The 72,089-nt window shown below is 39.2% G+C and overlaps 4 protein-coding genes and 1 long non-coding RNA gene across 7 annotated transcripts in view; 4 read left to right on the top strand and 1 right to left on the bottom strand.

The window, feature by feature from the left end:
• LOC148973730 (uncharacterized) overlaps positions 1–870 on the top strand; it is a 1,201-nt gene extending 331 nt beyond the window's left edge. Inside the window, exon 2 of the long non-coding RNA XR_016146521.1 lies at positions 380–870. This is a non-coding gene — a long non-coding RNA (uncharacterized LOC148973730). The remainder of the gene's footprint in view (positions 1–379) is intronic.
• Positions 871–1,785: 915 nt separating this feature from the next.
• On the top strand, positions 1,786–6,711 carry LOC148973729 (uncharacterized). The gene has a single exon (XM_089119174.1). It carries the CDS (start codon positions 2,200–2,202, stop codon positions 6,709–6,711), a length of 4,512 nt encoding a protein of 1,503 aa, XP_088975300.1. The 5' UTR covers positions 1,786–2,199.
• A 7,577-nt stretch (positions 6,712–14,288) lies between these two features.
• On the top strand, positions 14,289–20,690 carry gpr61 (G protein-coupled receptor 61). The gene is made up of 2 exons (XM_039657881.2): positions 14,289–14,380; positions 18,872–20,690. Exon 2 carries the CDS (start codon positions 19,152–19,154, stop codon positions 20,559–20,561), a length of 1,410 nt encoding a protein of 469 aa, XP_039513815.1. The 5' UTR covers positions 14,289–14,380; positions 18,872–19,151; the 3' UTR covers positions 20,562–20,690.
• Positions 20,691–27,483: 6,793 nt separating this feature from the next.
• Positions 27,484–58,686, top strand: gnai3 (guanine nucleotide binding protein (G protein), alpha inhibiting activity polypeptide 3). 3 transcript variants are annotated; one of them, XM_039657893.2, is made up of 9 exons: positions 27,484–28,082; positions 47,470–47,512; positions 48,598–48,739; positions 49,904–50,061; positions 53,522–53,650; positions 56,225–56,354; positions 56,808–56,961; positions 57,948–58,158; positions 58,379–58,686. In XM_039657893.2, the coding sequence occupies exons 1-8, from the start codon at positions 27,965–27,967 to the stop codon at positions 58,136–58,138; spliced, it is 1,065 nt and encodes a 354-aa protein (XP_039513827.2). In that variant the 5' UTR covers positions 27,484–27,964; the 3' UTR covers positions 58,139–58,158; positions 58,379–58,686. The 3 variants fall into 3 exon arrangements, with proteins under 3 accessions (XP_039513827.2, XP_088975738.1, XP_088975737.1); XM_089119612.1 differs by lacking the exon at positions 27,484–28,082 and adding an exon at positions 31,419–31,437; XM_089119611.1 differs by lacking the exon at positions 27,484–28,082 and adding an exon at positions 47,230–47,391.
• A 1,534-nt stretch (positions 58,687–60,220) lies between these two features.
• Positions 60,221–66,861, bottom strand: gnat2 (guanine nucleotide binding protein (G protein), alpha transducing activity polypeptide 2). The gene is made up of 9 exons (XM_039657892.2): positions 66,454–66,861; positions 64,865–64,907; positions 64,435–64,576; positions 63,928–64,085; positions 63,271–63,399; positions 62,934–63,063; positions 62,573–62,726; positions 61,637–61,845; positions 60,221–61,069 (listed from the first exon to the last, which is right to left on the bottom strand). Exons 1-8 carry the CDS (start codon positions 66,569–66,571, stop codon positions 61,655–61,657), a joined length of 1,065 nt encoding a protein of 354 aa, XP_039513826.1. The 5' UTR covers positions 66,572–66,861; the 3' UTR covers positions 60,221–61,069; positions 61,637–61,654.
• Positions 66,862–72,089: the final 5,228 nt, after the last annotated feature.

Below are 72,089 nucleotides of genomic sequence, written 5' to 3'. Positions count from 1 at the left end.
AGAAGTCAGGTGAAGATGTGTTGATTATAAAATAACAGTGGAGATAACTAGCAAGATATGAGATTACAGTGATACGTTTATATGAATGAATGGTGCATTGAATATACATATAATGGAAGGAAAGGATTACAAGATGTCAGGTGAAGATATAATAAATATATATATAATTTTATACATAGAAAAAATAATAATTACAAAGCATTTTTATTGCTGAGCATTATAACGATAAGGTATGTGATATTTGATATTGTAATATGATGGAATATTGATGCTGCTAATAGATGAATGTGACTCAAACTGAAATCCTCTTTTGTGTGTGTGTTTTCCTGTGCAAATTTTATTTGTTCTGCTTACACACTTTATTTCTCCTGTCTTTCAGTGGCTTTGGTTTCCAGAACAAACCTTGGTGGTGACTGCCTTGATCAACATGTCTTCCTACACTTTGTAAATACTGTAAGCGGTTGCTTTTTGTTTTTGTAATTGGATATTCATTGTAATTGTTTATTGTAACTTATTTGAGTAAAAAACACTGTTGCAATTACAAATGTTATTTTTTTCTTTTTATATATTTTATTCATTAGTAAAACAATCACTTTTGGAACATATAAATGAAGTTTTTTTTCACTGTTTTTGCTATTATAAATGTTCAAAATAAAGAGTATTTTGTTAAAATGTTAAAATGTTGTGCTGAAATAATTTTTTCTTGTGTAGTTTGATGGGCAGAATAGTTCTGAATGGATAAACATGTATGTAGTATGTAGTGTTTACTCCTTATGTCATTTGGTAACCAGGTATCCATTTGGAGTCTCCAAGTGGCCTTTTGGAAAGGACGCCTAGACTTTTCTTGAATAAAAGCTTACAGGAACTACATTTTTGGGAGTATCTTCCTCAAATTTGAATCAAAACATGGTCAGACATTCAGTTTTATCTTTATGGTGTTTTCAAGGCCTTAACATAAAATTCTGATACATTTTTCCCTAAATGAAGTTTATTCAAAGAAATCGTGAATCAGTGTCATGTATATTTAACCTTGTTTTACTCTGTTCCTATGCTACTTTGAGTTATAATGACTCTTGGGTAACAAAGTTTCAAGTGTCTAGTTTAAAAAAATATCAGAGTTATGAATGTGGACCATAGGGTTCAAGAGCTACAAAGATTTGTATTTGGGTATGTCGTTTTCAGAAAATTCTCAAAAATAGGGGCGCTGGTTAAGAGGTTAAAATTTTCCACCACAGTTCACAGCGCGTTCTGCTCAATGGTCCATTGCAACCTCTGTTTTAAATTTATTATTGAAATTTATTGAAAAGATTTCTGGTGCAATTTTTAATGTCCTAAATAAATTAAGTAAAATTAATTACATTACTGGCAAGCTTCATAATTATACATAACACTGGGAATTAATAGAAGGGGAACACACAACTTCTTTCTCTTTTCAGACAAGCATGTTCTAGGGTAGAGTCTTAAAGAAGTCTCTCGTGTCTCGTACCTATATTATTCCAAAACTGCAAGATAGGTTCAACTGTTACATTGTACACTCCCTGTGTGAGCTTATATACTTGAATCATGTCTCCTCTTTATCTCCTCAATTTGAGGGTTGGTAAACGTAATTTCCTCTATCTTCATACGACATATTTCTAATTCCTGGAATTAATTTAGTAGCTCTTCTCAGGACCCTTTCCTTTTTTCCGCGTATTTTAATCTATATGGACACCTTAGCTTGCATATTCAAGATGTGATCTTATCAAGTATTTATACAATGGTAAAATATATCTGTGGTATGGGGGGCGTGGTTCAGCGCTGTCTGCAGCGGGAGAGCGGGGGAGGAGTCGAGCGGGAAGTAAGCGGGTCAAGTGCAAATGATAAACACCTGTCTGTGATTGCAGTGATTGGCGTTGGGAGAGTATATAAGCGGCTCAGTGAGACGCTTCTTTTGAGAGAGTCTGGAGCTTGTGTGCAGACACCGGGAGCTGGAAAGCTGTGAACAGAGGAACTGTCCGAAACCCAGGGAAGCTGTGGAGCAGCGGGAACGAGTCTGTGATATTACTTTGTTGATGTTACGTTGAAGCGCGCAGTCGCTGTGAAAAGAGTATTTTTATTTGATCTGTCTGAATAAAGCACACAAGCTCCAGTATTTGCCGACCCCTTTGCCTTCTTCCATCACATCGTCTGAACCTTACCACACTGGTGCCGAAACCCGGGATGGAAGAAGCAGCCGCCGCCAGGAATCCTCTGTCTTCGCCATTTGCGGAGATCATCCAGGGGCTCGCGGGCTTGCATCAGCAACATCAGGCAGCCCTGTTGAAGATGGAGGAGCAGCAGGAACGACGCTTCGACGCGCTCCTCCAGGAACAACGGGAGGCCCGCGAGCAGTTCCGGAGCTGGGTGGACCAGGGGGTCCGCTCCCCGCCCGCGGCCCCAGCCCTCCACAAGATGGGGCCGCTCGACGATCCGGAGGCCTTCCTGGACCTCTTTGAGAGGACGGCCGGGGCGGGGAAGTGGCCGGAAACTGACTGGCCGCTGCGCCTCATTCCACTACTGTCCGGGGAGGCGCAGCTCGCCGCCCAACAACTGCCAGTCAGCAGCCTCCTGGTCTACCAGGACCTCAAGCGTGCCATCTTGCAGCGGGTCGGTCGATCTCCGGAGCAAAGCCGCCAGCGGTTCCGTTCCCTAGAGCTGGGGGAGGTCGGCCGACCCTTCGTCTTCGCACAGCAGCTCCGGGACGCCTGCCGCAAATGGCTGGTGGCCGAGGGCCGCGACGTCGAAGGAGTCATCGAGCTGGTGGTGCTGGAGCAGTTTATCACCAAGCTACCCAAGAAAACCGCTCAGTGGGTCCAGTGCCACCGGCCGACGTCGCTGGACCAGGCCATCACGTTGGCGGAGGACCAGCTGGTGGCGTGCCCAGGGGTCGGCGAGCCCCAACCATCATCTTCTCTCTCTCTCTCTCTCCCCTCTCCCTCTCCCTCTCGCCCTGTCCCCGCTCCCAGGTCTCGAGGTGGATTTCCCCCGCGACCAGCACCCCGCTGGAGGTCCGGCCCGAGCACGGAGGCGCCCCGTGCTCCACCTCGGGGAGGATCCCTGCCTGGGAGCGTTCCGGCGTCCGCTGGCCCCGCGCTCTCCCAACGCCAATCCCTTGACCCGCTTCCCGCCGCCGGAGTGGCGGGGAGGCCTGGGCCGGCCTGTTGGCGTTGTGGGGACCCGGGGCACTTTATCGACAGGTGTCCATTGATGGAGGTGGACACCTTCATTCGGGTCCCCTATGCGCCACAGGCTGCCCCCGATCAGACTGGGCTGTATCAGATACCCGTGAGTATTAAGGGGGTTACGTGTCAAGCTTTGGTGGATTCAGGTTGTAACCAGACCTCCATCCACCAAAGCTTGATTCAGCCAGGGGCATTGGATAAGAGCCGCAAGGTTATGGTGCGGTGTGTGCACGGCGAGGTGATGGGGTATCCCGTCGTGCCAGTCATCATCCGATTTAGGGGACAAAAACATAGTGTGGAGGTGGCAGTTAATCCGCACCTCCGGCACCCGCTGATTTTGGGTACCAATTGGCCGGGGTTTCAATCGTTATTGGCTTGTTTGTGTGCGGGTGCTCCTGGGAAAAAACAACGGCACCGGGGGGGGGCGACTGTTCAGGCCGGCGAAGCTGTTCCGGGACCATCGGCGGCTGATCCAGAGGAACGGAACGGGGCCGAGATACCCATCTTTTCGGTCCGTGATGATTTTCCTCTGGAACAGTCCCGAGATGATACGCTAAAAAACGCGTTTGAACGGGTCCAGGTCATCGACGGGCAGCCGGTGCGGCCCGATCAGCCGCTCACGTACCCATATTTTGCCATGATTAAAGATAGGTTGTATCGGGTGACTCAGGACATCCAGACAAAGCAAGATACAACCCAGTTGTTAGTACCTAAAAGCCGTCGGGAAATGCTTTTCCAGGCGGCTCATTCTAATCCGATGGCTGGACACCTCGGGCAGACAGCCACGTTAAATCGTTTAATGGCCCGATTCTTTTGGCCGGGCATTCATGAGAATGTGCGCAGGTGGTGCGCGTCTTGTCATGAATGTCAGTTAGTGAACCCTCCGGCCCATAGTAAAGCACCATTGTGCCCCCTGCCGTTAGTCGAGGTCCCCTTCGAGCGAATTGGCATGGACCTCATCGGGCCATTAGAGCGATCAGCACGGGGGCATCGCTTTGCATTAGTCCTGGTGGATTATGCCACGCGATACCCTGAAGCAGTCCCACTACGCAATATTTCGGCTAAAAGCGTTGCGAGTGCGCTGTTTCAATTAATCTCCCGGGTGGGAATCCCAAAAGAGATTCTCACCGATCAGGGCACGGCGTTTATGTCACGTACGATACGCGAACTATATGAATTATTGGGCATTAAATCGATTCGCACCAGCGTCTATCACCCACAAACCGACGGTCTGGTAGAACGATTTAATCGCACGTTAAAATCCATGATTCGTAAGTTCGTGCGGGAAGACGCCAAAAATTGGGATAAGTGGTTGGAACCCCTCTTGTTCGCTGTACGGGAGGTCCCCCAAGCCTCCACGGGGTTTTCCCCCTTTGAGCTTCTCTATGGACGCCAGCCCCGCGGGGTTTTGGATGTCCTTAGGGAGGCTTGGGAGGACGGACCTTCTAATAGCAAAAACGAAATTCAGTATGTCCTGGACCTGCGAACAAAACTCCACACTTTGGGGCGGCTCTCTATGGAGAATTTGTTACAGGCTCAGGACAGACAAAGTCGGCTGTACAATAGGGGGGCTAAGCTACGTAAATTTGCACCGGGAGATAAAGTGCTCGTATTACTTCCCACATCCAGCTCGAAATTACTCGCCAAGTGGCAAGGACCGTTTGTGGTTACACGGCGAGTTAATGATCTTAACTATGAAATCATTCGTTCAGATAGGGGGGGAGCACATCAGACATACCACCTCAACCTCCTTAAAAAATGGAATGAGGTGGAGTCAGCGATGCTGGCGACGGTGGTGAGTGGGGAGGAGGATCTCGGGCCAGAGGCGAATGTAAAAGGGCAATCCCGCCCTCTGGCCGCTTGTGGGGACCACCTCTCACCGTCCCAGATCGCTGACATCCAACAGCTACAAGCGGAATTCGCAGATGTGTTCTCACCCCTCCCTGGCCGAACGAATCTCATACAGCACCACGTTGAGACGGAGCCGGGCGTGGTGGTTCGCAGCCGGCCATATAGATTACCTGAACATAAGAAAAAGGTAGTTCAGGATGAATTAGCGGCGATGCTGGATATGGGGGTAATAGAGGAATCCAACAGTGACTGGGCAAGCCCGATAGTTTTAGTGCCTAAAACCGACGGCACCGTCCGGTTCTGTGTGGATTACCGCAAGGTGAATGCTGTATCGAAGTTCGATGCATATCCAATGCCCAGGGTTGACGAGTTACTCGATCGGCTAGGCACGGCTCGGTTTTATTCGACACTGGATTTAACGAAGGGATATTGGCAGATCCCCTTATCTCCAATGTCCAAAGAAAAGACTGCTTTCACGACGCCGTTCGGATTACACCAATTTGTCACCCTTCCGTTCGGTTTGTTCGGGGCACCCGCCACCTTCCAGCGCTTGATGGACCGGATTCTACGGCCGCATGCTGCATATGCTGCGGCGTACTTGGATGACATTATCATCTATAGTAACGATTGGCCGCGGCATGTGCAGCATTTGCGAGCGGTTCTCAAGTCGCTGAGGAGGGCGGGGCTCACGGCCAACCCGAAGAAGTGTGCGATTGGGCGCGTGGAGGTCAGGTATCTGGGCTTCCACTTGGGACACGGACAGGTGCGTCCCCAAATTGACAAGACCGCTGCGATTGCGACCTGTCCGAGACCCAAGACCAAAAAGGAGGTTAGACAGTTCCTGGGGCTGGCAGGATATTATAGGAGATTTGTGCCTGATTATTCGGACCTTGCTAGCCCGCTGACTGATCTAACTAAAAAGGGGGCGCCAGATACCGTCCAGTGGACGGAGCAATGCCAGCAGGCTTTTACCCAGATAAAGGCAGCTCTGTGTGGCGGCCCGCTCTTACAGGCTCCTAACTTTGCTCTTCCCTTTTCTCTGCAGACAGACGCGTCGGACAGAGGACTGGGGGCGGTCTTGGCCCAGGAGATGGAGGGTGAGGAACGGCCGGTGCTGTACATCAGTCGCAAGCTCTCCAAGAGAGAGACGATGTACAGCACCATTGAGAAAGAGGCGTTGGCCATCAAGTGGGCTGTCCTCACCCTCCGCTATTATCTCCTGGGTCGGGAGTTCACCCTGTGTACGGACCACGCTCCCCTGCAGTGGCTCCACCGCATGAAAGATGTCAACGCGCGGATCACTCGTTGGTATCTAGCTTTACAACCATTCAAATTCAGAGTGATCCACAGGCCGGGTGCACAGATGGCTGTGGCTGACTTTCTCTCCCGGAGGGGGGGGGGGAGGCTGCAGGCCGGACGGCTCCCCGGCCTGAGACGGGCGGTGGGGGTATGTGGTATGGGGGGCGTGGTTCAGCGCTGTCTGCAGCGGGAGAGCGGGGGAGGAGTCGAGCGGGAAGTAAGCGGGTCAAGTGCAAATGATAAACACCTGTCTGTGATTGCAGTGATTGGCGTTGGGAGAGTATATAAGCGGCTCAGTGAGACGCTTCTTTTGAGAGAGTCTGGAGCTTGTGTGCAGACACCGGGAGCTGGAAAGCTGTGAACAGAGGAACTGTCCGAAACCCAGGGAAGCTGTGGAGCAGCGGGAACGAGTCTGTGATATTACTTTGTTGATGTTACGTTGAAGCGCGCAGTCGCTGTGAAAAGAGTATTTTTATTTGATCTGTCTGAATAAAGCACACAAGCTCCAGTATTTGCCGACCCCTTTGCCTTCTTCCATCACATCGTCTGAACCTTACCACAATATCATTACCTACATTTTCAAAAGTTCTTCTCATTGCAATCATAGATGTTGCTTTTTTAAAACTTTTTCAACAATATGTTTGTGGAATTCGAGTGAACCATCCACCACAACACCTACGTCCCTCTCCTCATGTACAGGATTAACCACTATATCCCCAACTACACAGTTGGCTATGTCATTTTTTTTCCCCAATATGTAAATGTTTACACTATTCGGGTTTATCTTTAATAACCACTGGTCACACCATTTGCTCATGCTACAGAGATCTTCTTGAAGATGGGCTTGGTCTGTGTCACTTGTTATTGTTCTGAACATTTTAGTGTCATCTGCAAAAAGGTAAACATCAGACTGTATCATATCTGTCAAATCATTTATTTATATTACAAATAGAACAGGGCCCAAGACTGATCCCTGTGGGACCCCAGCCACCGGCCGGCTTCCAATCTGAGGCAGCACCGTTCGCTATCACCTGTTGTTTCCTATTGTGCAAAAATCCTGTATCCAATAAATAACTCTGTTGTCTAAACAATAGGATGTTAACTTTGATATTAGTTTTTTGTGTGGGACAGTATCAAAGGCTTTTTGAAAATACAGTCAAATTTGTCCTCTATCTTGTGACCATTTGTCAAAAACTGTGAGTAACTGAAGTTGTGCGCTGTGCTCAGTCGCTCACGGCCCGAACGCATGTACCGGGGAAAGGCAAAATCCGATAAAAAACATACCAAAATGAAATTTCTCTGGACTCGTTTCTGTTTGCAATAGCCCTATGTGCTATAACATGGTGTATAGCCGTGCTGGGCAACTCTGGTAAAATGACGCTATCCTCTTGTTCACTGATCCTCTCCCTGCTAATCTGCTCACATGCTCTGATAATAATAGCTTTGTAGGACTACTTTATTTTGATAATAGGAAAAAAAATAAATCTGATTCTGCTGCATAGAACCGAATGAAGTTCTACCAAATTCTGTCCAATTTTTTGTTTTACTTTAAATAAATGTGTGGTTATTTTATTTTATTGCCTTAACTTGTTTTCAATTCAGATTATACAGAATTCAATTATTGAATTTAATTGAAATGTTTAATAATAATACATAATTCGGTTTCGGTTTTCGGTCAAGTGCATCCAGAATTTTCGGTTTCGGCCCAGACTTCTTTCGGTGCATTCCTACTTTCACTTATTGATGATGATGACATCATACCCTTTGACCTCAGACACAGCAGATTCCACCATAGTGGTTGCCTGCATGTGTTGCAAATCATATGTGAATTTGAGGGTGGAGGCATCAAGATGGAGATGTGATCCTTTTTGGTAGGAATGTGTTTGATTTGGTGATTTCCAATGTCAACAATATTTACAAGTAGCTTACTGCACCTTTAAGTCAAGTCACCATAGCACCTTTATTTATATAGTGTCATTTTTCCACTTAAGCCAGTTCAGTGTTGATTCAGTTCAGTTCAATAACAGTGTAAATGTCAGTTATGAAATAATTCGGTTATGAACTCAGCAGAAAACATGTCATCATCCGGCTCAATTTAGTTCAAGTTTTGTTGTAGATCTTATATCTACATCAGAGGGTGGAGGGGGGCAGTCTAACAGTTGTGTGCTTTATTCCAGGCTGCATCACAAGTCAGATGATGAATTTTTAAGAACATAAAGAAAATTAACAACAGTAAGGACCCGGTTTAGAAATCCAGGGATGGAGAAGCGTCCCATTGGCTTTCCATTTATAAAACATCATTAATAATAACAACAACAATAATAATTTAAGAATGTTGGCACTGGCACATATGCAATCGAGCAGCAATCCTTCACAGCTGTTACCTAATTTCTCTAATCTAAGAGTGCCCCCTGCAGTCAAGTTACTCTAATGTACAGAAATGAAAACATGAAGACTTGTTTTAATGTTTTGGTGTAAAAAAAATTGAAATCTCTTTCATTCCCATATTGTTAAGTATATATATTTTTAATGTTTTTTTTATGCATTGTTACGGTTATGTTCTTTTACCCAAATACAATGCATGAAATACCTTTTCATTTTTAAATATCTGGTATCAAACATGCTTTGTGCGGAGACAGGCAAATGATTTTTGAGTACTTTTTCATTTAAAGAAATGAAATGCAGCAGCATCACTGTCAGCTGCTGATAATTGGTGATACTAAAGATATTAAGGATGAGTCATACCTCTTTGACAAGGGCATGTATGTGTTTATTTTCGGAGCGTCGTGCTAAAAATACAGTCGATGATAACTGGCTGTCGCACAGGGAGATGGTTGGACTGTTATTGCTCAGAGGCAGCCTGGAGTCTATGGTCTCCTGAGTTGTCATGGAGACCATTGTATTTTGGCTCTCCCGTGATTGGTGCTGCCGGGTTGAGCAAGTATATGCTATTTCTGTCTTTTTCAACACCTTCAGCCCTGCTGTCTTTCTCTGCCTCCTCACTCAAACATGAGTGTTCTTGTTTCACTCCTATTGTTATCTTTCCCATTCCATTAATCCTTTCAATGACAGTCAGCCCACCAAGCGTCTTTCCATGCGTCTCGCTAACGATCTATTGATTCATTGATGTTGCGATCCAATGTAAGCAGCTGTACTGGTTGCCCACAAACAAAGGGAGGAAGACTTGTGTCAGTGAACTAAGAACCAGATCAAGTCATGCATCACTGTGATCGCAGATCCAGATGAGCCAACAACATCTCCAATGCCCTGTGGCTGTGTTTTCTCTTGAGCAAAAAGTTACAATATCTTAAATGAAAGCGGTCTCAAGTGTCTGAATGTGTTGCCTTGCGAGCCGCAGTCTCTCAGGGCTGATCTCCCAATGCTCTGTTTACATAGACAGACATATAAAACGGCAGTGGAGCTAGAACAGTTCATTCTCCAAGCTTAGTTAAAATTAAAAATACTATTGTCATAAATGTTTGTTTTCCTCTTAAAAAATGTACAGCACTCGTGTTGTATTTACTAAATGTGTGTGGTTTCTTGCATTAAAATTACTGAGACTATTGTTTTATTGAAAGTCCTACAGTCCTGTTCATCGTTAGTATCAATTATTCACAAGTGTTTTATTATTATTTCTTCTCTGGGTGAGTTTTACTCTCACAGAAAGTGAATAGTCCAGCTGTTCAGTTTGTTTCAGAAATTCCAAAGAGTTTTTAGATGAGCAGTTTTTGATTTAGGAGTGAAATAACCATTATTGAAGCGACTGTCATGTTTTGTTCTACAATATGAATTACAAACAGTCACAAAAGTAAGAGATTCTATTATTTAATTACAGTTACTTCGGATGTAATTGCACTAAATCCTGTCTCGACTATTAAAATGATATAGTGGATTAATCATCTAAATTTTACATCTAATGTGAAAATTTATGTTTTTAATGTAACATTCCCCTTTTAAATAATACTTTAGTCAGTTCAGGAATAATGTATGCAATTTTTTATCATTTATTTGAAAGAATTATGAGCATTTTCATGTCTATCCTTGTATTGTTTAACTGGTTGAGGTTGATATGACTTAGAAAGTAATTGGATAGTAAAAGGTAATGCAATACTTTTAGAGAGTTAGTACAGTAATCTAATTACACTTTTGAAGATAGATGAAATTAGAGTAACTTAACCAACACTGATAAGGACTACAAAAAAGGATGTCCGTTTTTGTGCATTCTCAAAACATTTTTAGTCCTTATTATATATTTTTAAACCATTTTTTTTCACAAACATACCTCAAGTATACACAAATATACCTCAAACATTAATTTTGAGAATCTTTTTTTTTTTTTTTTTTTTTTAAATTAAGGTTCATTTCAATTAAGGTTAATAATTAAGTTTTTTTTTCCAATTAACTCATTCTAAAACCTGATTGCAGTCGTCATCCAGTCCTTTCGATATGAGTCCAGACTGTCCACTATTTCCACATGCAGATTTTACAACTAAAGTTTGTTACGTGGCAAACTGCTTGATTTAAAAAGAAACTTCTTTGTGAGCTGTGCTTCATACAGTGCTATAATATTGACAATGTACAATGTAGTTTTTTTTTTCCTGTGAACTTGCATTTTCGAGATTTGTGGTCACATTAAAGCAATAAGATCAAAGTGCAATATGTAAGGAATAATTGACGACGGGCTGTTAAATCAGTAAAAAAAAAAAAATTCAATGGCCTTAATCAATGATTCCGCATGGTTACCACGCATCAAAACATTGTTCGGGTGATGCAGTTTCCCAAGAAATTTTTCCAGCAGCGGTGCTGTGCCGGAAGATGTTACCAGGCCATGCGCCCCGGAGGAATGGGTCTCCAGAATTTTTTTTAACCACTTAAACCATGCACTCTAAAAATGCTGGGTTGTTTTAACCCAATTTTGGGTCAAATTTGGACAAACTCAAACATTGGGTTAAAAATGTAATTTAAAAATGTAACCCAATGTCCATATTTCGCCCAAAATTGGGTTAAACAACCCAGCATTTTTTAGAGTGTGACTTCTGGCAAGTTTTGTGGATAGAAACCATAATTTTAGACAGGATTATTCATGTTTTTCTTTTGTGTTCATTTTGTTGATTGGGGAAAAATGAAATGGCACAACCAACCCAGACAACTTATTAAAATGTTTTTATCCATTAACATTATTTAATGCGCAATAAATGAAGTGAACAAACATGAACAATTAGGCTTAGTGTTTTTCTTAAATAACATTCACAAACATTAATTCGTGTTATAAAAATATATTGTTCACTCAATGTGTTGATGTTAAATAACGCATTAAGAAATGTTAATGAATTTGACTTGACTGTACTCTTATTTAATCCAAAACTGCACTCATATTTAATTTTAAAAGGGCTTTTAAAACCTGCTAAGAGTTATCCAGCCAAGAATAAGCCTAGAAATGCTTTTCTGACGGACTGATATGAATGAAACAAATAGGAATCATGGACCCAAGCTGATATACCATGACTGATACCAGTCCTTGGGTGTCAGTTCGATACTACAGTATGGCCAAAACTTCAGTGCAAGTTAGATTTCAGTGCATTCTTGTTATTTTTATCATTGAGTAGCAATTAGGCATTGTTTATCTGATGCTAATACGAGAAAAATGATCATGAATTTGTTTATTTGCATCTGCAGTTTGTCCACTTTACTTCATGAATGCCATTTGAGATTTTTGTCCAGTGTGACAGATTTTTGTCCATCACATTTATACAGTATCTTGTTTTGTTTCCTAGATGGTTCCTGTGCAACCTAAAAAGATGCTAAAAGTTGCAATGCTGTACAGTATTGATTCTAACGTAAAAAAGGTATGTGGAATCTCTTATAGTAACACAGCGTTCAGGTAAATATTGGTGCAAAGTTGCTGTGAGCTCACATGCGGTTAAATTTTGTTTGCCATAAATTTGCTGCCACAAATAATTGGACAAATAACTAGTGAAATTTAAAGTCAACAATTAAAATTTCATTCCAAAGTGCTGCACTGTGGGACATTTGTAGATATTTAAAATATTAATTTTTTTAACTGTTTTTTGCATGATTTTCTATTTAAATATTGTATATTGTGGTTGATTATGATTTCACTCTTCTAACTTAATTTAGTGTGTAATGTTGCTGTTTGAGCATAGACAACATCTGCAAAGTTAGAACGCTCAAGGTTCAAAGCAAAGGGAGATATTTGCTTTTACAAAAATGTTTTTTTTTTTTTTTTTTTTAAGGACTACAACAAATGGCTGGTTGGGACTAGAAGCTTTCTCCCGGGTTAGTGACATCACTAACCCTAAAATTTACTTAAACCCCGCCCCCCGGGAACACACAAACATTGTTGAGAAGAGGAAGTTGCTGTAGTAGAGCACATTTGGGAGTCTGCTCAAGCTGTCGTATCCGTCTTTTCACATTTATTGCAATAGGGGATTATCACACTTCCGGGTTTCATGGGCGGATTTGTCAACTTTGTGCATGTCCACTTCTGACGCTGTTCAACAATGGCTGAGGCGAAGGCTATATATGTCACTGCTCTGTTCCAATTTGTAAATCTAACCAACAATGCCAACCCTACGTAAGTTTTCATGGATTCTTGACTGAATTGAGAATAAGGAAGAACTGGATTAAAACTTTAAAATAAAACAAGGCAGCACGTTTGTTTGCAGCCGGCACTTTAGTGAATCAGACTAATTTACCAGGGATGCCGTATAAATAAACTTAGTGCAGTCCGTCATCAGTTCGCCTGCAAGATCGGTGATTCAACGGAAGTGGCAGTGCACAAAGATCACTGAATCCGGAAGTCCTACGTATCAGCGTGATAATCCCCAATAGCATGTCACTCTGTAGGCATCTTACAAAAGTTCTCACACTAAGGATTTAAATATAATCATGAAAGAAAATGTTAATCAATGACCTAATGAAGATAGTTATCTTCACATCAGCTGCATAAACTCATCAACTAACCATTGATCCTCTCCATCATTGTCCGACTTTGGTTTGAACATAAAAGCGAGAACAGTTTCTGACATTTTAGTGCGTGTCTGCAAGCTACCTCCTAACACACGAGCTCTTGAAGAGCCCCTTAATTCCTGTTTTTAACTTTTAAATCTCTGTAGACACCTGGGCTGGCGCCATCCAAAGTCGCATAGCTTTTTAATCATTTTCTGTGTGTTCCAGGTATCCCCAGAATGACAAAACCGCTGATATTTTCTCGTAGTCCCTTTGTGCCTTGGCAGGCTTTGCAACCTCAAACAAACAATAATCAGGGTCTCATGAGAGGGATTTTAACGGATTGGACACAGAGATCAACCCAGGGCTAACTGGAAGAGATTGAATGAGAAAAAAGCGAGCGTGTTTCCTTGCAACACACCCCATGGATCCCAAGAACCTGACGTGGCTCGTACCGCATCTCATTTGTGCGAACGTATGCGCCTTTGAGGCTGTGGACAGACGCGGTGGGAACGGGAGGGCACTAGGACCTGGTGATGCGAGGAGGGTTGCCTGCCTGCCTGCCTGCATCCCTGTCTCCTCTCCATTCTGTTCTGCAGTTGCCCTGTGCGTGTGTGTGGGAGAGCACATGTTTATGTGTGTTTGTGTGGATGTGTGTGTGTCAGAAGAGGGGCAAGAGTGGGTTTCACACGGCGCCGCCTAAAGAGACGGTGCTTTTTGTTATCTTTCTGTTTTCTCCGAAGCGTGTACATCAACCTGACCACCTGGATCAGCCGCCTTCCTGAAGCATCGCTGACGGGGGAGGGGGCGATCTCTCTCTCTCTCTCTCTTTATCTCTATCTCTCTGTGTGTGTGTGTCTGTGTGTACATGCGTGTGGGTGGGTGAAAGGGTGAGGGGCGGAGAGATGAAAGGGCCAGGTGAGGAGGGGTGTTGGGTACCTCTCTCTCTAGTTTTTTCGCTCTCTCTCTCTCCCCCTCTTTTTATCTCTCTCTCACTGTCGTGCGACACTAACCCTGGAAGCTGAAGAGGAGATCCTTGCTGCTGGACCTCTCCACTACAGGTACGTTCTCCTCATCTACATCATATGGAGCCACGGTTCCTTTAGCTCTGCACCCCCACACCGACGCCTGTATAAACTTGTGCATCGTGGGTGACATGCATGTGTTGTAGTATTTCCGGACGGGCAAGTTGGAAATGATTTTTAAGATGTCAGTCTTGCAGACTTTTCTCAGTTCTTGCTTTGTTGGCTTTAGGCTCCATCACCAGGCTTGTATTCATGTTTGCTTCCTTTCTTAGGAATCTAAACCAGCGGTGGCCTTGAATGATGGTATTGACATACATGACATGTGTGTAATGTAGCACTGAATCAGCTCACCTCGGGGGATTATGGGAACTGTTTGGTAGCAGACAATAAACTCTGCACTCATGGGTGTTATAGTGGATTATTTAGGCTAAGACAACAAACATCATGTTTATAAGTTGTAAAGGACCAGCATTGGTCACCCTGAGGGGGAAAGAAGAAGAAGGGAGGGGGAAAACACAAGGTTTCTGAACAACAGAGCTAGTTTTCATCGCAGTAAGTACTGAGTCATGTGCATATTACGGGGTCATATGTTTCTCAGTTGGCAGTCCTTGAGATTGTTAGTTGCTAGCTGATTCTTGTCTCACAAAGTGCAGGAGGGTTCACAGAAAGTCGACCATTTTAAAATGCCTTTGCCGTTCCTACAGCTTCATCTCGGCCCTGCAGTTCATGCATTTAAGTACGCTAATCTCGATCCTTTCCTATAGAAAGCGTAGGTGCTTTAGGGCTTTGTGACCCACACTGCCTTTTTTAAAATCCTTTACTCAACCACAACCCTTCAAATGTATGAATATAACTAAACACTGAACTGTGTGTTTATGTTTCTCATCATGTGCATGGGCATTAGCATCACTGACTGATGATAACCTCATAGAAAAGTAATTTTCATGTTGATTATTTAGAGTATGCCATGACATGGGCAATGTATGTTTAGGTTTCTAGATAACAGATCTTGACTCTCTGTACTGCTTATTATGGAGCTATAGTGAGCGTATAATAAAGGCAAAGCTTGTCAGATAATCTAAAAATATGGTTGTGACATCTAAATCAGCTACTTTTATGATTCAAATATGACTAGCTATACCAATGAGAGTGACTTTTTTAAGGGGCATATTTAGAAATGGCTCTTTAAAGGTGAAGTGTGCACCACTACTGCTAACAAAACGGCAAAAGGGATTCACCTTAAAAGTGTAGTTTATTTTAGTGTTTTTATTTTACTTTTGTTCAGCAAAGATGAATTAAATTGATCAAAAGGGACAGTAAAGACATGTATGATGTTACAAAATATTTATAACTTTATATATTATAAAGTTTGCCATTACAGTAATACAGTAAATTAAGTTTTAAAATAGAAACAAAATATTTTAAATTGTAATAATATTTCAAAATAGTTGTTTTTTTCAGTTTTGGATCAAATAATTGCAGCCTTGGTGAGTATACAAGACTTCTTTCAAAAACATTAAAAAATCTTACAGATCCCAACATTTTGAATAGTAGTGTAAACATGTTAAAGGAGTAGTTCACTTTTAAAAAAACTTTTGCTGATAATTTACTCACCCTCATGTCATCCAAGATATCCATGTCTTTCTTTCTTCAGTCAAAAAAAAAAAAAAAATGTTTTTTGATGAAAACTTTCCAGGATTTTTCTCCATATAATGGACTTCAATGGGAACCAAACGGTTCAAGGTCCAAAAGACAGTTTCAGTGCAAATTGCAAACTGTTCAAAGGACTTTAAACGATTCCAGACGATGAATACGGGTCTTATCAAGTGAAACTATCGCTCATTTAAAAAAAAAAAATAACAAAGTTTAAGTTTTATAAGCTCAAATTGTTGCCTTGCTCTGTTCTGTGATGCACGTTTGTGACTCTCCTATTCGAACTCGTTCATGAAAATGAACAAATCTTTTTTCATGTCATTTGGTTCATTCAATGAACGAAATGAACGAATTGACACGGAAAAAGATTTGTTCATTTTGATGAATGAGTTCGAACAGGAGAGTCACGAACGCGCATCACAGAACAGAGCAAGGTGAGCATTTTGAGCTTATAGTCATTTTGCAAGATGTAAACAACACTGGTCCAGAAGCACTTCCTGTTTCAGTTTTTAACACTACATAAAAGCTGGGATAAATACAACCAACAGAACATATAAAACCGAATCAGAAAGTTAAACAAACATCTTCGATGTTTTCTTTACATGTGAAATAAAGAAAACAGTTACAAACTGAAACAGGAAGTGTTTCTGGACCAGTGTTGTTTACATCTTGCAAAATGGTCTATAAAACTTAAACTTTTTTTTAAGACCCTTATTCATCGTCTGGAATCGTTTCAAGCCCTTTGAACAGTTTGGTTACCAGTAAAGTGCATTATATGGAGAAAAATCCTGGAATGTTTTCATCAAAAACCTTAATTTCTTTTCGACTGAAGAGAGAATGACATGGACTTCTTGGATGACATGGGGGTGAGTAAATTATCAGCAAAAGTTTTTTTTTTTTTAAAGTGAACTACTCCTTTAATGTAACTACAATTATAGTCTTAGCATTGTGCACTTGCTCAGAAGACAGAAATTATGTTTCGTGTGTTAATTGCTTTGTGTCAAGATCAGTATTCTTGATCAGACAAAGGAAGACAATAGCTCAACTACTCAAAAATCTGGTGTTCATAAATGTAGTCCATGTTGTGAAAGAGAGACACACAATGTTTACATTTTTTCATTGTTTCTGCACATTTAACTGTGAAAGAGAGAAGTGTTTTATCAACAAACTACACACTTTAAGGTAAAATCGTCCCATATTTTAAAAGTTGTGGATTGCCTAGTACAAAAGAAATCCTGCCTAAGAGTATACGAATGATTCTGGCCTAGTTATGTAAACATCACAGGTTTAATCACAGGAAGTTATCACCAATCACGATTGTGTCGCTTCATCTCAGGTGTATATATTTATGGAGGTGCTTTTCTATATTTTTATGGCATTTGTTGTGTTTTTTTAGTAGTTAGTCTGTGGATGACAGTCTGTGGATTAGTGTTGTTTTCACTTAAAGAGTTCATCCAAAAATGAATTAGTTGGCGTTATTTACACACCCTCAAAACCTGTATGGCTAAAAAGAAACTCTTCTTTGGAACTCAAAGACGACATTTTGGAAAATGTCTTAGTAATTTTTTTTTATCTATACTATGAAAGTCAATAATGTAGACAAACACAGTTACTGTCTTACTAAACTATCTTCAACAGTTAGAAGAAAAGAAAGTCATACAGGTTTGGAACACCAAGGTTTGGTGAGTGAATGATGACAATTTTAATTCCAGGTGAACTGATCTTTTTAACTCTAAACACTCTGCTGTTTTGAGTATTAGTATTTTTCTTGCTAAATTAAAGAAGAAGAGAAGGCTAAAACGTTATCTCTATAATCATCACAATCAAGGTCATCATGGTCATGTGAATAATCATGCAACTGTAGCTCTAACTGCTTTTTTTCTGGCCAAACCACAGTTGCAATACCTTCCAGGTACAGAATAGCCTCTTCCCTTAACTACTTACAATCAGTTAACCATGAGATCATTGTGGTCCTAAGCCTTGGTCAGAAAACAAAGTCTCTATGCAGATGTCCTAAAACAACAATTTATAACTGAATTAGATATTCTTTTAAAGCTCTTGTCAAAACACTGACCACATTGTGTCACAAGGGAGGGTCTGTGCCCTCAGGGAAAAACTGAATGGATTTATGCTGTGGAAAAACAAAGCTGGTCCAGTGTTTTTACCGTAAAACATGATATCGTAAAGTTGAGAAATGATGCATGTGAGGTAGTGTGCAAGGTGAGGTTATGACCATAAACACTGAACACATGATTGCAAACAGTTTAAATAAATTGAAAGGGTGTGATTTATGCATATGTTTGTGTGAATCAGACATTAAGTACATTTAGTGTGGGGTATATACAAACATTTCATTCCTGAACTGATTCTGATTCACAAGCTCTTGGTTCAGTTTTGAATTTGATTCAGTTTGATTTGATTCTGAATCATTTGGCCATATTTCAGTTACAATATTGGATATAATAGACATAACTTGCTATGGTAACTTATTTTTAAAACAGTAACCGCAATTTGTTATTCTTTTTAAATGATTCATTAAAAGGACCGGCACTTTAAGAGTCATTTGTTTGTAAATAGAACTACACTAGTTGTTCTGAATGTTTTTTTGATTCACTGAATCAAAAGAGTTCATATGTGTTGTTGTTTGTGAATTGGATTGTGTTCACTTTTTGCAGCTCTATAGAAAGACACACTTTCTTGCCATTATTTCACTGTACACATACCTTTTTATCTTGCCACATTCAATTCTAACCTCAAACTCTGGTTAAATATGATTTGTTATGTTGTAGTGACAATATTAGGATTTGAAGAATGCATATCAAGTTGGCTTATTCCTCAAAAGTTGCTTGCTAATTTGATTGTCTCTTTCCACAGTTCCATCATGTCTCATTTAGATTTGTTGGATATTAAGCACGATGGAGCTCCAGGGACTTAAGAGGTGAATATTTGAAGATGAAACTGGACGTTGCGACACTAATCTGCCCCTGAGTCTGACCTCTACCAGCATGCCGTAACGCAGACAGAACCTCGGAAGCAGAATTCCTCGCAGCCAGAGTTATTGAACGGTACTGCTGGATCCCACTCTTCAGCAGGGGATGATGGGTGATAGTCCCATGAAAATCACCTCCGCCCACAATCCTTATTCCATCCTCTCATGGAGCATACAACCACCTACAACGCACCGTGGAACATCACCCACGCCACCTCTTGGCGTCCGAACGCAACTCAGCCTAACGTCTCAGGACTGAGTGTGCCCAGAGATGGACACGTCCTCCAGACGCTCGCCCTGTGCACCATGCTCCTAATGGACATACTGGCTATAGTGGGCAACTTAGCCGTCATCACCGTCATTGCCAGGACGCCGCGACTACGCAAATTCGTGTTTGTCTTCCATCTCTGCCTGGTGGATCTCATCGCGGCCCTGGTGTTGATGCCTCTGGGAATGCTGTCAGGTCAGGGCTTTTTCAACAAGGCTCTGTGTCAGGGTTACCTGTGTCTGAGCGTGGGACTGATCAGTGCTGCTATCCTCACTATCTCAGCCATCAATGTCGAGAGATACTATTACGTCGTTCATCCCATGCGCTACGAGGTGAAAATGACCATGGGCCTGGTGGTTTCGGTATTGATTGGAATATGGATTAAAGCCATCCTCATGTCCGCTTTCCCTTTACTCGGCTGGGCGCTTGACAGTGACGAGACGGGACTGACGCTGGGGAAAGTTGTGGGAAGAATTGCTGAACCAAAGAGCTGTTCGCTCCACTGGATGGATGGAGGCCCCCAACGACTAGTGTTCATGGTCCTTTTTACGCTCATGTACTTCCTGTGTCCAGTGCTTATCATCTTTGTGGTGTACTGCAACATGTTTAAGGTGGCCAGGGTGGCCGCCATGCAGCAAGGCCCAGTCCCCACGTGGATGGAGACTCCTCGGCCACGCTCCGAATCTCTGAGCAGCCGCTCGAGCATGGCGGCCAGCCTCAGTGGTGCTCGAACCACCCCTCACAGGACTTTCAGTGGGGGCAAGGCTGCGGTGGTCCTAGTCGCTGTAGGAGGTCAGTTTCTTGGGTGCTGGCTGCCTTATTTCTCCTTCCTCCTGTACTGCGCCGTCATGCCGTCCTCTCTCGAATCCCTCGCACACATGGCCCAACTGGAGGACGTGTTCACCTGGATTGGGTACTTCTGCTTCACCTCCAACCCTTTTTTCTACGGCTGTCTGAATCGACAGATCAGGGAAGAGCTGGCTAGAAACCTGGCCTACGTTTTCAAGTGGGGGCGTCCCGGTGAGGAGGAGCAGCTGCCCAGTCGAGAGGCTTCTATCGAGGAGAACTTTCTCCAGTTTCTTCAGGGCACAGGTTGCAATATGCGGCCAAGGAATTCCCAAAGCATGTCCATCCCTCAACAGGAAGAGGACAATCCTCTCTCGACCGAGCTCCACAGGCCGTCTGTCGACTTCCACATTCCTGGCCAGATCATGGAGGAGACTTCGGAATTCATAGAGCAGCAACACATGAATGATCTTAATATATCAGACAATTGTATCAAGACTAAAACCGAACTGCAAGGTTGATGTTTTCAGATGTAAATGTTGCTATGGTTTACCATTGGATCTTTTTATACTCTGTCCAAGAATTTGTACATAGCTTGTTTGAAATTTTTGGTTGGTAGATTTCTGTCATATTTAAAGCATCTTTTTTCTTTTCAGGAGAGATGTTGGACTGATAAAATGACCTCATTCCAGCACATTACCGCTAGACGGAAACTTATTTACATAGATTCATCAACAGTTGTCTAGACAATCTAACATGGAAGCAACATTGTGATGTGGAATCTATATTCAAAAAGTGGTATGAACCACAAGTGGCTGATGTTACAATTTTTTAAGGCTCCTAATGTTAATTCAGACAACAAATAAGAAAAAATTGGTTAATTCAGAATTGTAACAACAAAATTTGGAGCATGCACTAATATTGAACCAAGGTTGTTTGTGTGGTGGGTAGATTAATTCTTAAGTTGCCATAAAGTTATGGCCGTCCGCAATGTCATATTTTTTTAAAAAAAAAAATGTTTCTTTCCTCAAAAATGAATAAAAAAAAAACATTGAAAAGTTTGGGGATGGTATGATTTAAAAAAAAAAAATGTTTTTGAAAGAAATCTCTTACTCACCAAAGCTTACTTATTATTATTTTTTTTTAATTCGATTTTAATATAAAAAAGAAATATTGTGAAATAATATTTCAATTACAATTACATTTTTGATTTGGTACTCAAGAAACATTTCTTATAAATATCAATGTTGAAAACAGTTCTCTCTCATATTTTTGTGGAAACCATGATATTGTTTTTGGGACTACTTGTTGAATCGAAAGTTCAAAATAACCATTTAATTGATGCTTTTGTAACATTAATGTCTATACTGTCACTTTTTTATCAATTTAATGTGTCCTTGCTGAATAAAACTATTCATTTCTTTCAAAAAAAAAATTACTGACCCCAAAATTTGTAACAGTACTATTCCGACAAATCGAAAAAAGAGAACACATATAAATGTCTATTCTTGTCATTTGAACAATAAAGGGCACATAAATGAACAACTCTAAAAAAATTGGAAATGTTATTCTGAGAGTTCATCAAGAATCACATTCATATGTCAAGACTCACTAATCAGGCGTTGAGATACAATCTCGGGTTAAAAAAAAAAGTGTTTACAGGGAGTAAAAACTGCCTTGGTTTATTCAGTCACATTTTCCACACCTTGTGACATGAAGATGGCGGCTTCCACCCTGGGGCCTGGGGCTTGGTGAGGCACCTGATCCACAAAATGGCGGGGGCCAATCAGATAGTCTCTGACAAAAGGTTAACAATCGGGTGAGCTGCAAACATGTGCCACTACAGATGTCCTTTGAGATTTTGTACTTCTCCACCCACTCCCATATGATAGAAACATTGCTTTTATTTTTATTTTTTTAGACGTGATGAAGATTGTAATACACCCAAAGTATTTCACTCACTAGCAGGTTTCAGATCAGATGGGTTCTGAAAGATATTGGCACTTCATCTCTCTCCTCACTACATTGACCATAAGAAAGTCCAGCCAGAGACTCAGTGATCTCAGCTGGCTCAAAAACAGAATGAAAGAGAGTTTGAGAGAAGATAAAGTGTAATATACATACCTTCTTTGTTTTATTTCATCACATTTTTAATGTACCTATCCATAATGTTTTAATCATTAAAAATGTTTTTTGGACATGGTACACAAAATGTTTTGGACATGTAGCATGTTATTTGAAGTACCTTGACCATGTACAGTCTCTGTACAGTACCATGGTACCACCACAATTATTTTATAATTAAGGAATTAAAAAGTTTGAAAGCCTTTTTTGTATCATCAAGTTTGTAACATGAAGTTTGTCTGAGATACATTTCAAATTCTGCCACAGAATGAAATTAAAAGAAGCTGTTTTGTTTCCTTGTCGTTCTTGTGATGCAGACAAGACTCGTCTCACTGTCAATGTGTACTGTTTATGGGTAAACTCCCGTGTCAGTGCAATGCTGTGTTTTGCCATAAGCAGAGGTTGTGGCCTCAGCATACAACAGCAAACTTAATGTCCATATAACCAACCTCGGTGGTTGCTATTTTGGTGGTAGCTGTTTTAAGAGATTGCAGTACATGGCAGTAAAGACACAAGGTCTCAGATTTTCCCTTGTAATGACATTAGCGCTGACTGTTGTTTTGATGAAATAGAGGAGAGAAAAGTACACTGGGTTAAAAAAAAGTAACAAGGCAAATATAGCAAATTTAATTAAAAGAAAAAAAAATTGAGGCTTGAGTGAGTAATTACTCACTTAATAAAGTAGGGTTAAAAATAACCCGACGAGTACTCTGACTAAAGGGTGGTATTTTGTTCATTTTTGTTCATTTTGATAAACGAGTTTGAACAGGAGAGTCACGAAAACGCGCATCACAGAACAGAGCAAGGTGACCATTTGAGCTCATAAAACGTAAACTTTGTTATTATTTTTTTTAAATGAGCGATCGTTTCGCTTGATAAGACCCTTATTCGTCGTCTGGAATCGTTTAAAGCCCTTTGAACAGTTTGCCGTTTGCACCTTGTCTTTTGGACCTTTAACCTTTTGGTTCCCATGCACTGAAGTCCATTATATGGAGAAAAATCCTGGAATGTTTTCATCAAAAACCTTAATTTCTTTTCGACTGAAGAAAGAATGACATGGACATCTTGGATGACATGGGGGTGAGTAAATTATCAGCAAATGTTTTTTTTTTTTTTTTTTAAAGTGAACTACTCCTTTAAGTTAACTATTTATTTTTGACTTGTTAATTAACAAAACACACAGTTTTTTTTTAAATAATAACAAATAATTGTTTACTTACAAACTAATATTGGGGAGTCATAGCATTTAATGTAAATATACATAATTGTGTAGCCTACATAAATTCAAAATGCACACATACAACATAGCCTATGTATTTAAACCAACAGCCGGGTTATTACTAGAAATGACCATTTTTAGGAAAAATAACCCAACATAGTGACCCAATATGTGTAACCCAATGCAATGGATGGGTTAAAAAATAACCCAACATTTTTTTTACTGTGTATTCATGCAGTCCCCTTTAAATATTTAATGTCAGTGGGATTTTGTAAATAATAATAAATAATAAATATTAGCTACCTTAAAAGGTTCTATCAGCGCTATGTATTTGGAACCCCTAAAAGTTACAGAACCCTTTTTAAGGGTTCAATAATAAGAACCCTTTAGGTTTCTTTGTAACCAGGAAAAAGGTTCTATAAGGAACCTTTTGGGTTCATTCATTATCATTTGTTTTGTCCTTTCCGGATGAAATATTTCATATTATTGACAAACATCAAGACCCCAAAATGTATTTATGAATGCATGTGAATGTTCAACAAAATCAAGAAATGGGGGTTCGAAAATGTATGTATTTATATCATTTTATGTAGTTAATCAATATCACACGAAGAGTGCCATTGCAGTTTTTCTCCTCCAAAAATCAGCATGATTAAAATGTGATATTAACAGTTTAATAAGCAATAATTTAATTACAACTTCAAAATGTTTCAGAATAATGTAATATATCAATGAATAATAGCCTATTTTGTGCCAAAAGGGTTCTTTCTTGTTTTTAGCATAAAAGGTTCTTTGGAGTGTATTTTAAATAGAATTTTATTATTGACATTAATATTATACTGTTTGATTTACCTCCAAGACTTTTGGCTCTATCAAAAAGAGAAAAATAACTGCTTTGGAGGACATCTTGAAATAACTCAGTAAACTCATCTTGACAGAAAAGGATAACACAGATAACACATCATTATTTAGGAGGTCAAATGTCATTATCAAGAAATACAGTGCCGAGTGTCCACCACAGCAGTCCACAACATTCACTGTTTCACATCGCTGCTCTCTCTCTCTCTCTCTCTCTCTCTCTCTCTCTCTCTCTCTCTCTCTCTCTCTCTCTCTCATCTCTCATCAATGATGTCATCCCTAAAGGGAGTTTTTTGGAGATTGATTTTGTCAGGTTTTGGTAACTTCTAGGCACAAATTTGTCCCCAAAATACACACACACACACACACACACACACACACACACACACACACACACACACACACACACACACACACACACACACACACACTCATGTGCAAACACTGCAGACACACACTCGTGTGCACAAACTCGCATCAGTGCGACACATCAATGTACTTTGATGTTTGGTAAGTAAGAGGGAGACCCCTAGTGGTGAAGTTCAAACAACCTGACCTTTTAGCTCTGCTGAGAGATGAAGGTGCTGAGAGCTTTGTGAAGTCATATGCAGCACTGGGGGAGTTGCTTCTCAATGCTGATTAGAGATCAGTTTGTGTGTTCCCTCACATGTCGCTCCACCCAGAGAGTTTTCAAAAGTTCGTTTGGACTGTACTTCAAAAGTCAAGATAATAGCTTTCAATAAAATCACTATTCCAACTGAATTAAAATCCTGGTATAGGCTATGTGTCTAACATTATTTGCTACAGTATCAAAATGTATGCCATAATTAGTCGGTAATAGTAATATAAATACTTTATTTATACCAGATCAATTACAGAGGTAAAGCCCAACTGGTGGTATCACCTACTAGATGAATGGATTCATAAATAATGAGTAGCCAGATTTCAGTGATCTTAGACAGGGGTGGGGAATTAATTAATGAATCCCAGTTCAAATGGCTATAAAAGTGTTAATGAATAAAGCACATTTTGGGATATGCATCTGTGTAAAAGTATCATATTGGATTTAATGCCGTGCTATAGGAACATTCCTGTTCTTAAGTCCGAGATCCGCAGTGAAACAAACAAATCCAGACTCAGCTCAACTGTGATTTAGTGGCGGAACACAGGCTTTATTCTCAACCACTGTGGGACTTGGTGTTTCCATGGTAACTTATCCTCTGTGACATTTCTCTGGCTAAGGGAGAGCGTTCATGAGCAAAAAGACCCTTATCATAACCACTTTACAAAGCAACAAAGCAAAAGTTTGTTTCTCTCTCGGTAATGCACTGAGATGGCATGGTTTTTTGAGTAGGCTAAATAAAAGTGATTAAAATTTTAAACAAAAGTCTGAAAGTTAAACTATCCTGTTGATTACAATCAGTCAACAGCTAAATAACTCAAATGTCCTACAATGCTTGATCTAATTCATTTTGCAGCGATTTTGCTTAGAGTAATTTCTCCGGGGGCGCTCTTGCATCGAATATTGTGTGTAGAAGACCCTTGATCATGTCTGTAGGCAAGAAATTCTTAAAGGGTAGTTCACCCAAAAATTACATTTTGTTATCATTTAAAAAAAAAAAAAAAGTTGAGTGTTCATGTTGTTCCAAACCTGTGCGAGTTTCTTTTTTTTCTTCTTTTGAACACAAAATAAGATATTTTGAAGAATATTGGTAACCAGACATAGACGTCCCGCGCCATTGGATGTGCAGTTGCCGCAGCACATGAGCGAGCCAGATGCTCGATGTTTTAGCAGTGCAGCTGCAAATGCGTTTTACAAGCTTCAGTAAATCGAGGAAAAGGAGTTTCCCTGCACATTCAATATATAAAATTCACTGGAGGAAAACGTTCACATGGCCGTCGTCAGATTTGGAAGTCACTCAAAAGGCTCTTTCACGGTGGCTTCAGTGAGGCGCGGTGGTTTATGGGATGAGTAGTTCCTTTTCTCCGAAATGAAAATATATGCTACACAGGATTGTACCCTTGACTTTTTGGATTTTCTCCTCGTTTTTTCACTCGAAATGATATTATTATGAGTTCAGTGGCAGCTGTAGCTAGTTATCCTCAGACATGCTCTAATAGCTAGCCTACTCTTTATAGGCTATGGATTTTACAAAATGTCAGTGGGAGAAATGAATGGGAAATTTACTTCAGGCACCAACGCTCTCTCGGACTGTGATGCTCTATGAACTGAAGCTCCGCAGCGACCGCACAGACAGCACAGCAGCTGAACGAAGTTTTGCAAGGGCAAACAAAAATCTGGTTGTTTGAATAAGCACTGAACGCGTTGTCTATAAAAGCTCATATTTTATTTATTTGATGTCTGACTAAGATATGTGGGACCTGAGAGAGGGCAACATTTGCCACACTTAAATAGCCTGTGCATACAGTAGCATTTCATTTTTTATAAAATGCGATGATTTTGACTAAATGTATTTTACAACAGGAAAACTATAGCTATATAGTATAGCGCCTATATAGTAGTCCAGGCAAAGTAAGTCATTTTGGAGCCAAAAATAGAACTAATTGTAAAAGAATTTTTTTCAGCATAGATCATTTCTATAGCCTAAGATGTACAGAAAAAGGAAATCCTAGTTGAGGAAATATGTTAAATTCTCATCAATCCGATACATGGTTTTACTAATGTTGTAGTAACTGAAATAATATACATATATATATATATATATATATATATATATATATATATATATATACAAGATCGCTGTGAAATCTTTATTTTATCATGCAGGATGTAATTCATGATGTAATTAATTCCAAGGCTTAATTTATTTGATCTAAAATAAGCAAAAACAATAATATTGTGAAATATGTAAAATAACTGTTTTCTATTTAAATATATATTTAAAAATGTAATTTATTTCTGTAGTCAAAGCTGAATTTTCAGCATCTTTACTCCAGTCCAGTAGTACTCTTCAGTGTCACGTGGTCCTTCAGAAAAGAGGTCAGTGTTTTTTTTTGACACACTAATAATCAGATCCTCATTGAAGAACGAGAAAACAAATTAGCCTGCCCTATCAGTCGATTGAGCAACGATTTTCGTTTTAAACTGAATCATTTGTGAAATGGGCGTGTTCGTTCAATGGACCCAACCAATAAGGTTGGTCCCTCACAAGTCGCAGTCAATTTCTGTTGGTTCGTGTATCAGGCAGGAGAGAGCAGTCACAAAGGGGAGAGACTTCTAACCAAACGAACCAAACATTTGATTCAGTGCATGGAAGTTCATTTCAAAGATTCGTTTAAAAACACTGAATCGTTAACAGCACAACTGTGATCCATTTCGAGACGTTTATCTAAGGTTACATGGAATGGATACAGTCTTGGATACCGTTTTTGCGAAAAATAAATAAATAAATTGATGTTCAAAACAGATCGCATGAGCCTCGTCGATGGAAACTTTTTAATCACGGACTGTGTTTCTGGTTTGGGTACTTTGTGCTGTCCCAGCTAATGTAGTTGCAGCGGTCAACTATAAGATTTATGTTATCAGAGCTGCCATTTAACATGTTTTAAAGGATCTGTTTCCATACGCAGGCAGCATCACGTGCAAACCTGCCAACGCCTTTGCTCTCTTTGGCTTCGTTATTCTCCAAACTCTAGGATAATTACAACCGCGTTCAGTTTTAAAGGTTTTTTAAATTAATTGTTTTATAAACGTTTTGGAAAATGGGTTGCACTTTAAGTGCTGAAGATAAAGAAGCGATGGAGAGGAGTAAGATGATTGATCGGAACCTTCAAAAGGACGGAGAGAAAGCATCCAGAGAAGTCAAACTACTGCTGCTCGGTATGATAAACTTTCTTAATACCAGTATTCAATAATTCATACTATATTGCGAGTACAATGTGTATTTTTTTCTTTTTTATCTCTGTTTTAAGCGCTTTCGGAGCTCCAACTCGATTGTCGTCATGCAAGCAAGCTGCTGTCCAAAAAAGTGACATGAACTTATCACTGCAAATATTCACGTTAATATTACAAAGGCAGCAGCAATAAAACGTACAAATTCAGCTCTACGCTGAAATTGTTTTGCTGAGTGAGTGTTAAAAAAATGTCGACAACCTGATGAATATTATTCAAAAGTGTTTCATGTGGACTAATGACAGTTGATTCAGAATGTGTTGTGTTTGTACTTGTCTTGGCTCAGTGTGGTGTCAAAACATGTTTCTCCCTGGAAATCCTCCCCTAGTGTCCTAAAACATCCATTGAATGAGCATCACCTTTTTTAGGCTATAACATATTTTACCTACACCATTTGGTTGCTCTGTATGACACAACCAAGTCCACACTCCTGAAACGGCAGTGTGATGGAGGAAAATAGCGGAAAGTAATAGTATGATTGTGTCAGTATCAGCTATCAAATGGACTGATGGAATGCAGAAGATAATGGCTGTTTTGGACCATACGAGTCACAAAATACTGGTGTTTTGTCTGTCTATTTATTTTCGGATACTTTATTGGTAGCATACTAATTTTCAGAGACAGAGGCACTCCATATTTGCAGAGCAGGTAGTCAGCTAGTGTACAGTATAGCTACTGTAAATGGTTCATGCATAGTAACCGATAACTAGACACAACTCTCTCAGAAAACTAGACACAACTATCTGATTATTTCTGGGTTGCTTTGGAGTTTGGATAAAAGTGCTAAAAGAAGTTATGTAATATTTCAAGGATGTAGCAAGTGCCTAGTGACAGCTGTTGTTTCTGGTTGTTGTTTTCAGCTGTTGACAGGTTGTTTCTCTGAGTATACCATACTGGGATTTGTCAGAGGATTGACCTCTTGAGGATCTTCTGCATGCAGATTCTCTGTCAAAACAGGTTAAAAACATTGTACGTTGTTACACAATCAAAAGGTATGATCACTTTGTCTATTGGTGATATTGTCGAATTCATATTTATTGTTTAAATTTCTAAGACAAACAGATTAGACTATGGCAAACAACATCCAAGACAGTATTCCTGTCAGAGGGTAAACATTTGTACAAGTCTTTGCATGAAAATCATCATCTTTTTTGTCTTTTTTTTTTCTTCTCAAGTTATGTAACCCTTCTCCTCTTGGCATTTAATTTGTGCATTGGGGCATGTTAGGGGGTTTGGCTTTTTATTCTGAATGCAGAAACCCACAGTATGCTGGAAGTGGGGCGAGCATTTCAATGAGCCGAATATTACATGCTCCGCTAAACTCTGAATGGAGTTCATAAAAAAAAGCCGTTATGAAAGAACTGTCTAAGGATGGCGAGTTCTGAGAGTCATCCTGCATTACCAATTGATTTGTATATGCTTTCGCTGTTTTAAAACTGCTGGTGGGTTTAGATAGCTACATCCCTGTTGGCAAGAGGATTGCATCTGTCTAACAGAGTTGACTATGGCTGAGTTGTAATTAGCACTGCACAATGAGCTCTTAGCTTAATCGTATTGTGAGAACTCTCTTGTGGATTTTTCTTTGTGTTCAGTGTGGCTTTCCTGACATCAGCAGATTCAGGGGCATTAGGCTATGATGACTATACTTTTGCTTCTGGCTGAACTGCAATTCAAGTGGTCTGTTTAAAGGGATACTACACCCTGAAAAGAAAATTCGGTCATTTTATTGCCTTTATATCGTTTCAAACCTGTATGACTTACTTTCTTGTGCGAAACACAAAACCTGAAGATATGACGAAGAAAATTAGGAACCAAACTACATTGGAGGCTATCGACTTAAATTTAATGTACAAAAAAACACGGAGACATTTCTTAAAATAGCTTCTTTTGTATTCCACTGTTGTCCATCTCTTTCTATTCCACACAACTGAGTATATCAGTGTTGTTATCGTTTATTAGAACTAAAATATTTTCACTTAAAATTGTTTAAATTAAATATAAATAATAGATTTCAAAATGTAAATTGGAAATCTTTAATTGGCAACTAACTAAAATAAAATAGGCTGAACATGGGTACGTGTACTTGTCACGGTGGCTGTAATGAATGCGCATGAGAAAGGAATAGGGAGCAAAAAATGTATTAAATTTTCACAAAACACTTCTAGAACACAAATCTACACAAAAACAACCACATTTAACTTAGACGATGACAAACAAATGAACTGACAGAACTCACGGTTTAAATGGACAAGGAGAGAAACCAATAGAAGTTTGAACAGGGGATATAAATCCGCAACTTATTAAGGCATAAAGAACACAGGCAAATCAGAGCAGGAAATAGTGAAAAACAAAACTAAAACAGAACATACATGTTACTATAGTCCAGTCTTTCAGGAAGGTGCGGCTTTAGAGGAGGACGAGGGGCTGGCGAAGTGCTGGACACTGGAGGTGATGAAAGAAGGAGAGGTCTGGGCGGCGATGACGTTGGGAGGAACCAGGAACATTAGTAGTCAGACAGGAACCCAGTGCGTAGCTAGGATGATGGCCCGCGGAAGAGTCGAGGGAGGAAGGAGCTATGGTGGTGATTTGGCTGTCGACACCAGGGGCACGATGGACTGAGATGGAGCCGATAAAGGAATGAAACCCATGGAGGGATGAAGTGTAGCGTAAGGCCAGTAAGTCTGTGGCACAGGCAGAGTGACATCTGACCAAGGCTGAGCCAGAAGGACATGGGAGCCTGGTGGAGCCGTAAGGATGTTGGTCCTGAGTGGAGCCAAGGGAAGGGGAACCAAGGTGGAGCCAACTGGTCAACAGACTAAGGTGGGGTGACAGAATCAATGGCTGGAGACAGAGCCAGGGGATCCTCTTGATTTAACGGAGCTTCTTTCTCCATTTCCTCAAATTTCACATGTTTCTGGCTCACACACCAGGTAAGACAATCCGTCAGGCTCTGGGACAAGCCTTAGCTCAGTCCTGACTGCTGACATTGTGATCTTGGCAGGCTCTAGCCCTCTGCCATTTCCGTGCATTGGGGTGATGGCTGGCTGGGCTCTGGGTCTGGAGTGGGGCTGGTGATGTCCTCTGCTGGGCAGATGGTGAACGCCGATGCATTGTTCACAAGCACCCACTCCACAAACGTGGCGAAATACTCTTGCGGACCTTACTATGGGAGGCATGCCTTGGACCGCAGAGGGAGTTCAGCAAGCCAAATAAATAAAATAAAAAAACTTCTGGTCCTCTAGGGAATGACCTTTCTGCTCTGGGCTGAGCAGTTGGACAGCAGGTAGGTCAATATGCGAGGGTAGACAAGGAACTTTTTTTAAAAGAAACATGTTTCTCAGGGTCTGGAATTCTGCCACAAATGGCTGTAATGAACGTACACAAAAGCCCCATTCGCACGGGATTAGTATTAGAGCCAGACCGATATATCGGCAGACCGATATTATCGGCCGATATTAGGCATTTTCCAAACTATCGGTATCGCCAGTTATAATGGCCGATAAATAAATATTTCAAAAATAAAATAAAAATGGACGAAACACGCTATGTCATGAGTGTTGGAATTGTATAGTTTATCCACCAGAGGGAACTCTACACCGTTCCTGTTGGCAACAATCGTTGAGTTGGTCACGATACATACATTGCTTGAATAACAATTAAAAGAACATCGCCATCAGTTCTCTTAACTCAAATAAGCATGACAAAATTTGTGACTATCATTACAAATAAATAAATAAATATCGGCCGATATATCGGAATATCGGATTTTACAACCCAAAAATATTTGTATCGGTATCGGCCTTCAAAATCCTTTATCGGTCGGGCTCTAATTATTATTATCTGGTGACCTATTTAGTAATTTGTAATAATTGCGGACTCGGAGTTTGTCTGTGATCTTAATTTTGTGCGAATCGGCTATGTCTGTAATTTGTAAAGTAAAAATTCCCCCGCAAATTACCTACTATATTTCACCGAACACCGAGGTCCTGTGATAATATTAGTCCCATGCGAATCGGCATCTCTGTGTTTTGGCCGGTTAGTATATAATTTTTTCAAGGTTTTTGTTTCATGTGCGCCTTTTTATCCATCTTTCGCGAAGAATGGAGGCTGGTTTGGAGTGTTTTGATAGTATTTTTGGTGCTGGGTCATATCGCTGTACACAACTACACAGTTTGCAGAAAAAGCTGAAAATCATCAGAATAGCAAAAACAAAATGAAATATAGCTGCAAGCAGCCATTACCGGGGCCAAGCGCAAGAAGCGGCAACATATGCCAAAATGGCAAGGAGTGGCAGACCAACTGTAGCAAGGAGCAATTAAGGGCATTTTGAGAGAACTTTGGGCAAATGGCTAAAAAAATCACATAAACATTAACTTATAAGATGATTTAATGGGTTATCACTTTCGAACAATAGGTGGCGCAGTTACGAAATAGATGTGATGTGGTCAGAGGGAGGTGACAATGACACATGCAAAGTTTGGTGTCAAAATGTGAAGGCATTGCACAGATAAAGCCTAAATAGTAATTTTGGCAGCATGCCTAAATTTTGATGCTGTGGTATACAAAAACGGTTTTGTCTATCATCGTGCAATTCATAACTTTTAGTCGGCACGGTCTGGAGATGATACTATTCAATTTTCGTGAAAATCGAACAAACGGTCTAGGAGGAGTTCGAAAAAGAAGGTTTTTCAAAGAAATAAAGATGGCGAACAGGACGTTTGTCTGATTATGGAAAACCTGATATCTATGTTTTCGGCATAACCGAAGGAATCTATTAAGATCAGTTTCATTGCAATAGGCAAATTTATTCAAAAGTTATTAGCGTTCTCAGAAATTAATTATAACTTTTGACCAACAGGTGGCGCTGTCTCAAAATCTTTTGAGTACCTTCAGGGCATGCTGCTTATGGCACACACTGAGTTTTGTAATATTACACCAATGCATTTGTTTAGTATAGCATTTTATTTCACAAAACTCTATTGAAGTCAATGGGAATTTCACGTTTTGTTCTATTATAGCGCCACCAAGAGGCTCAGTCCCACAATTTTTTTTATGTGTCCTCAGAGTGACCCCATACATATGTGTGTCAATTTTGGTGCAAATATCTCAATTCACTTCCGAGTTATAAACATTTATATGAAAAAACACATAAAAAATGACTGACACATGACTTTGTTTGAATTTTACTACCCCTTACTATCAATATTTTCGCATTTGGGCATTTGCATATAGTTAACAAGCTATGATTCCGTGTTTCTGGCGGTGGTTTCGTCTCGATCGGAACAGTGGTTTTGAAGATATCGCCAAGTGTTTTTTTCGCGCTAAATCGCTACACTACACCAACCGTAACACGAAACCCAGCATGTTTAGTATCGTTGGACTCGGCAACGATTCAGGACCTCAAAAATATGACTCCCGTGAAAATAAGTGTACCACACCCAAAGTTATAAGCGTTTGAATAAAACAATTCACCAATAGGTGGCGCTGTTTCGAAACTTCTCAGGCTCCTTCAGGGCATCGTACTGATGACCCATACCGAGTTTCGTAACAATTCGTTCATGCGTTCAAAAAATACAGCATTTTCGCACATAATTCAAAATGGCCGACAGCCAAAATGGCCGATCTGGGAAAATTGGATATCGGTCGACTCGGCATGACGCCCTGAATCTATCGAGACCAAGTTTTTGATTTTTGGAGAAACCGTTCAGAAGTTATGAGCAAAAATAGCCATTTTTTATATCTCCGGACCACTAGGTGGCGCTGCGCCGAAACGCTGCATGTAGCCTCAGATCATGCTTGTGATGACATGTACCAAGTTTGGTCTGAATAGGATGAAGCGTTGCGGAGATACAGCCTCACGTCTGTTTTCGCAAGCGCTACGTAAAATTAGTTTGCGCGTTTATCGAAAACGGTTCTTCGAATCATCTTGAATTCCATAACTTTTTGTCAGCACTGCCTGGAGATGATCCGGTGCGATTTTGGTGAAAATCGGACAAACCGTCTAGGACGAGTTCGCAAAAGTAGGTTTTTTGGAAAATTCAAAATGGCGGCCATTTTTTTATGACGGAAAATGACGTCATAGGGTGCTATCGAATCGGCATGAGCTCAGGAACAAGAGGAAAAAAGAATTTTGTTGATAGGCCTTACGGTTCAAAAGTTATTAGCATAATAAAAGTGCAACTTTGGACAGTTGGTGGCGCTAGAGGGAATGAGTTAGAGACACCAAAATTGGTGTATTTAAAGTTGGGACTGTCCTCTATCAGAATGTCAAACCAAAACAACTTTCCCGCAAACCGGTCTATGGGCTGCCATAGACGCCCAGTCGGAAGAAGAATAATAATAATAAATATAGCTGCAAGCAGCCATTACCGGGGCCAAGCGCAAAAAGCGGCAACATATGCCAAAATGGCAAGGAGTGGCAGACCAACTGCAGCAAGGAGCAATTAAGGGCATTTTGAGAGAACTTTGGGCAAATGGCTAAGAAAATCACATAAACATGAACTTATAAGACGATTTAATGGATTATCACTTTCGAACAATAGGTGGCGCAGTTACGAAATAGATGTGTGGTCAGAGTGAGGTGACAATGACACATGCAAAGTTTGGTGTCAAAATGTGAAGGCATTGCAGAGATAAAGCCTAAATAGTCATTTTGGCAGCATGCCTCAAATTTGATGCTGTGGTATACGAAAACGGTTTTGTCTATCGTCACGCAATCCATAAATTTTATTCGGCACCGTCTGGAGATGATACGATTCAATTTTCGTGAAAATCGGACAAACGGTCTAGGAGGAGTTCGAAAAAGAAGGTTTTTAAAAAAATAAAGATGGCGGACAGGAAGTTTGGCTGATTATGCAAAACCTGATATCTATGTTTTCGGCATAACCCAAGGAATCTATTAAGATCAGTTTCATTGCAATAGGCAAATTTATTTAAAAGTTATTAGCGTTCTCAGAAATTAATTATAACTTTTGACCAACAGGTGGCGCTGTCTCAAAATCTTTTGAGTACCTTCAGGGCATGCTGCTTATGGCACACACTGAGTTTCGTAATGTTAGACCAAAGCATTTGTTTAGTATAGCATTTTATTTCACAAAACTCTATTGAAGTCAATGGGAATTTCACGTTTTGTTCTATTATAGCGCCACCAAGAGGCTCAGTCCCACAATTTTTTTTATGTGTCCTCAGAGTGACCCCATACATATGTGTGTCAATTTTGGTGCAAATATCTCAATTTACTTCCGAGTTATAAACATTTATATGAAAAAACACGTAAAAAATGACTGACACATGACTTTGTTTGAATTTTACTACCCCTTACTATCAATATTTTCGCATTTGGGCATTTGCATATAGTTAACAAGCTATGATTCCGTGTTTCTGGCGGTGGTTTCGTCTCGATCGGAACAGCGGTTTTGAAGATATCGCCAAGTGTTTTTTTCGCGCTAAATCGCTACGCTACGCCATCCGTGAGACGAAACCCGACATATTTGGTATCGTTGGACTCGGCAACGATTCAGGACCTCAAAAATATGACTCCCGTGAAAATAAGTGTACCACACCCAAAGTTATAAGCGTTTGAATAAAACAATTCACCACTAGGTGGCGCTGTTTCGAAACTTCTCAGGCTCCTTCAGGGCATCGTACTGATGACCCATAACGAGTTTCGTAACAATTCGTTCATGCGTTCAAAAAATACAGCATTTTAGCACATAATTCAAAATGGCCGACAGCCAAAATGGCCGATCTGGGAAAATTTGATATCGGTGGACTCGGCATGATGCCCTGAATCTAACGAGACCAAGTTTTTGATTTTTGGAGAAACCGTTCAGAAGTTACGAGCAAAAATAGCCATTTTTCATATCTCCGGACCACTAGGTGGCGCTGCGCCGAAACGCAGCACGTAGCCTCAGGTCATGCTTGTGATAACACGTACCAAGTTTGGTGTGAAAACGAGTAAGTGTTGCGGAGATACAACCTCACGTCTGTTTTCGCAAGCGCTACGTAAATTTTGTTTACGCGTTTATCGAAAACGGTTATTCGAATCATCTTGAATTCCATAACTTTTTGTCAGCACTGCCTGGAGATGATCCGGTGCGATTTTGGTGAAAATCGGACAAACTGTCTAGGACGAGTTCGCAAAAGTAGGTTTTTTGGAAAATTCAAAATGGCGGCCGTTTTTTTATGACGGAAAATGACGTCATAGGGTGCGATCGAATCGGCATGAGCTCAGGAACAAGAGGAAAAAAGAATTTTGTTGATAGGCCTTACGGTTCAAAAGTTATTAGCATAATAAAAGTGAAACTTTGGACAGTTGGTGGCGCTAGAGGGAATGAGTTAGAGACACCAAAATTGGTGTATTTAAAGTTGGGACTGTCCTCTATCAGAATGTCAAACCAAAACAACTTTCCCGCAAACCGGTCTATGGGCTGCCATAGACGCCCAGTCGGAAGAAGAATAATAATAATAATAATAATAATAATAATAAGAACCGGCACAGATACAATAGGTGCCTCCGCACCTTCGGTGCTTGGCCCCTAAATATAGCTGCAAGCAGCCATTACCGGGGCCAAGCGCAAGAAGCGGCAACATATGCCAAAATGGCAAGGAGTGGCAGACCAACTGCAGCAAGGAGCAATTAAGGGCATTTTGAGAGAACTTTGGGCAAATGGCTAAGAAAATCACATAAACATTAACTTATAAGATGATTTAATGGGTTATCACTTTCGAACAATAGGTGGCGCAGTTACGAAATAGATGTGATGTGGTCAGAGTGAGGTGACAATGACACATGCAAAGTTTGGTGTCAAAATGTGAAGGCATTGCAGAGATAAAGCCTAAATAGTAATTTTGGCAGCATGCCTACATTTTGATGCTGTGGTATACGAAAACGGTTTTATCTATCATCGTGCAATTCATAACTTTTAGTCGGCACAGTCTGGAGATGATACGATTCAATTTTCGTGAAAATCAGGCAAACGGTCTAGGAGGAGTTCGAAAAAGAAGGTTTTTCAAAGAAATAAAGATGGCGAACAGGAAGTTTGTCTGATTATGGAAAACCTGATATCTATGTTTTCGGCATAACCGAAGGAATCTATTAAGATCAGTTTCATTGCAATAGGCAAATTTATTCAAAAGTTATTAGCGTTCTCAGAAATTAATTATAACTTTTGACCAACAGGTGGCGCTGTCTCAAAATCTTTTGAGTACCTTCAGGGCATGCTGCTTATGGCACACACTGAGTTTTGTAATATTACACCAATGCATTTGTTTAGTATAGCATTTTAATTCACAAAACTCTATTGAAGTCAATGGGAATTTCACGTTTTGTTCTATTATAGCGCCACCAAGAGGCTCAGTCCCACAATTTTTTTTATGTGTCCTCAGAGTGACCCCATACATATGTGTGTCAATTTTGGTGCAAATATCTCAATTCACTTCCGAGTTATAAACATTTATATGAAAAAACACGTAAAAAATGACTGACACATAACTTTGTTTGAATTTTACTACCCCTTACTATCAATATTTTCGCATTTGGGCATTAGCGTTTAGTTAACGAGCTATGATTCCGTGTTTTTGGCGGTGGTTTCGTCTCGATCGGAACAGCGGTTTTGAAGATATCGCCAAGTGTTTTTTTCGCGCTAAATCGCTACGCTACACCAACCGTAAGACGAAACCCAGCATGTTTAGTATCGTTGGACTCGGCAACGATTCAGGAACTCAAAAAGATGACTCCCGTGAAAATAAGTGTACCACACCCAAAGTTAACAGCGTTTGGAAAAAAAAATTCACCACTAGGTGGCGCTGTTTCGAAACTTCTCAGGCTCCTTCAGGGCATTGTACTGATGACCCATACCGAGTTTCGTAACAATTCGTTCATGCGTTCAAAAAATACAGCATTTTAGCACATAATTCAAAATGGCCGACCGCCAAAATGGCCGTTCTGGGAAAATTGGATATCGGTGGACTTGGCATGACGCCCTGAATCTAACGAGACCAAATTTATGATTTTTGGACAAACCGTTCAGAAGTTACGAGCAAAAATAGCCATTTTTCATATCTCCGGACCACTAGGTGGCGCTGCGCCGAAACGCAGCACGTAGCCTCAGGTCATGCTTGTGATAACACGTACCAAGTTTGGTGTGAAAACGAGTAAGCGTTGCGGAGATACAACCTCACGTCTGTTTTTGCAAGCGTTACGTAAATTTTGTTTACGCGTTTATCGAAAACGGTTATTCGAATCATCTTGAATTCCATAACATTTTGTCAGCACTGCCTGGAGATGATCCGGTGCGATTTTGGTGAAAATCGGACAAACCGTCTAGGACGAGTTCGCAAAAGTAGGTTTTTTGGAAAATTCAAAATGGCGGCCGTTTTTTTATGACGGAAAATGACGTCATAGGGTGCGATCGAATCGGCATGAGCTCAGGAACAAGAGGAAAAAAGAATTTTGTTGATAGGCCTTACGGTTCAAAAGTTATTAGCATAATAAAAGTGAAACTTTGGACAGTTGGTGGCGCTAGAGGGAATGAGTTAGAGACACCAAAATTGGTGTATTTAAAGTTGGGACTGTCCTCTATCAGAATGTCAAACCAAAACAACTTTCCCGCAAACCGGTCTATGGGCTGCCATAGACGCCCAGTCGGAAGAAGAATAATAATAAATATAGCTGCAAGCAGCCATTACCGGGGCCAAGCGCAAGAAGCGGCAACATATGCCAAAATGGCAAGGAGTCGCAGACCAACTGCAGCAAGGAGCAATTAAGGGCATTTTGAGAGAACTTTGGGCAAATGGCTAAGAAAATCACATAAACATTAACTTATAAGATGATTTAATGGGTTATCACTTTCGAACAATAGGTGGCGCAGTTACGAAATAGATGTGATGTGGTCAGAGTGAGGTGACAATGACACATGCAAAGTTTGGTGTCAAAATGTGAAGGCATTGCAGAGATAAAGCCTAAATAGTAATTTTGGCAGCATGCCTAAATTTTGATGCTGTGGTATACGAAAACGGTTTTGTCTATCATCGTGCAATTCATAACTTTTAGCCGGCACGGTCTGGAGATGATACGATTCCATTTTCGTGAAAATCGGACAAACGGTCTAGGAGGAGTTCGAAAAAGAAGGTTTTTCAAAGAAATAAAGATGGCGGACAGGAAGTTTTCCTGATCATGCAAAACCTGATATCTATGTTTTCAGCATAACCCAAGGAATATATTAAGAACAGTTTCATTGCAATAGGCAAATTTATTCAAAAGTTATTAGCGTTCTCAGAAATTAATTATAACTTTTGACCAACAGGTGGCGCTGTCTCAAAATCTTTTGAGTACCTTCAGGGCATGCTGCTTATGGCACACACTGAGTTTTGTAATATTACACCAATGCATTTGTTTAGTATAGCATTTTATTTCACAAAACTCTATTGAAGTCAATGGGAATTTCACGTTTTGTTCTATTATAGCGCCACCAAGAGGCTCAGTCCCACAATTTTTTTTAAGTGTCCTCAGAGTGACCCCATACATATGTGTGTCAATTTTGGTGCAAATATCTCAATTCACTTCCGAGTTATAAACATTTATATGAAAAAACACGTAAAAAATGACTGACACATGACTTTGTTTGAATTTTACTACCCCTTACTATCAATATTTTCGCATTTGGGCATTAGCGTATAGTTAACAAGCTATGATTCCGTGTTTCTGGCGGTGGTTTCGTCTCGATCGGAACAGCGGTTTTGAAGATATCGCCAAGTGTTTTTTTCGCCCTAAATCGCTACGCTACACCAACCGTAACACGAAACCCAGCATGTTTAGTATCGTTGGACTCGGCAACGATTCAGGAACTCAAAAAGATGACTCCCGTGAAAATAAGTGTACCACACCCAAAGTTATAAGCGCTTGAAAAAAACAATTCACCACTAGGTGGCGCTGTTTCGAAACTTCTCAGGCTTCTTCAGGGCATCGTACTGATGACCCATACCGAGTTTCGTAACAATTCGTTCATGTGTTCAAAAAATACAGCATTTTAGCACATAATTCAAAATGGCCGACAGCCAAAATGGCCGATCTGGGAAAATTGGATATCAGTCGACTCGGCATGATGCCCTGAATCTAACGAGATGAAGTTTATGATTTTTGGACAAACCGTTCAGAAGTTACGAGCAAAAATAGCCATTTTTCATATCTCCGGACCACTAGGTGGCGCTGCGCCGAAACGCAGCACGTAGCCTCAGGTCATGCTTGTGATGACACGTACAAAGTTTGGTCTGAAAACGAGTAAGCGTTGCGGAGATACAGCCTCATGTCTGTTTTCGCAAGCGCTACGTAAAATTAGTTTGCACGCTTATCGAAAACGGTTATTCGAATCATCATGAATTCCATAACTTTTTGTCAGCACTGCCTGGAGATGATCCGGTGCGATTTTGGTGAAAATCGGACAAACCGTCTAGGACGAGTTCGCAAAAGTAGGTTTTTTAGAAAATTCAAAATGGCGGCCGTTTTTTTATGACGGAAAATGACGTCATAGGGTGCGATCGAATCGGCATGAGCTCAGGAACAAGAGGGAAAAAGAATTTTGTTGATAGGCCTTACGGTTCAAAAGTTATTAGCATAATAAAAGTGAAACTTTGGACAGTTGGTGGCGCTAGAGGGAATGCGTTAGAGACACCAAAATTGGTGTATTTAAAGATGGGACTGTCCTCTATCAGAATGTCAAACCAAAACAACTTTCCCGCAAACCGGTCTATGGGCTGCCATAGACGCCCAGTCGGAAGAAGAATAATAATAATAAATATAGCTGCAAGCAGCCATTACCGGGGCCAAGCGCAAGAAGCGGCAACATATGCCAAAATGGCAAGGAGTGGCAGACCAACTGCAGCAAGGAGCAATTAAGGGCATTTTGAGAGAACTTTGGGCAAATGGCTAAAAAAATCACATAAACATTAACTTATAAGATGATTTAATGGGTTATCACTTTCGAACAATAGGTGGCGCAGTTACGAAATAGATGTGATGTGGTCAGAGGGAGGTGACAATGACACATGCAAAGTTTGGTGTCAAAATGTGAAGGCATTGCAGAGATAAAGCCTAAATAGTAATTTTGGCAGCATGCCTAAACTTTGATGCTGTGGTATACGAAAACGGTTTTGTCTATCATCGTGCAATTCATAACTTTTAGTCGGCACGGTCTGGAGATGATGCGATTAAATTTTCGTGAAAATCGGACAAACGGTCTAGGAGGAGTTCGAAAAAGAAGGCTTTTCAAAGAAATAAAGATGGCGGACAGGAAGTTTGGCTGATTATGCAAAACCTGATATCTATGTTTTCGGCATAACCCAAGGAATCTATTAAGATCAGTTTCATTGCAATAGGCAAATTTATTCAAAAGTTATTAGCGTTCTCAGAAATTAATTATAACTTTTGACCAACAGGTGGCGCTGTCTCAAAATCTTTTGAGTACCTTCAGGGCATGCTGCTTATGGCACACACTGAGTTTCGTAATGTTAGACCAAAGCATTTGTTTAGTATAGCATTGTATTTCACAAAACTGTATTGAAGTCAATGGGAATTTCACGTTTTGTTCTATTATAGCGCCACCAAGAGGCTCAGTCCCACAATTTTTTTTATGTGTCCTCAGAGTGACCCCATACATATGTGTGTCAATTTTGGTGCAAATATCTCAATTTACTTCCGAGTTATAAACATTTATATGAAAAAACACGTAAAAAATGACTGACACATGACTTTGTTTGAATTTTACTACCCCTTACTATCAATATTTACGCATTTGGGCATTAGCGTATAGTTAACAAGCTATGATTCCGTGTTTCTGGCGGTGGTTTCGTCTCGATCGGAACAGCGGTTTTGAAGATATCGCCAAGTGTTTTTTTCGCGCTAAATCGCTACGCTACGCCATCCGTGAGACGAAACCCGACATATTTGGTATCGTTGGACTCGGCAACGATTCAGGACCTCAAAAATATGACTCTCGTGAAAATAAGTGTACCACACCCAAAGTTATAAGCGTTTGAATAAAACAATTCACCACTAGGTGGCGCTGTTTCGAAACTTCTCAGGCTCCTTCAGGGCATCGTACTGATGACCCATAACGAGTTTCGTAACAATTCGTTCATGCGTTCAAAAAATACAGCATTTTAGCACATAATTCAAAATGGCCGACAGCCAAAATGGCCGATCTGGGAAAATTGGATATCGGTCGACTCGGCATGACGCCCTGAATCTAACGAGACCAAGTTTTTGATTTTTGGAGAAACCGTTCAGAAGTTACGAGCAAAAATAGCCATTTTTCATATCTCCGGACCACTAGGTGGCGCTGCGCCGAAACGCAGCACGTAGCCTCAGGTCATGCTTGTGATAACACGTACCAAGTTTGGTGTGAAAACGAGTAAGCGTTGCGGAGATACAACCTCACGTCTGTTTTCGCAAGCGCTACGTAAATTTTGTTTACGCGTTTATCGAAAACGGTTATTCGAATCATCTTGAATTCCATAACTTTTTGTCAGCACTGGCTGGAGATGATCCGGTGCGATTTTGGTGAAAATCGGACAAACCGTCTAGGACGAGTTCGCAAAAGTAGGTTTTTTGGAAAATTCAAAATGGCGGCCGTTTTTTTATGACGGAAAATGACGTCATAGGGTGCGATCGAATCGGCATGAGCTCAGGAACAAGAGGAAAAAAGAATTTTGTTGATAGGCCTTACGGTTCAAAAGTTATTAGCATAATAAAAGTGAAACTTTGGACAGTTGGTGGCGCTAGAGGGAATGAGTTAGAGACACCAAAATTGGTGTATTTAAAGTTGGGACTGTCCTCTATCAGAATGTCAAACCAAAACAACTTTCCCGCAAACCGGTCTATGGGCTGCCATAGACGCCCAGTCGGAAGAAGAATAATAATAATAATAATAATAATAATAATAAGAACCGGCACAGATACAATAGGTGCCTCCGCACCTTCGGTGCTTGGCCCCTAATAATAATAATAATAATAAGAACCGGCACAGATACAATAGGTGCCTCCGCACCTTCGGTGCTTGGCCCCTAATAAGAACCAGCACGGATACAATAGGTGCCTCCGCACCTTCGGTGCTTGGCCCCTAATAATAATAATAATAAGAACCGGCACAGATACAATAGGTGCCTCCGCACCTTCGGTGCTTGGCCCCTAATGATTAGATGGAGATGAATGACTTTTTTAGCAGCATGTGGTAAGGAACTTTATTCTGTTTATGTCATAATATATCATACAGCTAGACCTATAACGAAAAGAAATTTCCAAGCAATAGCCTATTGACGTCATATCCGGCAGATAAGTCAGTAAATTCGCAACATGACATCATGACTTTTGCGTAAACATATACGCCACTTTTGAGTCAGGTGGCGTGTTATCTCCACGCATTTTGAGCTATCCGCGTGTATGCGTATATGTCTACGCCATTAACGTCCGCATCATTCCGCGTGTCTGAACACACAGTCAAATCTCCAGTCATAAATGCCATTAACCCCAGTGACGGTTAAGTTTAGGGATGGGGTTGAGGTAAGTCATATCTTTTTTTTACCTAGGATGGTAAGGGAACAGTCATAAATGCCATTAACCCCAGTGACGGTTAGGTTTAGGGACGGGGTTGAAGTAAGCCATATATTTATATAACGTTAAGTCAACGGCGTTCATAAACACGCTGAAAGGCGATTATGCGTCTTGATAGCACGCCAAAAATGGAAATACGAATTGGCGCGTCATACACGCGCTACGTCATGAGATCAGTCTGAAATTCGAGAAAAATCCGTTATCCCGTGGAGTTATCACTGGAGAAAATATAAACAACTACATTGCCTGTAAGTTACAAACAGATTAGACTACGTCAAACAATATCCAAGATCGTATTCCTGTCAGAGGGTAAACATTTGTACAAGCCATTGTGTGCTTTAAAAGTCATTGTGTGCTTTCTCAAGTTATGTAACCCTTCCCCTCTTGGCATTTAGTTATCGGCAACTACTTAGCCGATACCGGAAAAATGAACTGACAGAACTCAGATTTTTAAATGCACAGGTTGAGTAACCAAAATAAGTAACTATAAGGGCACAGGCGAACCTAAACAGGAATCAGTGAAAACTAAATTAAAACAGAATATATGTTACAGTACTACAATTAATCTAAATAAATTAAAGCTGAAAATATAAAAATAAAAGCTTAATCAAATATTAATTTTAATAAAATAGTATATAAATAAAATAATCCTGTTAGATATTATCTTATTCAGTTTGCTTCACATGTGTGTGTGCTGTACATTTTCACTGGTTATAGGAATTGTTCACCCATGACAATTATGAATGCTGTTATTGTTGTGGTCAACACTGCAAACAATTAGGAAATGGGTTGTCTTTATAACAGAACACTTAATCACTTAACACTTTCTCACACAGTGTATTTGGGTTTTTTATGTGAAATGTACTTGGCTTTATATTTTAGGAAGTGGTCTCTCAAAAGTTCACACATGTCACTGTAAAGGTTCCTGTTTAAAAAAAGGGCTGTGTGGAGATTTAAAATACCCTTTTGTTTTCCACAGAAATAATGACGTTGAGTAAATAATGACAGACTTTTCATTTTTGGGGGTTAACTCTCTCTTAAACAAATGTTTTGCTTCTCAACTGAGAGAAGACTTCTTAATGTAAAATTAGTTTCTGTTTGATAACACTATGATTATCCCACTGGAGGATATTGCTCAGTAGGGGGTTTGGCATCTGGTGTCTGTCTGCTCACAGCTCTAAATGAACCTGCACTGTTGAAAAAGCAAAAGGAGAATAAATCATGCCTCTGCTCAGCTGGGGCTGATAAATAGTAGTGATCTTAACCACACTGCACATGCCACTGCAACCAACTATATAATTACAGCAGGAGTGAGCCATTCAAAGCATTCGCAGATGTGTATGTGGAGATTTTGTGGCTGTGCTGCACAGTCCTGCGAGGCCTGATGCTCGGACAGAATCCAGACCGTGTGTGGCTTGCATTCCAGAGTTGCACTTAGTAGGGGAAAGTGTGGAAGCTCTGATCCAGCTTCCGGTTTGTGTGCAGTGAATGATCACATTGACTTTGGCTGATCCTAAATCAGTTCTCTCACAGTTAGAGACTTAAAATGAGTGAGTAAGCTAGATTGTTAGCTTAGTGATAAAACCACACAATGGTTGCCGATATGAGCCCAACATCATTTGCTCATGGTTTTGGACTTTCAAACATTTATTTATTTGAACTAAATTTAGGGCTGCACGATTATGGCAAATCATAATTGTCGATTATTGCCTTGAATTTATAATTGCGATTATTAATTACGATTATCACAATTAACATTGAATGATGTTTTGAACAGCTTTATGCCATTGTTCAAAGTGACTGCATGCAAATTGTTATATCAAAATAAAACGACTGAAAACTCCTGAAAAACTTTCAATGCTTTTCTATGGTTTAAAGTAACACCAAGTAACTTTTCCTCTTCGGTCGCCCTACTGGTTGGAAACGAAATTGTCCATTGCCGCTGTCGTAAATAATTTAGCCTACCGTCGCACGCACACTTGCTGAGTGATGAAGACCCCGTCAGGCGACGGCAGAAGTGCCTTTCACCCTGTTATGACTTGAACCACTGATAAGATTTTGGAAACATTATTTTAAGTAAACAATAGTGTTGCTTTAATGCTAATAGCATAGTAACACTAACTAAAATTAAAACAATGGGGAAAAAAACCTTAAGATAAGCTGTAAATTAAAAAAAAACACATTTTAAGCACACAGAATAATATAAGTGGACTTTTTTTTGTGCCTTTGAACGATTACATAATTGTGGCATCCATAATTGTAATCGCGATTACAAATTCGATTAATTGTGCAGCCCTAACCTATTGCCTGTTTATTGAAACAACGTTTTTATACGGTACTTTTTTTTCCCGCAATTATAAATAGTAGAATATAAATACCATTTTCGTCAGGTTTTAATCTAATTTTATCATGTTGTATTGCTGACTTTGCTTATGTTAATGAGAAGAAGTAACAATGTCAGATTCATGAGTTTTTGCAATTATTTGATCCATTTCATAATATAACTCAATTGTAATGATTACTGTAGAAATTCAGTGTTTTTGGGTGAACTGCTCCATATTCAGCTTGCTTAACTAGTCACTGTTGGAAAGTTCAATAGGTTTGTGTGTTCCTCACCTGGTTGGAAAGTCCGGGGCTGATTTTAAAGAACTTTTTCAGTTTTTCTTAACCATTGATAACTCATTGTGCTTTTACTTGTCCCAAGGCCTCATTAGACGTGGCAGGGACGTTTTGGCCGTCCCAATCTCGGCTGCAGCATGCCTGCGGTTCAGAAAGATATTTTTCACATGATTCTCTAGCCCCAAAGACCCACAGTTATTTCCTCACCCTGCCATATATTTGAGCTAATAGGGCAGCAATCCACACCTCAGAAGCAGAAATTATTGATCTAACCCTTAATGCATCTTACAGTAGATTTGCTGCATGTAAATGAGCAGCACAAATGATCCTGAAGAATGAACAGTTGACCAAGTGGGCTGAATTTTTCCTCTGTCTTTTCATTTTGATTCTTTTATTGTACAGCACTTTGGTCAACCTTGGTTGTTGCTTTTTAAAACAACACTGATTGATTGAATTTTTCACCAGAATGGCAAGCCAACAAATATTTGAAGTTCAACGGGTAACCTCAGATCTCGGGTAATGGAAAAGTATTTTGAAGGGGACGGAATCTGTTACTCCATATCCAAAATGTGTTACAAACATCATGCGATACCTGCCAATTTGCATAAAAATGTGAAATATCATCTTCTATTCATTTCACTCGTCAATTAAGAATTACGGTTAAGCATTGGATTATGTACACACCATGCATCCACTGGCCTGTTTGCTCATGTTTTTACAAACATCTCTTTCTGGTGTGTTGGTTAAAAAGCCATCTAAGTGAGTCATTTGACTTGTTTATAAAAAGCTCACCTATCGTAGCTCCTTCTGTCCTAACAAACACTTTGGCTGGGGGAACTAACATGAGACAAACCTTTCATCTTCAGGGCATTTAATCTTACCGTATGGCAAGCGCAACCCGGAATAAAGAGCTCGTTCTGCAGCTCATGCTGGGCTTGTGATGTGGGTGGCAGAGGTTGAAAGCTTCTATTCATCTAATGCAGACCTTCTCCTGAGCGTGTGATATTTGGGGTCAGGCAAAAAGACTGCATTTATCCATTTGCTATATCAACCTCAACCTCATTATCTGTGTTGTTTGTCCTTTTTTAGGTGCTGGGGAATCAGGGAAGAGTACAATAGTTAAGCAAATGAAGTGAGTGTTTTGATTATTATTTATTTATTTTTAAATCTATCTTTGTTCTTGTTGTGCCAAAAAAAAAAAATGGAATGAGCAGACCATTCGGGCACCATGATATATAATAGTGGAAGATTAGATAATTTCATATATATATATATATATATATATATATATATACATATATATATATACACACACACACACACACACACACACACACACACATATATATATATACAATATATATATATATATGCAGTATATATATATGTGTGTGTTTTAATATTATATTAATTCTGTAAAGTATAAAATGTATATTTTTTTATACCATACGTAACATTTGTTTATATAAATGAGATATATATATAAAAATTATATGTATATATATATATATATATATATATATATATATATATATATATATATATATTATTGTATGTGTATTAAGGTGACAAACAAAATTCTATCACTGAATAAGAGACAAACATTTCCAATAGTCTTTGAGGTTTATTTTCATGCAAGAAAAGCAGTCATACCGTCACACAGAGTGGCTGCAGAGTGACAGTGAGGGGAGGGCATCTTTCCTCTTTTATAGTTTTGACTCCCAAAGTGTTATCTTTCTAGGCCAATGATGGTATTTTCAACCATATATGGAATATTCTTAGACTTGTTCATAATATCTTAACTCTTGAGAGTGGAGGCCCTCCTGTCACGTACCAACACTCTTTACCATTCCGAAACAAATCCATATTAGAATAAGGTTTGTGTGTGCTCTTTTACGGTCATATGATGGTCACACACCTTGAAGATAACATTTCTTCCACTGTAGGCCTACTTATAATCAAAATAGATTGAAAATGTATTTATATTTGATATAAAAATGTTTAAAATTTAAATAATAATTGATTATATGGCCATTCAAGCAATCACATGTATTTTTATTTGCTTTCTGTACTGAATATTTTGGTTTGTGGCCAACATCAGAATCAGAACAGCCTAAAGGGAACATTGCTGGCTGTTATCATTGGATTTTGTTGATTTAATTGTTTTGTTTGATGCGCAGTAGATGTAGTTATCCTATCGGATTTATTTTACTTCAGGATCATTCATGAAGATGGTTACTCAGATGAGGAGTGCAAGCAGTATAAAGTCGTGGTTTACAGCAACACTATCCAGTCCATCATCGCCATTATCAGGGCCATGGGCCGTTTGAAGATCGACTTTGGGGACTCTGCAAGAGCGGTAAGATACAGTTAATAAATTGAAAATGCACGCAGAATTACCCATAAGCAATAATTAGGGGTGTAACGATACCCTCATGTCACGATTCGATACATATCACGATACTGAATTCTGGATATGATATTATTGCGATACTCTTAAGACATATATGTATATGTATATATACATGTGTATATATAAAGGTTAAAAATATATGTATATATAAAGGTTAAAAAAATGTACTGTTGAATAAAATGCTAACTTTGATATTACATTGTGTGTGTAAATGAATAGGCTTGGACTTAGTGCTGATAACCCAATGCACAGGACAATGGTGACACCAGAATAACAATTTTCATGATTCTGAAGCTGAAAATACAGAATTATTTTAGACGAATATGCTTGCGCTCTGTCACTGACTAGATATAGGCTATTTAAAAATAAATGTAGGCCACTTTTTACTGGTAACAGACATTTGGGATGATCAGGACCCACAAATATTCCCCCATTGAATTATTATACATTATATTCAACATTATATAATGTAGTACTTGCACTAAAACTCTTTTTTCTCACACATTAATTTTTATTTTGGGGGAACTATCTACATTTTTTTTTTGTATTGGGATATATTGTGCCATGGTATATAGTTACACACCCCTAGCAATCATTTATTTCTTCTCTTGTCTAGACTTCATAGTGCTTGAATTCGAGTACAGCAATGTTTACAAAATTCACCCTCTGGACATCTCAAATTGAGTTTAGTCCTTTTTTAGCCTTCCCAGGACAAAAGTATTTCGATCATTTATAATTTCATGATGCTCTGAACCACCATTATAATTGGTCATAATATCTCAATACAGCAAGAATGTACTGATTTATTCCCTCACTTGAATCTACTGAGGATTTCCCTGTTTTCACACAAGGAAGAATGATATTTAACTATTTATAGCAATTACGTGGTAATATACAGCAATATTTAAAAATAATTTTTATTTCTAATTCCTGTCATATGAAAACAAACATACAACATACCTAGTGTAGCTTCATTCATGAGGTATGTTTTAATGAATCGGTCAAAAAGAGTTGAATTGTGAGGAACAAACTCCATATTCAAAACTGAAATTGACTGACAACTTAAATTAAAGGAGACCAGTTTTCAGATTTTGTTCTTTTTAATATCAGGATGACGCTCGTCAGCTTTTCGTGCTCGCGGGCACTGCAGAGGAAGGGGTCATGACCCCTGAGCTCTCTGGGGTCATCCGCCAGCTTTGGAAGGATGAAGGAGTCCAGACGTGTTTCCTCAGATCACGGGAGTATCAACTCAATGATTCAGCAGCATAGTAAGTGCACTTTCTTGAGATGGACCAAGGTTTTCTGTTTCACAAGCTATTCTGTGAAGCCTAGCAGAGTGACCACAGGTGCAGTTCATCAGGATAACATGTTTGACATGCAGAACGTGTCTAAATAATGTAGAAATAAACAGATTTTTTGTTTGTGCTGTGTTTCTTTCAAATAAATGTTGTTGGTTTGATATTTTGTTATGTAATGCAGTAACATTCATAAACATTTAAGTGTCCAAATACTTACCGTACTTATTTTCCCAAATCGTCGAACTGCACCTGCTTGTATTTGAGACAGGCGTCTATATGAGACAGGCCTTTATAATTTAGTGTTGAGATGTTGTTCATTGAGTCTCTAATCTCTAAAAATCTCCAAATGCTCCACATGAAACTGCAGTCTTCCGACCTTTTACTATCGTGTCAATAAAGTCATTCTGTTCTACATCACTCACCGATCAAAAAAGGCTTTGGCGGGACAAAAATTTGCTTTGGCGGCCGCCAAAAAGCAGACGGTTTTAGAAGATTTTATTTACCCAAACCTGCAGCCACACCAGGCGTGTAAAAGAGACAGGCATCTATTTGGGACTCGGGTATTATTTGAAGTTTTACGGTATTTTAAAATAAAGTATACAATTATTTGAACAGAACATGCCAATGTTTATTTTGGGTTATAACTTTAGATAGTTATTTTGCAAAATATTGTTTTTACTTCCAAAACCTTTGGTTCATTGTACCATAATTTGTCTCCAAAGAATCATTCTTTTGTTTGAAGTGTTTGATATGGAGTAAATCAGATTTATGTTTCCTTTAGCCCAGTTTAGCATAGTTCCTTTAGCCTTGTGCAGACCTGTTTTTTTTCCTGGTAGATTCCAGCTCATTGACTGTGGGGGAATTTGTGGCTTTCGGAATTCCATTGCACAACGTTTTTCCCCCTCACAGATTTTTTTCCATGTTACCGTCATTCTTTCACTCTGTTTTTAGCTTTGGTAGCCACTGAGAATGTTTCCAGTAATAACAAAGACAAGAGCAAACTTCTCTCCTTTCAGTGAACTTATGTTTTTATGCATTGAAACTATAGAGCCAAATCTAGAGCCATAGAAGTTTTTAATGCTGTGAGCTCCTGTGTTATGGCAGAATTAGTGGATGGGTCGTTTGATGGATACATCTTTATTTTAGCCACAAGCCTGTACTGCAGTGATTTCTCTCTCTCTCAGATTCATGTAGCTTTATTGGCATGGTGAAAGAAATCTTTACATTGCCAAAGCATTCATAATACTATATAATACTTTTTTTTACATGGAAATAAACCTAAATCTAATATTTACACAGTGTCTATAGGTGTGTAGTTTATAGCTCTGTCCTGCAGGAGGCTCTTTCTTCGTTTCTAGCTCGAAAGGGGATAGAAAGTGTCTCTAATGCTTGTTTAAATTGGGGCAGGATGTTAAAAAGTGAAACTCTTGGTTTCCACTTGGTTCACTGAGCAATGAGGGCACAGTCACTCTTCCTTCGGCAGCCAGGTCTGCTTGTGTCTGCCTGTCTCTATGCTCAGTGTGTGTTCACTGAGTCTGTACATGCTCAGGACTATCCTAAGTTTTGGGTCTCTCACTTTACTCGGGTATCCTGCCAATTCATATGTCCTGTGTACTAGGGCCAAATAACATTTCAGTTTACTCTGTTTGATAAAACGCCGGTGTGGACAGAGATCGTATTCGTTTTAATTCTCAGTTTTTAAACGAAAACGCAGTAGTGTGGACGGATGGGGCCTCAGTCTGCAGTGTAGACAGCTCTCTCCTGGCCGTGTCCCTATCTCTGTGCTTGGCTGTGGGGCTGTTGCTGGTCTGGGGTTCGTTTCCCGAAAACATCGTTAGCCAACTATGGTCGCAAGTTGGTCGCAATTTCCATTGAACTCTATTGGCAACGACGGCACTTGAGACCATTGTTGCCTAACGATGCTTTCGGGAAACGCACCCCTGGTCTGTTGTCTGAATTGTTTGCAGGGAGAACATCATCTCCTTGAGCTGGACCATTTCTCCCTCTAAATTTGTGAATCTCTCCCTCATGTCAGTGCAATAGCAGTGTGGATGGGGGTCTTTGGTCTGTTCTGTGCTTGAAGAGTCTCTGTGTTTTGTCTGATCCACGTCTGTGTGGAAGACTGACTCCTCAGGAGGGAAAAGTTGGTCACTGGTAGTAGTCTCTTTCTGTGCTCTGGCTTTGATGCAGAGGAAGTCTTGTTCAAAGAGACCATTGATGCTTTTTATCACCTCTATACCCGTTGTTTTGTAGATATTTACGGTCGTAGTTGTGTCTTCCTCGTTTCTCATTTTTAGCTGGAAACACCAGGATGCCTTTTCTTTCAGTGTGCAATGATGGCCTTGTGCCATGCATAGGGCTTGTTGGTATAGAATATCAGGTTACTTATGTTGCCATCTTTATTTAGGTCTGCAAAAAGGGTTTCTGGGTTGTCTGTCAGTCTTTTGTTTTTGTAGACTTCCCGTGCCGATTCATTTGTGACATTTTTAGCATAGTGTAGTTCGAAATATGGGGGTTGTTTAGGCCTGACGCTGTGACTGTAGTGTTCTGAGCTCTTCTGGGGGCAAGGCCAGGATGAACTCTTCTGTGGCGGGGCCAGGATGATGCACTGGTAGGGCTGGGCGATAAAACGATAACGATAATTATTGCGATATAATTTTTCTTGATAAAACGATAACAAGAGGCCGATAAATGTGCGATAATGTTTATGCGCCAAAAGTGGAACGAAACTCATTTGAATCGCGCGCACCACACAGAGCATTTATCTGGTCGGCTCAAAGTCCAAAGGGCAGCGCACCAGAGCCCGTCTAACGGAGAGCCTTGGCACTCCCTTTTATCCCCATTGTGAATCATCTTGGTTGCAGTTCCATTAGAATTCCACTGGAGGTGATCGCGGGCGAGCGCAGAATGAATGGGAGTCTATGGAGCTAAACGGCTAAATGTGTCTCTTTCTCCTGCTTGTCGTTGAATCAACATTTCTTGATTTTCGATTTCTTACAGGTAAGGCCGTTGTTGGCCGGAACACCCTAGCATTCTGCTATTGTGTGACATCATCACATTTTTGAACAGAATTTTAGAACAGATAAGTGAACTTAAAAATGTGTTTTAACTTAGCCCTCCCTTTTGAATTCACCTTTCAAATTACTTGACAAAAAATTACATCCTGAGAAAAGTGGATTTCTGCGGGTGAAACCCCATAGACTCCCATTCATTCTGCACTCGATCGTGAGCGCCCCCGCATGGACAGAGACGTGTTACTGCAGCCAGTCCATAAACCGGAAGTAACCAGCCAGTGCCAATTCTCTTCAATTAGACATTCTCTGAGTGCACTGAGCGCAGCCCAAGCTCACGCAGACTCGCACTCTGATCGTCTCATATTGTTTTGTAAGTGGTTTCACAAAATGTTCACTATGGTTTGTCTCATGTCCAGCTATCTGAATGACCTGGATAGGATATCCCAGCCCACCTACATGCCCACTCAACAAGATGTGCTTAGAACTCGGGTCAAGACCACTGGCATTGTAGAAACACACTTCACCTTCAAAGAGCTCTACTTCAAGTAAGTGTCATCTCTCTCTCTCTCTCTCTCTTACACGCACACTTCCGGTGTGATTGTTGGGTGCGAGTGGACGGATCGAGTGTGAGTGGATTTACCTGAGTAGTAGGTTCGTCTTTATTTATGGGTATTTTTTTTTGTTTTTGATTATTTGGCCCTCTTGCTACCTGTCTTATCAGGGAAACATGACTTTGGGTTCACTCACGCAGCACCATACGGTTAAAGTGGTGTCCGCGGCAGGTGTTGAGGAATGTTACATGGCCCTTGGAGTAGGTGTGGGGCTTGAGTGGATTGTATCTGCTTCTAGAATGAATAATGCCATGGTGATTTTCCTCAACAGTATCGAAAAGGCAAATGAATTAGTTGAACATAGGATTGTGATCGGTGATGATTTTCTCACTGTGCTTCCCCTCTTACTATCACAAGAGAGTTACTTTATCCAATGTTCCCCCTTTTTTTAGTGATGAAATATTAATTCAGGCATTGTCTCGTTACGGTAAACTATGCCCAATCAAAAAGATGGCGATCAGTAGTGAATTACCTCTCTTGAAACACGTTGTTTCTTTTAGACGTTAGAATTTTCACTCAATTTTCGAGTTGATGGATTTGAGAATGTAATATTTGTTACACAACCGCAAAATCAAAGTGTTTCGGTTGTGGCAAATCAGGACATTTAGTTTGAAATTGTCCAAATTAAAGGATAATGAAGGTAACAAAGAAAACAATGTCAATGCTGTTCCCGGTACAAGTGAAGCACCTGAGGCTGTTTTGTTGAACTGAGGCGCCGGGGGTGAGCCGGGCTGAGCTGGAGTTGGTGGTCACGGGGAAAGTTACGCGATGTAACCAATACTAGTAATGATGGAAAAATGATTGGGGTACAGTTTTCTGGGAACACAGAAGAGAAAATATCATGTGGTGGTACAGAGAAAATGACTTTGCCATTGTAGGGAGTATTTGAGGTGGATTGTGTTGTTACAGAGATGAAAAAAAAAAAAAAAGGAAAAGTTCTAGTCAATTGCAGGGTGAAAAAGCTTGCAAAAAAGTAATGTACAAGTGAGGATCAGGAGACTGAATGTGATAGTGAGTCATCTGACTCCAGTATAGAGCTTTCTTAAAGCGATTTTTCTGGACGAAGTTACAATAATGAGGATATAAAGATGTTTCTTAAGGCAACAAAAAATAAAAGAGGTGTGTATTCAAGAATATTTCTGACATCAAGCAGTTTGGCGAAAAGAACAAGAAGTCTAATGACAGAAGGCTGTTTTAATAATCGAGAAGTGTATCATTTGAAGAAAATTGTGAGGCTTTTGGACAAGGAGTTGAGTAAAAATTATGTTAAAAAAATTAAGAGAAAGAACTTCTAATGATCTTTTGTGTGTTGGAGGGATGTTTTTTTTTTTTTTTAAATTATTTGTGAAATGAGTGAAGTACGCCTGGCTACCTTAAATGTGAATGGTGATAGAGACATTAGGAAAAGAGCCATGTTGAATGAAGTGATAAAACAAAAACAACTTGATGTTATATTACTACAAGAAACACATAGTGATGAAAAAAATGCTGCTGATTGGGCAAGGGAGTTTGAGGGCATAAGCAAATAAGCAGATCTTTGGAGAATTTAGAAAGTGAAATAAATAAATAAATGTCAACAGTTAGCTGAATCTACTGGGGATAAGTACTATTTAGAAATTGGATTAAGGAAAAAGGCCCCGTTAGATGATCTACTGGGATATAGGATACAAAAGGCACTGGTCCGGTCAAGATTGCAAAGTATAGCTCATATGGATGCACCGTCCAAATATTTTTTCAGCCTTGAGAAAAAAAAATGGGCAAAGACATTTAATTCAAGCCTTGCGCTCTGAGAATGGGGGGTGTTAATAGACCCTGTTGGTATCTGGAGGAGAGCAGTTGGTTTTTATCAGAAGCCATATAGAAGTGAGATTGAGTCGTGGCGTACCGAAGTAAATAGTCTCTTCACTTCCTTACCACAGATGTCTGAAGAGGGCAATGCAGCCCTTTTAGGTGTGTTGAGCTTGGGAGAGCTGTATAAAGTCTTGTGTATACTCGAGGTGTTGGGTTGCATAAACACCTTTTTTTGATGAAAATTGACTTTTCAAAGAGGCCGTGCTTCTATAAAAAAAAAAAAAGTGTGGAGCTTGTTTTACATTCAAAAGGCTGAAAGTTGATACTGGCTGCTAGAGGAACTCTTAATACTTGGAGCACGTTTAGATATAACGATCATTGGAAATTTACATGAGTTTAGTTCTGCTCTTTTTTGGGGGGCTGGATGTAATGTAAAACCTGAGTGGAGATCTCTGTATAAGCCGCCATTATCAAAGAGGGCAGGGGATTTACAGTGGAGAATCCTCCACGGTATCATTGCCATTTATATCTCTTTTAAATCCAGAAGTTAGTTCGGAATGTCCCTTTTTTTCCCAAAGGGGGAAAGGGTTTTTCATGCTTTTATGCAATGTTATAGAGTAGAACGATTATTTAGGTTGTTTATGTCTCTCTCTCTCTCTCTATTTCTCTCTGTCTGTCTGTCTCATGGCCTGATCATATCCGCTTGTATTCGAACAGGATGTTTGATGTTGGAGGTCAGCGTTCAGAGCGGAAGAAATGGATTCATTGTTTTGAAGGCGTCACTGCCATTATCTTCTGTGTGGCGCTCAGCGACTATGACCTGGTCCTAGCTGAAGATGAAGAGATGGTGAGTTTCCTTTCCATGGCGATCCTACCAATTCAAAGACACATTTGATATGAAGGATTAATGCAAATTTTATGGTAAAGGATGATAATCAGTGAGAAAAGCAATAGCAGAGCTAGTTTATTTTTGTTCATAGCCACCACAGGGGATGGTTCCATTTGTCCTGGTTGTGTTAAAGTGATTTTCTCATAGCTCATGGAAAACCCACATGGTTTCCTCAAGAGACCCAATTTCTTTAAATACACAATTTTTTTTTTCCATAAAAGGATATTTTTAGGTTGCATATCGACTTTCAGCAGAACTAAATGCACATTGTAGAATTAAATAACCCTCAATTCCATCACGGCACTAAGCATTTTTAATGCAAATCTCAGTTGTCAAACCAAGCAATGTTCAATCAAATGTGAGCAGATAAATGAGTCTCTAAGCAATATGTTGATCTTCTTATGTCCACAGAACCGAATGCATGAGAGCATGAAGCTTTTTGACAGCATCTGCAACAATAAGTGGTTCACAGACACATCCATCATCCTCTTCCTCAATAAGAAGGATCTGTTCGAAGAGAAGATCAAGAAAAGTCCACTCACGATATGCTACCCAGAATACTCTGGTGAGATTAAAATATTGAAATATTGTAGATTGAAAAGTTATTAAGTGGCTTAAGTAGCATATTCAACAATAGTTGTATTACTATCTTTTAGTTTTAGATGGTCCCGAAAAACTATTTAAATCACGTCTAAAATTAAATAAAACTTCAGATTATCAGTAAATCATATATTTAGTCAAGCATCATTATATTGGTTGAGCCTTTAGGAGAAGCTGCAGAGTGGATTCATTGCTTGTTTAAAAAACGTTATATAAATGAAGAAGGGACTACATGAGGTTAAGTTTGAACAGCCTATCAGATGAGGGGAAGCGCTGTAGAAAAAGCTCTGTTTTGTGTCTGCTAGGTATCATCCTTCAGGGCTGCGTGAAAGTTGAGTCTTTTAGTGCCTCTCTCTTTATTTTTAAAACACAGTATATTTATAGATGTTGGTTTGTCTTCAGTGTATTCCATTGAAATCAATATTTTTGGCCAATGGGCTGGACCATTATAGAAAACTTAATTTTTTCAAAGGGATGAATTAGTGTTTTTTTCCATACTGGACTAAAAAGCTTTAATTTACTCCTCCAAAAATTCTTTATATTTTTATATTGTGCCTAATCATCCTCTGCCTTGTTCATTGATGTGACATTCTCCATCTTCCCTCTTAAAAAGTTGTTGGAGTAACACTAAGAAATCTTTCTATGTTTAATTATGTTAAAATCCCTGTAATGGCAAAGCTGAATTTTCAGCATCATTACTCCAGTCTGAAGTCACATGATACTTCAGCAATCGTTCTAATTTGCTCAAGAAAGATTTCTTTCAATAATAGTTAAAGAATACTATTCTTATTAGTATCTTATATATTATTAATATTTAAACTGTGACGCATTGTTTTCAGGGTTCTGAATAGAAAGCTCAAGAGTAGCATTTATTTGAAACAGAAAATCTTCATTTGGACTTTGGTGTTAATCACACAAATCTTAAGCTCACATTTGTCTTGTGTTGCTCAGGAACGTATGCATATGAGGAAGCCGCGGCCTACATCCAGTGCCAGTTTGAGGATCTGAACAAAAGAAAGGACACTAAGGAGATCTACACACACTTCACCTGTGCCACAGACACCAAGAACGTACAGTTTGTGTTTGATTCAGTCACTGATGTCATCATCAAGAATAACCTCATAGAGTGTGGCCTCTATTGAAGCATCATCTGTGTGCTAAGGTAAGTACAATAAAAGAGAAAAGGGCCAGAACCTATAGGACTGTTTGAGATGTTTTAGACACAAATCATGATTCAGCAATACTTATTTTTTCCTAAATTTAGTACCATACATTTGGAAATACTGTACCTCAGACGCCTGGTGACCTTAAAACAAACATGAAATGTTTACCCGAAATGTTTCTATATTTAATAGTAAGACAGTTTTTTTTTTTTTTTACAGTTGTTTATGGAAAATTTCTGAACTTCACTGGCTGGTTGTTCCTGGTTTTATCCGAGCAAGAGAGACTGCCACCCCGCTGCTTGCACCCTTCACGCTAAATGCGGTACCCATGACCATGAACAGGATTTTTTAAAACATTTTATTTCTCTTTATTCTTTTATTCATAATGACAGTCTGTGATGGTCATTATTTCTTTGCCACTTTCTTTTAGTCTTATTTTATTTCCAATATTCCTCTATAGGTATTACATGAAACACTACTATGCATAGATCAAAATACAAAATTGACGATATTATGTGTGACTATATGCCAACCCCCATTAGATCAAATATCTTTAAGATTTCAATAATAGTCATATTAATAACAGTGTATCAGTTCTTATGGGAAAGAAAGTTTTTCATAGTGATTATTTGCTAATTTATTACTTATTTAGGTCTGTCTTTAAGACTTTATTTGCAAACAGCAGAATTTCTAAGAATTAAGTTGCTATGATGAGTGAAACGTTATGTTATTGTTGTAACTAGTAATTCACAGCCTAAACCCCAAACACACAGCTACAGGATAATTTTTTTTAAACTAATTATTGTACATGAATCACTTAATATAACACGCTTTATATAACACACTATTTTTGTATTTCTTGAGAACCTGTAAAGGTGTGAACAAATACTTTTCTCACAGATGCATTTCTGAATGGGGCTAAAATTATGACCCTCTGTTTGGTCAAGCACTTGGGAACAAATGCCACGAAAACAGAGCATGATGGCCGGATTATTTACATTCATGTCTTGGAGTACAGCCTTTTCTAAGACTTGTTTAATGTGCTTTTGTTTAATCCTGTGGATTTTAGTATTTTTTTAAACAAACTGACACAATGTGATCTGGTTTGTAATACCTGTGTTGAATATGAAAAGGGTTTCCATTGATTTAAGATTAATGTCTTTAACATCTTGAACATGCCAAATAGTCACTAAAATATTCGCAAGACAGCCATTATCCATATATTTCCAACACTGGTACTTTGATGTACTCAATGAATTAGTTAAAATTCATTCAACAATCTGTGATTTCCTGTTTATATCCCTACTTTATTTGAATTATTTTTAACATAAAAAGTGCAAATGAACAACTAATGGTAATGATCGCACTGAATGACTAATATGCTATAAACTTGGTTTTAGTTTCTTAACACATTGGGAATTATTTTAAAATGTTTTGGCTTAAAGGTTGTTTCTGATTGTCACCAATTGCTGCAGTTTTGAAAAAATACTTATGCAAACCTTTAAGTAAACCCATATACATAATCATGATCAGAAATGAACTTTAACAGCCATCAGTTGAAAATAATCTATTTTTTGAAACAATAGATCAAAGAATATTTGATCATTTTAGTCTTCAAACGGCGAAGACAACTATACAGATTTTTTTACACTAAGAATCATACCTAAATGTATTTTACCATTTGTCTTATTTTAATGAGACCGTGTATCTGATTTAATATTGTGCAATTGCCAATTTTGGCTCTTTTATTTCCTACTATTCCAGTTGTTGTTTTTTTTCTGATTGTGCCTGTGGCTCTGAATGTGTATTTATGTGTAGTGTCACGATTGCTGGATATCTTTACTAATTTTAGCTGTTTTTTTTTTTTTATTATTATATAATGCTCTTAGCAAAAAGAGTGTTTTGTATTGTGGTTCATTCAAAATTAGATCTGACATGGGGTCAGTGTTTGAAAATCCCAATTAATACAATGTAAGGGGTCTCTTTCGTGAAAATGCACAATTACTATGGCGCTAATAGCCAGACAATTACAGCACATAGTAATCTGACACCAACAACCAGTGGAATTGATGCAAGTCTTTATTTCATGTGCCTACATTTACATTCCAGAACATCTCCACAAATGCAGACCTCAGGTTTAAAATAAAGCAACAGGCCATTCTAGAATTTTCACATGTTACTGTAATACTGTATCATAAATATATATATTTATGTCTCCATATATATTTTATATAGAATCTTCTTGAAACAGAATTTTTGTTTGCCTACTCTTATTTACATAACATAATGCCCTACTATGTTTGGGGCTGAAAAAGGAACATCTTTCACATATTGTGTTAGCTGGTTAAATTTAAACAATCAGGTCTTGATGGTATGCAGGTTTTTCCTTTCTCAAAGGAGACCAGACACTGCGCAGCATTGTACGTGTTTCTAATTGTTATCATGGGAATCTGATGTCCCACTATAATGTCTTTATTACAGCAAAATTCAATTGCATTAAATTTACTTTTCTTTTTCTGGAAATGAATGGAAAAAAAACAAAACATCTAACAGTCAAACCTCTATAACATTAAAACAGTGAGAGGAGGCTTCTCTACAAGCGTCATTAACTCATAGCATCAAAAGTCCCCTTTCTTTGGTAAGCCTTCTCTTATTGACTCTATAAGCAGTTTGAACTGTTTGAAATGTTTTTAGAGTCCCTTTGGAGAGCAGAGGCCATTAGTCTAATCTGGATCTAGTGTCTGAGGTTTGGTTGGGATGTTGAGGTTGTTCTTTGCCGGGGATCCGCTGACCACACTTGACTGCTTGCTGTAGAGTTCACCTTCATGCCACCTGTGGATGTTCTTTTGTTACCGTGGCAACTTCATCAGATTAAATCCAATCATTCAGGTGGGGATGGAGTAGAAAGATCTGGAAAATAACATTTCACTTAAATCGCTAAAAAAAGGTTCATCAGGATTCCAGATATAAAAATAAAGACTTTATCACCCGCAATTGCTACAGTACTTTATATCACACTATTCTGAGAATTGTGAGATACAAAGTTGCAGTTACCTTTTTATTATTATTATTAAGTTGTGAAAACAAGCTTCCATTTAAAGGTAATTATTTTATTCAGACAAAAAATTAACAGTCTACACTGGAAGCCAGGAAACCAGGCAGATGAATTCAGCAATAGTAAAATGAAGAGTATCTATGCATCCAAGTTTATTTCAACGTTATTTTATTTTCAAATAGCTTGATACAATATTACTTATGACTAGTCTGGTTGTACTTTTTAATTCATATACAAATTATTAGAAACAAAAGCTGGTTTAATTTAATAGACAGGGTCACATAAAATCAATATTTGTGCTTAAAATCGAATAGAAATGGGGGAATCCGTCAACTGAAGTCGGAAATTTACTTTTAACGTTCCACTCGTGTCCAGTGTAAACAGGGCGTAAGAATCTGCTTTATTTTTTTCAGGGAACGTACCTTTGAAAAAGTCGATGTTCAGAACAGACCGCAGTCCTTGAGGTTTTCTTTGATGATAATGTCTGTCACAGCGTTAAACACAATCTCAACGTTCTTTGTGTCTGTGGCACAGGTCAGGTGAGCGTAGATCTCCTTCACTCCCTTCTTCATGTTCAGTTCCTGAAATTGATTCTTGATATAGTTGCTGGCATCTTCATATGTGTTTGGACCTGGAAAATTGAGATGTTCATCAATTATTATAGTCTCCCATGGTGTAGTGGCTGTATTTGTGTTTACAGTTCCAGTACCAATTGCAATAGATAAACAATTCAGACTTTTAATGAATGAGTTCATTGAAAAATAGACATGAATTTACTCACCATTGTGCTGATCCATGACCTGTATGACCTTCTATCTTCTGCTGAGGTACATTTTTAAAGAATACCCTGACAAATCTTTTCAATAGAATGAAAGTGAATGACTGTCAAGCTTCAAAAAGAATGCAAAAGCACTATAAAAGGTCTATACCAGCCACAAGAAGCCATACCATGAACAGTCACTATTAGTTAGTTAGTTAGTTGTTGTGATTGGTTCAAGTCAGTTAGTTCATTGAAAAGATGTGACTCAATAGAATGATTAATTTGTCAGTCAACTTGCCGATGAGAGCTTGGTCAAATCAAGATTATAACAACTTCAATTTTAATCTGTTCTTCACACAAAGCTATCATATGGCTTTAGATGACCTAATGTATTATACTTTCATGGTACTTTTACTTTTTGTCATTCTGAAGCTTGACAGTCCCAGTCTTTGTTTGCCAGGAATGGCCAGGATGATTTTATGTTCTACAGAAGAAAGTCATACAGGTTTGGAATGATAGGAGTGTGAGTTAACAGTCAAGTCCTGGTCAAAGTACTGCTTAATGGTGTTGTGTTTATGTATATAGAGACCTCACTCACCATCATAGTCAGGGAAACAGATGCTCAGGTGGACTTTCTTGATCTTCTCCGAGAAGAGATCTTTCTTGTTGAGGAAAAGCACAATGGAAGTTGTGGCGAAGAACCTGTGGTTGCAGATACTGTTGAAGAGATGGAGACTCTCGTGCATGCGGTTCTGGGAAAACATGAGGAACAAAATAATATAAGTTAACAGTCAAAAGAACATTTTAATAATGATTAAAAAAAAACAACACTTTTTCCACTAAAAAGAACCTTTTGTGGAATGGAAAGGTTCCAGGGGCATTAACGGTTCTTTATGGAACCACAGATACCAATAAAGAATCTTTGTTTTTATCTATGTTGGCTAAAGATAAGCACTTACCACTTCATCATCTTCTACCAGCACCATGTCATAAGCACTCAGGGCTCCACAGAAGATGATGCAAGTCACACCTTCGAAACAATGAATCCACTTCTTCCTCTCAGACCTCTGGCCACCCACATCGAACATCCTGCGGCCCAGGGGAACATGAAAAGGTTTCATTCAAAGCTTTGGTTAATTTTTCTTTGCTGAAATCTACCTAAAATAGTCATTTTACATGGATAGTACTATTACAGTTTTGGTCTTGGGTATCATTACATTACCATTTTTGTGGCTCTCAATTTTATCAAAGCATACCCAAAAGTTGCTTCAATCACTTTAGGCAGGTAAGACGCACCTGAAATGGAGCTCTTTGCAGCCGAACTGTTCCTCAATGATACCAGTAGTCTTGACTCGAGATCTCAGCACATCCTGCTCAGTAGGGAGGTAGTCGGATTTGCAGATTCTGTCCATTTCGGCCAAGTAGCTATGGAAGATAAGTCAGCAATTCATTTAAAGATACCTGAATTGTACATCTGCTAAAGTACTGAAAATCTCCAAAGCATAACAACTCTGTACTGCATTCAAAGTGAGAAACGGATGGTCTAACCACATCCTCAGGTGGAACTGTACTTAAAGGGATACTCCACGTTTTTTTGGAAATAGGCTCATTTTACAACTCCCCCAGAGTTGAACAGTTGAGTTTCACCGTTTTCAAATGCATTCAGCCGATTTTCTGATATTTAGAAGAATATCAGTAATCAGACAGTTTCTGGTCTTATTGACTTCCATGGTAGGAAAAAAAATATACTATGGAAGTCAATGAGACCAGAAACTGCCTGGTTACTGATATTCTTCTAAATATCAGAAAATCGGCTGAATGGATTCAAAAACGGTAAAACTTAACTGTTTTACTCCAGGGAAGTTGTAAAATGAGCCTATTTCCAAAAAAAAAAAAAAAAAGTGGAGTATCCCTTTAATAGGTATTGCTGTCCCTGCTGAGTGTTTTACTTACTATCCGGCGGAGTCGTTTAGCTGGTACTCAGCAGCTCTCTCAAAAGAAGCCTGGACGCCTGAATCCTTCCATAGCCTCTTGATGACATCTGCCAACTCTGGAGGCATGGTGCCCTCCTCAATGGAGTCAGACAGGTTCTGAAGCTTCTGACCATCCTCCTGCATGGGACAGTAAAATGGACACTGTTAGGCACCATATGGTCAGTCACCAATTGGTTTGCTTATCTAATATGTTGCAATGAAATGAAAGTAGAGACAGATTTTCACTGGAAGGTCCAGTTTTGACATTTTGATTAACCATTACGAGGTCAAATAAATAGAAAATGAGGTGATTGTAAAAAATGAAATATGCACAGATAAACTGTTCGAAACTATTTCGAAAATGAATAGGGTGCATTTTCATTGCATGCCGACTTTAACAGTGGGTTTCAGCGTGTGAATTTTGTTAGTATGTGAAAGTGAATGTCCACAAACTAATCATTGGTGTTTTTGGAGTTGTTTGGCAGACCTGTGCTGCTGGTGACCCAAATTGGATGTCCAGCATCTCCATGCCTCTGATGATGGCCAGAGCAGACTGCAGGATGTTGCCAAAAATAATAGATCGAAACTCCATTTGTTCTTCTTTTGTATAACCACCTTGATGGAGAATTCTTGGGGGGGGGGGGGAAAGAACAATGTTTTTCATTGATTTGTAGGTGAATTTGTATACATGCACTGCACAGACTCCACATTCACTACCACCTGGTGGTCACAGATTAGCATTACAAGGTGTTGAAAAATGAATTCAAGTGCTGGCATTTCCCAAATGCACACCAACTGTTAAGAAATATTTCAGCTAGAATGCACGGATTTTAAATTCAGATGAAACGTATATCCCTAATGTGCTCCCGCAACCTCTAATGGGCTCTTCTGAGCATGTTGCATGCATTTATACTCACTTCATCTGTTTTACAATGGTGCTCTTCCCTGACTCACCAGCACCTACAAGACAGAGCGAGAAACATGTGTGAGTGTACGTAAGAACAAATGAGGACAGTTCAGATTTATTTCGACCAAATTATTTCCCTCTGTGACTTTTAGCTTAGTTCGAAGGTCTTTGTCCAAGTCATATTGATCTGAATATCGCCTCGGTATATGTCTATGTTTAGCTCTTTCTCTGAATGCAACTGTTTATTTTATATTTTAATAACGAGGTCATGTTAAGCAGAGATAATCTGTCAGGGAAAACTTATAGATTGTCATTGATGTCCAGGTCAGAGGAAGGCTCTTTAACCTGCTTATAAAGTGACCCAATTGGATTTGTGTTAGGGAAAGCTTCTCAGAAGATCACTGACACTTTGATTCGTCTTGGAGCTTCAGTCAGTCGAGGGCGAGGGGGTGGGGCTCAACCGTCTCCCGTGGCAACTGTCACTCTTCTGTGCCCTTACGTCCTGAGTTAGCTGTGGTGTGATGTGTTAAGAGAACTTGCGTCATCCCTGTTACATCTCTGCCTGTATGACTGCTTAGTTTAGCAACTAGATTAGATTAGGTGGAAAACGGTTGTCTACTTCCTAACTGTCAGAAATGAACACACATCACTACCAATATAAGCACGCGCACTCTTTGACTTTTGTGCAAGAGAAGTGATTTCAAAACTAATTTCCAAAATTCACTTCACGCAACATGTATCTGTACTTAATTAAATTAGTTAATTGGTCTTCTAACGTTGTATTTGACCAATGTTATTATTATTTAAGAACAGCAGGCTACAAACTTCCTGTTCGGAAAGGAAGTGGCTTGTCGAGCTGGAGGAAATCAGGTCAGTACTTAATCAATGCATCTGTCTCACAACGATTTGCTGAAATTGCTCATTGATTTAAAGCGTCCTGATGTAACAAACTGTTAGGAGCATTGAAACTGGCCTCCTCTGTTTTTCATTCCCATTGGAAGATAAACTGAACCTGAGCTTAAGAGGATCGGGGCTTAAACCATCACGGTAATCGGATTCAGGTCTTATTGTCAATATGCCACAATTCACAGGGATCCTTGGGTTGTGATTTTTTAAGGCGACTTCACTTGCAGTGAAAATGTTAAACATTTTCAAAAGCTAAATTCGAAAATCCTTAAAACTGAAAACATAAATACAAAAAAAAATACTGAAAAAGAGCTGATGTGGATCATGTATAAATGTAAAAATAATCACAAGTAAATGTGTTAAATGGCACAAAACAACATGATTTGGAAAAACATTATAATGAAGTCAACTGATTACACATGCAATGTTTAATTTATTAAATAATAACATAACCTGTGGTTGTCTCAAATCTTTTGTAAGTCCGAATTTTGCTTACAGAATTTCTTAACACTCTGCTCTAGTGCATCTATAACTCTTAAAAAATCAGAAGAATAACCTTAGGTTTTTAATCCCACTTGCAACTTAGTATCAGTGATCACCCGTTGCAGGCACATAAAGCTTCTGAAGTTTCTGCATCAGTAACTGGTTAACTCAACACCAATGTACTGGAGGAGTCAAACACTGATTTCTTACCCAGCAGCAGAAGTTTGACCGTCTTGGATTCTTTATCAGCATCTTCCTGGAGCTGTTTTTCCAGCTCTTTGGACTTCTTGGCCATTTCCTTATCCTCTGCACTCGCTCCGCTACCCATCTCGTCGTCAGACGCTTCCCTGTCAAGTTCCTCAAGGTAAGAAATTTTGACGGCTTTCCCTGTTCTTTGCTGACAGAGAAATGGATGCAGGTAGCTCTGTACCTTGGATCACACAATTAGGGGGAGGGTTGCAAAAGTGTTGATTCCTCTCCTAGGTGTGACTGACCTGCCTCGGGATGGACAAGTGGATAGAGACAGGGACAGAGACTGAAGCGGACTGCCCTGCTTCCTCCTTTGGTTGCTCTATCCCCTCTAATTCCTCCTTGTCCACCTCAAAAGTCTTAGCTTAGGATTGGGGAGGGCTTTACTGATCTTCCTGTGTGAACCAGCCAATCCTATTAGCTCAGCTAACAAGGACAGGAATGAAGGTTGTAAAAATTAGGAGCAATGCTTCTTGTGCATTGATCAGATAATGTAGTGTGATTTAAAGTGTGTGTGATATCAATAGGAGCTTGCTCAGATTTGTGTCTAACTGATACATAGGTCACAATATTTGAAGTTTTAGGAAAATGAAGACATGCCATCATGCATGTTTTATATCTACAAATTCTACAATCTACAAGAAAAATTCTTATAGATATTTAGATGTGTGAACTCTGATGTTGATTTAGTTCTGAGAGATGCAGAGGTCAGAGGATGAAGGGTTTTACTCTTGTCCTTGGCGGACCTTTTTGTCGGAGGGGTTGACACATGTAAAGCATTGTCCATGTGATAGGCCTACACACACAGCCAGTTTCAAGCGTTATGTAACCTTGATCTTGGGGGACTTACGGGTCAGTGTGTCTTGTTTCCAAAAGATGGGAGTGGTAAAATCAGCTCTGAAGTTGCCAAACGATCGCTTGTCTTCTCTAACATCATCTTTAACACCACTGAACAGATCTCCCACTGTGCTTAGGGCAATGAACCTGCATTAACCATCCGCTATCCTCAATAAGATTTATTCTCATTGGGTTGTGAAGACTGATTTATTTTTATCCCAGCCTTAAGCTTGTATTAAATGACTCAACCTAGTAATGCAGTCCAAAATTACTATTGCCATTACTACACTCAGACAGCACCTTATGCCACCCTTTCTGACATCAGGCGACTGCTTTCTCTCTATGTGTGTTTCACTGATCTATAAACCAATTTCATGTGGCGCTTTAATTGGTCAGTTTTGAATAGTGATTTCAACTCTTAAAGGAGCAGTTCACTTTTAAAAAAACTTTTGCTGATAATTTACTCACCCCCTTGTCATCCAAGATGTCCATGTCTTTCTTTATTCAGTCGAAAAGAAATTAAGATTTTTGATGAAAACATTCCAGGATTTTCTCCATATAATCGACTTGGGTACCAGACGGTTCAAGGTCCAAATGAGAGTTTCAGTGCAGCTTTAAAGGGCTTTAAAAGAAACCAGACGACGAATAAGGGTCTTATCTAGCGAAACGATCGGCCATTTCACCAAAAATATTTAGGTTTTATAAGCACAAATGCTCGCCTTGCTCTGTTCTGTGATGCTCTGTTCGTGACTCTCCTATTCGAACTCGTTCATCAAAACAAACAAATCTTTTTCGAGTCATTTTGTTACGGAATACGGTTATTGCTAACTTATGTTCATTAAAGAAAAGATCTTAAAAAGCACTTTTAAAAGTAATGCATTACAATACTGCATTACTCCCCCCAAAAAGTAAATAATTGCATTAATTAGTTACTTTTAATGGAAAGTAATGCATTACATCGTTGTTGCGTTACTTTCTCTCACCTGGGCTGGGATATTTTTTTAATAATAAGTAAACAAAAGAAAATTTAGTCAAATTTAAAGGCTCTTTCACACCTGAAATAAATAAGCTTTCTGCTGGATTGCAGAGAAATAGAATGCAGGAGAAAAAAGTTTGTTGAAATGTTTATTTTTTGCTTATTAGTATGCTTTAACTATGTTGTATCAGAGGCCCTTTGCGATGCTTACTGGTCTTCATTTGTATATGCACAGCGTAGAGGGGTTTGGTTACAACTGTTTGATTGCCATTGACTGCCCAATGATTCTAGGTAGTCTTGGAAATGATTGGCTGGAGTTTTCGAGTCCTGCCCATTATTAAATTGCTTAATGTTCTTTTCAGTGCTTCTAACTCTGGCTGTAAGTGGGTTAGGAATAGGATTTAGAAAAAATGGTCATTCTTCAAAAGTATTGTTCAAGGTATTATTCAGGATAGTCTAAAACAAATAGTATATTACTTGACAGGCTACAGCAGTGAATCAAGGAATCAAGGATGAGCCTAAAACATGGTCAAGCATCCAAAATGGAAAGAAGATTTTTTTAAACAAGATTAACAAAATAAACACTTTTTTTCAGCCTCATGTCAACCAAGGCTGCCAGAACTCAGACATCATTTAAAATCACGGGTGACAAATTCTCTCCAACCACTAATGTCCCTCTGACTTGGATTAGGTAAGAGGTCAGAGTACATTATTGTTGTTGTTTTTTTTCTTATAATCTTATTTATAATCGTGCTGTATTTTATTTTTAATGATTCCATATTGTACATGCATACTACACTAGTATTATACTTGTACAGTATGCACTAGCATGTTTTGAAGCAAGCTGATATATTCCTTTTTTCTTTCTCTTTTCTTTTCTTTTTGAGTCAGAGAGTAATGTGTCTGTATACCTTTTTATTATTATTATCGATCAATATGTTGATACAAACTATGTACTGTTATCCATTTTCTTTCTGATTGGTAAAACACCAATAAAAAGAGTTAAACTAAAAATATGCAAATTGTGCCGGAGTTTATGCCGGATTTAGTTCGTAAATAATTTTGTTGTTAATTGAAGTTGTTATAGGCTACGTTAAATAATTTTGGATGTGTTCATTGTGATTATACTGGCTGGGTTTTTAAAAGTTTATAAAATTGACGGGATATCTGCATTTATGTAAACAAAGCTTGTCTATTTCCGAATGTAATCACGTGCATCTCTGATGATTATACTGTGTGTATATGTTGAAAAAAAAAACAGATTAAACAAACTCGCAACAGACACACCCCAAAGCGGAGACGTTATAGCGTTACCAGCGGCACTGAGCGGAGTTTTGCCGCTGTAGTGGACACGGACCACATCGTATATCATATTGTTTATAATACACATTTCCAGACACGTTCAGTAATGTTACTTCCTACAATCTTACTGTTACACTGAAATTGTTCAGTCTAGTTCACTAACCGTTTTTGTTATATTATACATTCACCTATGTTGACTATGCTGATTGGGAAAGATACACGAATAGTTAGTGAAATGCCTTATGCTAGATAACACCACAATTGTAACGTTATGGAGCATTAGTTCAATGTCAAGCTGCATAAAAGTAGCCTATTATTATAACGTTGCAGTGGGAGTTTACATGAGTTTCCAGCATGTTGTGTGATGCTTTCTCTGGTGTGTTGAAAGTTGAAAGTACCGTAGAGTGCTCACTCTTGTGTTCGAGCATGCACAAGAGCACGAGCATAGAAACATCACCGATAGAGGGCGCTAAAAAATACATATAGCACCTTTAATAATAAGCCATTAATTATAGGCTACAAAAAAATAATAACATTGTTAACAACATCCTAGGGCTCTAGTTTTGACTGACTAAATCTTACAATGTTAATATTTAGATGAAATGACAAATTTAAGATGAGCATATAGTCATTCATTCACTGTGTTGAGATATATTGAAAGGTCAAGTGTTTTAAAAGTCAGCCCAACCTTTCCTACATGACACAATGTAATAAAAACACGGCGCAGTTGCGATCAAATACGTCCATCTCTTGCAGTTTTAGGTTGAAAGAACAATTAAAAAGCAGTGGACCGCGTTCTGTGTGAACCAGCACAAAATTTCTGCAAAATGGACTGTCAAGGAAAATCACCAATATTCGCTCCACAGTGAATCCTCAACTCCTTACAGTTGATTTTAAACAATCCATTTACACTGATCTAAAACCAGAAGCGTATCTAGAACCTCCCACTCGGGAGCACATGCAGTCACATGCAGTCATGTAAATGCTTCCCCATCATTGGACATACCAACTTCTCTGTGTATGCGAGATTTAAACCCACGTCACTTTCGATAAGCAGATTTTTTCTTACTGCTTGTGGCAGGCTGTGAACACACAAATCCCTAAATGCTTCCAAGAGGAATATAGCAAGCTAATCATGGTATCCTTCTCTTCATCAGAGCCAATCTCATTAGCGTTTCTGTGGTCCAGCCCTGCCTCTAACGCTCCAGCACAGCTTCCATGCTGCTGACAAGATTACTAGCCGAGGCCTCCGTGGATCAGGGTGGGTAACAGTGGAGGAGGATTATTTAAATGATTATTTCCTGCCCTTTTTGTTAGAACTGATGAATGAGGAGGGGATTCTTAGAATAAAGAACAAGCTCAACCTTAGTAGACCATAGACACACGGCTGAGACACATGGAACTCTTATCAGCGGCATTGACATTAGGAAGTACTAAAATATATATCTTTTTTTTTTGTGTGTCGTTACAGTAGTTTTTTTCTTCTGCAAGCTGGCCTACAATATTTGCTCACTGAATGCATACTAATATCACTATATATTAAATGCTCAATGCTGCATGCTAGTTATTTTAATCTTATGTGTAAACGGTTGTCACCATGTTTGATGCTAATGCAATTAAAATACGACAGTGCAGCAGCATCTCACCCCCGCTTTTTCAAATGCGCAAACAAACTGCTAAATGCATGCTTTTACAGAGACCCAAATGCTTTCAGACCTGACACAGTTTAAACAACATGAGAGATTTCAGTAGAAGGACTGTTGAATCATTAAAGACTCTCATAGAAAGGGGTTGGGTGTACACTGTACACAGTCTGGATAGATTAGTTACAAATTGTTGTCAGTTACTGATTCCAAATTACATAACAATTGTAGGTGTAGTTACATAATCCTTTACATTACACATTTAAGGCATAATCTGACTGCTATTTAATTACTTTTAGATTACTTTTTTCCAAGCTTGTTTATCACATTGAATGGGATAATCTTGTACCATATTTATGTAAAAATACAAAGAGAAAGAAAATGTATTCCTCCCATTGTTATCAACAACATGAAGTGCATTAAATATAACATTATACGTCAGGGTTTCTCAGACTGGGGGTTGTGAGCTTAATGGAAAGCTATTAATTAAATTGTAAAAATTTTAAATAAATAAAACTAGTATTGTATATATATGTGTGTGTGTGTGTGTGTGTGTGTCATGTGACTACTGACATCAGAATCTGAACTGTCAATGTAATTTTATTATTGACTTAATTTTATTATTAACTAAACTTATTAACTTCCAATCTCAGGGGTACTTAAAGTAAATATATTGGGGCAAAAAGGTTCAGATGACAAATAATTAGGGAATCCCTGTATTACATATAAATGAATTTATACATTTTAATATGCTTGAAAACTAAACCTTCCAAAGACAGCAATACATGGTTAATTATTTGATAATTCAAATAATAGTTAATGTGTTCGTTAGGAGCTGA

This window comes from Pimephales promelas, chromosome 14 (genome assembly GCF_988280905.1).
Source record: "Pimephales promelas chromosome 14, fPimPro1.hap1.1, whole genome shotgun sequence".
NCBI lineage: Eukaryota > Metazoa > Chordata > Actinopteri > Cypriniformes > Leuciscidae > Pimephales > Pimephales promelas.
This window is presented reverse-complemented; position numbering and strand designations above follow the sequence as displayed.

Excerpts from the sequence above, each read along its gene's own strand:
- gpr61 (XM_039657881.2), top strand. The coding sequence starts at position 19,152 with ATGGAGCATACAACCACCTACAACGCACCGTGGAACATCACCCACGCC.
- gnat2 (XM_039657892.2), bottom strand. The coding sequence starts at position 66,571 with ATGGGTAGCGGAGCGAGTGCAGAGGATAAGGAAATGGCCAAGAAGTCC. Across the intron at positions 63,400-63,927 it reads CTAAACGACTCCGCCGGATA|CTACTTGGCCGAAATGGACA; the intron begins GTAAGTAAAACA and ends TATCTTCCATAG. Across the intron at positions 62,727-62,933 it reads TGGTAGAAGATGATGAAGTG|AACCGCATGCACGAGAGTCT; the intron begins GTAAGTGCTTAT and ends ATGTTTTCCCAG.
- gnai3 (XM_039657893.2), top strand. The coding sequence starts at position 27,965 with ATGGGTTGCACTTTAAGTGCTGAAGATAAAGAAGCGATGGAGAGGAGT. Across the intron at positions 28,083-47,469 it reads AGTCAAACTACTGCTGCTCG|GTGCTGGGGAATCAGGGAAG; the intron begins GTATGATAAACT and ends GTCCTTTTTTAG. Across the intron at positions 50,062-53,521 it reads CTCAATGATTCAGCAGCATA|CTATCTGAATGACCTGGATA; the intron begins GTAAGTGCACTT and ends TCTCATGTCCAG.
- LOC148973729 (XM_089119174.1), top strand. The coding sequence starts at position 2,200 with ATGGAAGAAGCAGCCGCCGCCAGGAATCCTCTGTCTTCGCCATTTGCG.